The 60,948-nt window shown below is 45.0% G+C and overlaps 2 protein-coding genes across 2 annotated transcripts; both read right to left on the bottom strand.

The window, feature by feature from the left end:
* Positions 1-31,425: 31,425 nt before the first annotated feature.
* Positions 31,426-43,869, bottom strand: MXD1 (MAX dimerization protein 1). The gene is made up of 6 exons (XM_056860405.1): positions 43,784-43,869; positions 41,900-41,999; positions 38,852-38,881; positions 32,710-32,824; positions 32,051-32,210; positions 31,426-31,953 (listed from the first exon to the last, which is right to left on the bottom strand). The coding sequence occupies exons 1-6, from the start codon at positions 43,860-43,862 to the stop codon at positions 31,766-31,768; spliced, it is 672 nt and encodes a 223-aa protein (XP_056716383.1). The 5' UTR covers positions 43,863-43,869; the 3' UTR covers positions 31,426-31,765.
* Positions 43,870-47,464: 3,595 nt separating this feature from the next.
* Positions 47,465-55,602, bottom strand: SNRNP27 (small nuclear ribonucleoprotein U4/U6.U5 subunit 27). Its single transcript, XM_056860408.1, has 6 exons — positions 55,557-55,602; positions 54,621-54,741; positions 53,290-53,396; positions 52,472-52,551; positions 48,257-48,321; positions 47,465-47,528 (listed from the first exon to the last, which is right to left on the bottom strand). The coding sequence occupies exons 1-6, from the start codon at positions 55,591-55,593 to the stop codon at positions 47,474-47,476; spliced, it is 465 nt and encodes a 154-aa protein (XP_056716386.1). The 5' UTR covers positions 55,594-55,602; the 3' UTR covers positions 47,465-47,473.
* Positions 55,603-60,948: the final 5,346 nt, after the last annotated feature.

Genomic DNA, 60,948 nt, shown 5'->3' on the forward strand with positions numbered 1-60,948 from the left:
GCTGAAGAATCTGTTGGGACTTCTATCAGATCAGTCTGTGCCCTGAAGGGTGCTTTGTTTGAAGGGCAAACAGACATGGCAAAGTCTGCAAAAAGGTAAATTGCGGACATGTGCACCCACAATTCAGATAGAGACTATGCAGGAAATGGAGTCAGGATTTGACCATGAATCCCAGTCCCACTAATCAAAACTGGAGTCCCTGGACTTTTATCACTTTTTTAAAGGGGAAAAGACAGGTTTTTAAAGGACATTTTTTTCCTACTTCTGAAATGCTAATACCAGCGCACCAACACCGAGTGGGGGTTGAAGGGTTAAATCCCCTCTCCCTCTGTGTCGCCCCATCTGAACAGAAGCTGTTAGCATGTGCAATTCACCTTCTGCAGAAGGATGAAGATCAGTGATCATCACATCTGTTTTAGCCCTGAGTGCCCCTTTGTATGTTGTGCAAGCCAACTTTTTTAACTCTTAAGGAAGGAGCTGTGCTTTCATCTCTGGAGGTTTTGAAACACTTACCAGAGGTGGACCAAGAGAAGAAAACATATGTTGAAAGGGGTTGTCTCCTGAACAGGAAGGGGGAAACTCAAGTAAGACCAATGTTCCAGTCACCAGGGCTTTAATGAACACAATCCCTTTCTGTGCACAGCCTTGAAACCAGGATGGCAGAAATCTGTCCATGCTCTTGACTCTCTGCTTCCTTTCAGACAGAGACTGGCTGCTGTTTTGAGGTGAAAGTTGGAATGGAAAAAGTGAGCCAGGTCTTGCCCAGGGATTTGTATTAGCCATTAAATTAGCACTTAGAAACCTGCAGCCTAGGAACTGGCTGCTTAGCTCAGTAAGTACAAGTCAGGTCCCCATCCTGTCCAACTAGATTTTTAGCCTTCACTGCTAGGGTTACCAACCTCCAGCGGAAGCCTGGAGTTCTCCTGGAATTAGTACTGATCTCCAGATAGGGTTGGCCAGCTCCAGGTTGGGAAATGCCTGGAGATTTTGAGGGTGGAGCCTGGGGTTTGGGGAGGGGAGAGACTGCAATAGGGCATAATCCACCTTCCAAAGTGGCTATTTTCTCCAGGTGAATTGATCTCTGTCACCTGGAGATCAGTTGCAATCCCAGGGGACCTCCAACCACCACCTGAAGACCGGCAACCTTATCTCCAGACTACAGAGAACAGTTTCCCTGAAGAAAATGGCAGCTTCAGAATGTGGACTCTATGGTATACCATAGATGCTAGCAGAAAGTGAAGTCCCCTCCAAGGCAATGCCCCCAAATCTCCAGGAATTTTCTAGGCCACTGTTGGTAATAGGATTGCCAGGTCCGAGTTGGGAAATACCTGGAGATTTTGGGGGTGGATCCTGAGGAAGAGAAGTTGGTTTTTATATGCCAACTTTCTCTACCCCTTAAGGGAGAATCAAACCAGCTTACAATCACCTTCCCTTCCCCTCCCTACAACAGACACCCTGTGAGGTAGGTGGGGCTGAGAGAGCTCTATCAGAGCTGTGACTAGCCCAAGGTCACCCATATGGCTTCGTGTGTAGGAGCGGGGAAACAAATCTAGTTCACCAGATTAGCCTCCGCCGCTCATGTGGAGGAGTGGGGAATCAAACCTGGTCCTCCAGATCAGAGTCCGTTGACTCTGATGTTGAAGACAGGTAACATATCGAAGACAGGTAATGATTTCCAAACCACTGCTCTTAACTACTACACCATGTGGCTACACCACGCTGGGCAGGGTTTGGGGAGGGGAGGAACATCAATGGGGTATAAGAGTCCATCTTCCAAAGTGGCCATTTTCTCCCAGTGAACTGATCTCTGTCGCCTGGAGATCAGCTGTAATAGTGGGAGATCTTCAGCCATCCAGAGTTGCCAAGTGCCTGGTGGTGGCAGGTAAAATCCCGCCAATCCACCAGGCTGCCCGCCAACCAGCTGAGGGCCACGGGGCACTGTGTGCGCACGCAGCACGCACATCACTTTCAGGTTTACCTGGAAGCGATGTGGACGCTCTGGCAACCTTGGTTAACCATAGAGTTTCAGCCAAGATCGCTAGAGCGTCCGCGTCGCTTGTGGGTAAACCCGGAAGTGACGTAAGGGCGTCACGCACTTCGGCCGCATCCCTGCAAAGCTCCCACCGGTGGAGCCTGACAAGCCTACAGCCATCACATGGTGATTGGCAACCTTAGTTGAAAACACAATGCTGCAGTGGTGAATGAATTGACAGTGGGCAGAGTTCTCCCTTCTATGCAACTTGAGGCCCACAACTGAATAACATGTTGAAGACAGGTAATGAGCTCTCCCCGTGTCTTAACTTTCTTGTAACAGCAGCTGCCAAATGGTCTGAATTGGCTCAGGATTATGAAGTTAGGGTAGGGTTGCCAGCTCTGTGTGGGGAAATGCCTGGAAATTTTGGGGGTGGGTTTTGGGGAGCAGAGGGACCTCAGCAGGGTACGATGCCAGAGTCCACCTCCAAAGCAGCCATTTTCTCCAGGGGAACTGATCTTTGTAGTCTGGAGTCCAGTTCTAATGTTGGGAGATCTCCAGGCCCCACCTGGAAGTTGGCAAAGGATTAGAGTGACACTTTCCAATCCCCATTTTGCTGATGTAAATCGCCCCCTTCTGAGGCAGACAGTTCTGTGAAGCATCTCCAATAAGCCTTTTAGTCCCATAAAAAACTTGCCCTGCCATTCCCTTCACATCCTGGTTATTCTAGTATCCCACCCCTCCAATATGTGTGCTTGGGTTAAGTGCTGTCAAGTTGCTTCTGATTCGTGGTGACCCTATGACTCAATGTCCTGCAAAACGTCCTATGATTACCATAACAGCCTCGCTCACCAATATACTGTAACTTAAACATTTCATTTTCTTTTTGAAAGACCCATCTTTGGTCCCACACTGAGCCATGTTTGCAACCCCCTGCCTGAGGTATTCCCCTGAGGCTTCCTACTTTCTGAGACCTCCACCCAGCCTCCCAGTGGTTAGCCAGACCTGAACAGTCCCTCCACCCATAGTTCCCATGGGAAGTTTTAATCCCAGCCACACTACCATTTTATCTCCCAAAAGCCAGATGGTGAAAACATTGATGCTTTGTCCACTGGGCATTGGAATGTTTGTGGACCCTTCACAGTTAGTGGCTTCTCTATAGGGTTGCCAGTTCCCTCTTTGCCACCGGCGGGAGGTTTTGGGGGCAGAGCCTGAGGAGGGCAGGGTTTGGGGAGGGGAGGGACTTCAATGCCATAAAATCCAATGGCCAAAGCTGCCATTTTCTCCAGGTGAACACATGAACCCATCAAGCTGCCTTATACTGAACCAGACCCTTGGTCCATCAAAGTCAGTATTGTCTGCTCAGTCCGGCAGCGGCTCTCCAGGGTCTCAGGCAGAGGTCTTTCACATCACCTACTTGCCTGGTCCATTTAACTGGAGATGCCAGGGATTGAACCTGGGATCTTCTGCACACCAAGCAGATGCTCTACCACTGAGCCACGGCCCCTCCCCAACTGATCTCTACCAGCTGGAGATCAGTTGGAATAGCAGGAGATCTCCAGCTAGTACCTGGAGGTTGGCAACCCTACTTCTCTACCCCAAGTGTGATGGCAACACCACCATGTTTTTGTTCCACAGAATCACATTTTAAGAGAGAAAGAGAGAGAAAAGAAACCTTTGTGCTCTTGCTGACAAAATGAAAGTAGATATACGTGCCAAGGAAAGAGGAAACTCAAAACAACTGACGTGGCAACTTCTTCTCTGCCAGTATGTTGTGATCTGCCCATTGTGAGTGAAACTTGGCAGAGAAGCCGCCTGCCCATGTGACGCCTTTTGTCTCGAGAGGTCGAAATATTCAAATTGGCCAGTTTTCAGCCCAAAATAAATCCCGTGCTTGAAACTTGAGACAGCAAACAAAAAGGCTCAGCCAAATTCCATTGCAGAGAACCACTGGCTTTGTTTAACTAAAAGATTTAAGAAACCATTACAAACGGGTGGGGCACCAGAAGTGGCACACCTAGCCAGGAATGAGTCTGTGCCCTGCCTAGACAAACTTGTAGGCCTGGCTTACTGTAGTCAGGATCCTGCCTCTCCCATGCCAGCCAGGCTTCCTCCCAGGGCCAGAGGACGAGCGGCAACAGCAGAGTGCAGGCGGCTGCATGCTGATTGTACATTGGAGTAGCCCACTTGCTAAGGCCCCCCCTCCCCGCACCACTGTACTGCAAAGACTTCTGCCAGTCTACACTTACTTCAACCTGCATTTGCAGGGTTGCCAACCTCCAGGTTACTAGCTGGAGATCTCCTGGAGAAAATTCACCTGGAGAAAATGGCTGCTTTGGCAATTGGACTCTATGGCATTGAAGTCCCTCCCCAAACCCCGCCCTCCTCAGGCTCTGCCCCCAAAACCTCAGGCTCCGCCCCAAAAACCGGTGGCGAAGAGGGACCTGGCAACTCTATGCATTTGAAAGCAGAGAAGACTTATCCACTCATATTGACTAAAGACGTTTGGGTGGTTTCTCCATAGAGATTCACCCACTCCCCCACCCCCCAGGCTCCATCATGTGGATTACCCACTGATGTTGTTTCCCCCTAATGCAAAACAGCTGTGAGATGCTTCCAGTTGAGGCCAGTAACCAGGAGGAGGAAAGGGCTGCTTAGAACCCTTCCCCTCTGGACATTTTTTCCACTCAAAGGGCCCACTGAAATTTTTCCCTCTCAAAAGCGGTACTCACAAAACATCCCTAGCTGCTTCTGGTTAAAAGTACAACATACAAAAAAGCAAACAAAACAACAGATAATCACACATAATCTGGATTGCCAGACATTCCTTATTCTACTTGATCAGAGTTCTTTGTAAGCTTTTGGGTACCTTTTTTAAAAGAGCTGAGTCAATCTTCCCCAGGCCTGACTTGCTTTTAGGATTGCCAGGTCCCCCCAGAAACCGACGGAGGGGTCAGGGTTGCCATCTCTAGTTTGGCAGACTCCTGGAGATTTGGGAGTGGAGGAGGACAGGGACCTCAGTTGGGTACAATCCTATGCATAGGGTTGCCAACCTCCAGGCACTAGCTGGAGATCCCCTGCTATTACACTGATCTCCACCCGATAGAGATCAGTTCACCTGGAGAAAATGGCTGCTTTGGCAATTGGACTCTATGGCATTGAAGTCCCTCCCCTCCCCAAACCCCGCCCTCCTCAGACTCTGCCCCAAAACCTCCCGCCAGTGGCGAAGAGGGACCTGGCAACCCTACCTATGCAGGGGCCTGGTTTGACTCAAGACCATGGTGTTGGGAAGAGAAGGGATTCCTGCCTCCCCTCTACACCACTTCTCCGAACCAGAATAGCCTCGGGGGGCTTATGTGGCCTGTTGGAGGGGGATACACATTAACTAAGTTATGAATATGCCTCCTGGGACTATTTTGGCAGGAAAAAATTATGTGGGGGCTAAAACAGAAGGCCCCCCCCCCCACTGTGGCTCGAGCTGAATTGGGCCCCTATGGTATTTTAAAAATGAGTTCTCCCAAAGCTGCCATTCCCAAAAGAACTCCAGTCCCCAGCTAGAGTTGGCAACTTGGTGGTGTTGGCAGGCATGAGAGGAAATGGAGGAAAGAATACAAATTCCCCCGAGTGGACATTCAGTTGCCACTGCGATCGCCTCTGGATCTGCAGAGGCAACGAATGCACCACGGGGAATCATCTCCATGTGGAAGCGGCCTTAGTTGAAAGTTCAGTTCCTTTACATAAACTGCTGTGGGTTTTAAATTTCCATCAAACACCATACTGCAATGGGTGAAACAAACAGGGCACAAAAGCACTTTAAATATAAGAACACACCCCTTGTCTTTGCTGGGGCCTGAAACGATGGTATCCTGAAATTTTATTCACTCTGTCAGAACATAATACCACCAGGGCTTGGACAGATGCCACTCTAGGATTTTGACACCATTTCCTAAAATGGTGCCCACTGCATATTAACACCAGACTCCAGAGCCACTAGAAGAAAAGATTCTTGTGCTAGGCTTAGCATCTTCAGCATTTCTTATCCCCCTTTGACCCTAGAGAAGGCAAACGGAAGAGTTTCCATATGGCCGAGGGTTCACACTGGGGGAGGAGGGTGAGTTTAGGACACAGGACAGAAAATGGAACGAGGAAGGGAGCCGAAAATAAGACCCACTGCCCTGTAGCCCCAAGGTCAAGTCTGTTGTCCCATCCTGCCTCTGCTCTCTCTTGCTAGGAGTTCCCGCAGGCAATGAGTCAGGCAGCCCGAGAGTCAACAAACAAAAACACATTCCTGACAAAAGCACATGGCGCAATGTTTGTAAAATTGAGGCAACCTCCTGGGGGTGAGTCAAGACTTTTCCTACGTTGCAGCAACGTGCAGAAAGACACAACATCATCTTGGGGTACAAAGGGTCAAAACAAAACAAGTCAAAAAAGGCGCAGGGCAGATGTCGATCAAAAAGGTATAAGAGGCACACACTGAATCAGACAGAAGGTGCACCTTCGAAAAGATGGTTGAAATGATGGATAGACTAACCAGCATGCTAAAAGAAAGAATGATTGAAGATTCACAGAAGAAATGGGAATGTTATTTTGAATATGTTAACTGGAAAATGTAGATTAAATAGAGAAAGGGGGGGACTTAATTGCAAGACATATTTAGAGCAAAATAGAATATTTAAATCAGGGGTGGGGAACGTCAGGCCCGGGGGCCGTTTAAGGCCCTCGAAATAATTTGGTCTGGCCCTTCGTGGGTCCTGGCAAATCTCTAGCTCAGAAGGATCTAAGACTGGCGATCCGTCCCCTCCCGCGAACAGGAACAGCCTCTATTCAAGGCGGTCGTTTGTTTTGCTGAGAAAAGGAGCCTTCCCCCCCCCTTGCAGAAGAGTTGTTAGCTATGGAGCTGCTAGGACCGCCCAATAAACTGTATTAACCCTTTCCCACTCGGGCCCACACTGGGGGGGTGTCATCAGGGGCAGCTGCCTGCTTTGGGCTTGGTCAGCTAATTTTGAAGTTGATAATTTTGTATGGCCCCCGAATGATGTTATAAATATCCAAATGGCCCTTGGCGGAAAAAAGGTTCCCCACCCCTGATTTAAATAGATATCGTATTAACAGAGCAATGTTTAAGATACAAACTGATACCTGAAGTAAGTGTAAATGGTAAAGATGTGAGCGTCTGTATATGTTTGTTTGTTATCTTTTTGTTTGAAAATGTTAATAAAATATTCTTTAAAAAAGAAAAAGAAAATATTGTTGAAAGACAACATTGATATGGTACACCCAGAGAAAGGGTTTTCATTTGAGCCAGTTTACACACACACAATTACATTACAACTCTGCCTCCCTTGCCAGAGGGCCTGCCACGAGGCAAATTGAGGCAGCCAGCCCAAGGAGTTAAAGGGCAATGATACGGGGGACAGACAGATCTGACCCATAAGTCACAAACCAGTGGAAAGTGCTCTTGCCCGCTCTTGCAGAGCTCCTGGTGATTTCAAAGGACTTGCACAGAACTTCCCTACAGCCCTAGTTGATCACTGGGAATGAGGTGAGCCATTTGAATTTTTCAAGCGCCAAAGGTAAGAGATGCTTCCTCCCTTAGAAATCCCACTAGATTCCTCATCACATGCACACCCTCTTTTTTATAGCAATAAATCCTCGTCTGCCCCCACCTTCTGACAGGGCTGAGTGATATGTGGTTGGGCTGGGTTTCTTGAGGACAAAGAATGATACGACACATTTGAGTCAGTGTTGTGGTCCAAAACACACACACAAGAGTTAAGAAATGCACCTCTCTTTCTTCCTCTAGACCAGCGGTTCCCAAACTTTTTGAGTCATGGAGCACTTTTCAGGAGAGAAATTCGTCACAGAGCACTAATTTTCACCTAGCACCTATATAATAAACCGAACGACAGCAGTATTTTTCTTTCCAATCTCTTCACGGAGCACTAGGAGATGTTTTGCGGAGTACCAAGTGCTCAGTGGAGCACAGTTTGGGGACCTCTGGACAAGTCTTAGGCCCACAGAGCCCCAATTAGGATTGAGACTGTAGAGCACTGTGTGTGTGGGGGTGTGTGTGTGTGGAGATGAGGCTCAAGCCTCCTCCCCATGCTATTTTCCAGACTTGAAATGGTCTCAGGGAGACTTATTTTCCCCGTTGGGGGAAACTTACTTGTAGCCTACATGCAACTTTCTTCAGTATTGCAAAGGACAGGTCCCTGAGCTGTTTCAGGTCAGGAAAATGGTGGTGAGGGGGTTTCAGCCCCCTATCCCCATGCGTCACAATTCTGATGCAAATTTAGACCCTTGGACAACTGGGAATCACAGAACTCCTGGAAGACATCAGATTGAAATTCCTCATGGACTTTTTAAACACATAAATGGCCCTGAGGACCACATCTGGTTCTCCACCCACTTTTGAGGGCCATGAATTAGATGCCACCTTGTCCTACTACCAGAAAAAGGCAGATTCCATCTTGTTCTAAGAACTATTTTTCCCTTGGCTAATGATACTGCCTTGCTATGCTGCACATTAGAATATCGGACCCAGCTCTCCGGATGTCCATGTCTCCTTCCAAGCTGTGGGTTGCAACCTCTGCAATATGACGGAGACTTGACCCTGTTTATAGGTGGCGGCTCATTATAGTCTAATGAGGAATTTATGGGCAGGTATTTGCAGAAGTAGGAAGGGGGAGGAGCACTTCTTGCCCCATATTCACAGTTAGACGCTTGCTCTCCTTTTGTTACAGCAATTGCTGCTGGATCTGACCCAGTGCCTTTAACAACACAGGCTGCAAGACGTTTGGTGGTTAGAGTTTTGTGTGGGAGAAATAGAGATCTCGAATAGAGAATACGTGGCATTCCTGTCAACGTACAATCTCCAGGATTCTATGGGGAAAGAAGGTGTTTGGCTAGTAAACCAGTTTAAACTTTGTTCATGTAGTTAGAAAATTTCTACGCTGCTTTTTCAGAGTTCCACTTGAGGCAGCATACAATTAAAAACCACAGCATTATAACATAAGCCATTACACACAAGTAGCATAAAAACTATCCATAAAACAGAAGCAGACCATGAAAAAGCTTATAAGATAAAACACTTAATTAAAAGCCTGGGTAAAAAGATGTGTTTTAGCCTGCTGCCTAAAGGAAAGGAAAGGAGGCGACAGTAGGGTTGTCAGGTCCCTCTTCGCCACCAGCGGGAGGTTTTTTGGGTGGAGCCTGAGGAGGGCGGGGTTTGGGGAGGGGAGGGACTTCAATGCCATAGAGTCCAATTGCCAAAGCGGCCATTTTCTCCAGGCGAACTGATCTCTATCGGCTGGAGATCAGTTGTAATAGCAGGAGATCTCCAGCTAGTACCTGGAGGTTGGCAACCCTAGGTGGCAGGCAAGCCTCAAGGGGCATAGCAACCCAAAGGCAAGGTGCCACCACAGACAATGTGGTGCGTATTTGCAGATTTTGCCACTCGCAGTGATCCCAAGATTGGATCCCCTGCAAATGGGAGAGGGTCTGCGGCAGGGGTCCACAAATGTTTTGAGCCTGTGGGCACAGAGTGGTAGGTACAACCATAAAATGGCTGCTGCAGCAGGCCGAACCAACCACAAAAGGAGGCAGAGCCAACCACAAAATGCCAGGGAGTGAAGTTATGCGTAACTCTAATAGTAACTCTTCAACATTTCAGGCAGAAGCTCTGTTTAAGAGGATGTGTTTTTAAATGAGTGTATTGTTGATAGCTATTTTTCCCCCCATGCACACAGCTTACCTTCAGTAGCTCAGTGAAGACCCTTGCGCTGTGGCGGCAGTTGCTGCCAAAACAACTTTCCAAAAAGCTGCACAATCCATCAGGTCTCCAGCAGCCAGTCAGGAGCCCTGCTGGGCAAAAGCCTCACCTGACCCTGCCGACTTTCTAAGAACACTTGGTGGACACCTGGAAAGATTTTGGCGGGTACCATGGCGCCTATGGCCCACTGTATTACTTTGCATCCTTTGGTAACATGTTAATTTGGTTAATAAAGTTACATATCAGACATGATTATACCAATATTATAGAGAGAGGGATTATTTTTATTCTAATACGCTTCAATAGCTATTTAGCAACTGTAAACAAAGTTGAGACTAATGTGATATTGTAATGCCTGAAATCATTATATGCTATGGGACATGTATTGGAAATGTATGCTTTATGCTCAGTCCGCATACTCGCACTTATAAAGATGCTAAGCCCAGGATATAAGGGTTGGCATCTAGCCCAATACCATGTGAGAGCACATGTCTGTAATTGACATGCAGCCCCAGGTATAAGGGGTAAAGTATTGATCCTTGAAACAGATGCCCTAATGTGTAATCATTTAAGTTAGCATGAGTCTGGCAGACGCCATTATGAGCTGCCAGAATAAAAGACTACATTGCTTGCCTGGTACGGCCGTTCACCAGTAGAGAAAAACAGCATCTTACCTACACCCTTAGGAATGTGTTTCTAGACCTAGTGCTTGCTTAAAGACAGCTTCGGCCAATATTTAATACGCTATGCTAATTAGAGTGAAGTAGACAACCAATGTGCAGTAAATCGACGTAATGGTAACACCCCTGACCCAAAGTTATAAACGTTGTTGCAGTCCTTTGTTCTGGTGTGTGAATTGTCCTGCGCATTTGGGGCAGTTTTCACCCGGTATGTATATTGGGCCTAATAAACAGACTGTTTTAAACTCTCAACCTCCTACTGTGTTATTGTCATTGGAAATTAATACAATAACACAGGCATTTCAATATCTGAAGAAACTATAAATCCATTTTAAATATCTGAATAAGGTTATCTTAGGATCCAGTGGTACACAACTACATATCATTAATAAACATGAATCACATTCTGCCAAAATAGCCCAAACACATGTATCCCAGTCAGTTCTTTACGGTTTTAAGGCTTTATGACTTTAGACTTTTTATATTGTGTACAATTTTGAATGTTTGACAGAAAATTTATAAATACTATAAATAAATGCATACATGAGTAACTCATGACACAGGAGAGCCAACTATATAAATTATACAAGTAGTTTGTAGGCATTGGAGATTGTTGATTATCATTTCATAGGGCTGTTTTAATTAATTGGTTTTATAAGTCTAGGATATTTATGTGAGCTGCCCTGAGCCTGGCTTCTGCCAGGGCAGGAGGGCTATAAATTTAATAAAACACTAACAATAAAATAATATTAATGATGATGATGATTATTATTAAGGGAATAATAGTGCCCTTAGTCAGAGAGACATTATGAAGGCAGACAAACAAAGGAAGATCTGCAAATTAAAATGAGATACTAATGAGGGGAGGCAAATTCTGGGGAGGGGGGAGGCAAATTCATAGTGAGTAGATCTATTAGGCATGATAGTTAAATGGAACCTCCTTGTTCAGAGGAAGAATATCTTTGAGGCTAGGGACAAACCAGTAAGGAAAGCCATCATCATCACGCATGCTTCCCAGAGGCTGAGAATTGGTGGAAACAGGATGCTAAACAGACATCAAGTCTGATCCAGCAGGGCTCTTCTTATTAGTTTGGGTGTACCACATCCGTGACCCCATCAGCATTTGCATAAAACTCTGCCCCCCCTCCCCGGACTGGCACAGCCAATCCAGGCATGCCAATCATTCCTTGGCTTCATCGTCATTGATGGAGTGATCTGGTAGGAGGGACATTGGTCAGGATTTATAAATATAAGCAGGAAACCATAACTCTATTTATATATCATTATCCTTTGGAGAGGAAACACCTTAGTGAGTCACTGCTGGCTCAGCGCCTCACGAGTTGTTCCCTTGAAAAGGAAAACAGAAATAGATAAAATCTCACTCCAGGCCACAGCTTGCCAAACCAGTTGTCCCAGCCTTCCTCCCTCTCCTTCCTTACAAATACTGAGACCATCCCAGGTGAAGGAGAGATGTATCCTATGCTAGATGCAGATTGCACCCAAAGAGGTCTTCAAAACACCTTCTGAACGCCAACCTATCTCCCCACTACATCCATGGCTGTTCTTATCGGGGAAGAACCTCCCAGTGGCTTCAGGAAGCCATTTATATATATAAAACATACAACCTGCCTCTCAAGCGCATGACTCCTGAGTAGGTTAGGGTTGCCAACCTCTAGGTGGTAGAGGAAAAAGGACACCTCTGTACAAATATCAGGGGGATAAGAAAATCAGTACAGGAGCGAATGTTATTAGAAATCAACAAATTCTTATTGCTACTACACACATATATTTTACAAAAGTAGTCACGTTGACCATCAACATACAAAAAGCAACATATATCCGACGCAAAAGGTGAGTAATAAATAGGGTGAGTACTACTTCAGTCAATAATCTTTCTATGTTTTTTTCCACAGGTGCAGGTTTGTATGGGCGAAAGGATGTCAGTGGACAAAGGTTCACCAAGAGGATACGATCGTTTCGAAGTCACAAAATTCAAATCTTCATCAGTCCTTCATAACAAAAGTCTCATAAATTCCTGTGTTATCATCCATGTCGCACAGTCCCCGTAGGGTAAGCTTTTCAAAATATTGCAATATCAAAATATCACAAGCAGGGTAAGATTTAAAGTTCCTTCCTCCAAGGGTAAGGTCCAAGGGTAAGGTTTTTCGGACCTTATATGCCTTTACAGTGCAATGAAATAAACACCCCTCACTCTGCCGGATTATCCCTATGGATTTTTTAAGACTAACTAGAATAACTGTAGGAGTAAAGAACACCCCCCCCCAAAAAAAAAGTTTTGTTTTTTTTTTGCGGGGAAAGGACTTCAGCTTAATTTCTGAAGGGCATTCGTTAAATAGCAAGTTTTGATCTGTTTATCTAGAACACACACATGCAGGCCAAGAAAGACTGCATCTAGAGTGAGCAAAGGAGGAGCACACACCAGCTACAGTCAGAGCTATGTGTCTGCTGCAATTCTGCAGGAGTACAGAATTCGATGATGGGTGCAGAATTCAGCTTCCTGAGAATAATATCTTTAATATATTTTTAAAGCAGCCTACTAATACGGCTACAGCCTTCAGGTTAGGGTTGCAAACTTCCAGGTATTAGCTGGAGATCTCCTGCTATTATAACTGATCTCCAGCTGATAGAGATCAGACCATCTGGAGAAAATGGCCACTTTGGCAATTGGACTCTCTGGCACTGAAGCCACTTCCCAAACCCCGCCCTCTTCAGGCTCCACCCCAAAAACCTCCCACCAGTGGTGAAGAGGGACCTGGCTGGCAACCCTACTTCAGATGCAGCCTGAAGATCTCACAGAATTACAACTGATCTCCAGACCACGGTCATCACTTCCCTGGTTCTACCATGTTCCTACCAAGCTCCTTCACCTCCCCAGGTTCCACCCACAAATCTCCAGAAATTTCTCAAAGTCAAGTTGGCAACCATACTTACTAGCCCCTTATGGCTGCAGAATCATGTTTAAACTGCCTTTTGAAATTTCAGAAGCCTGTAGCTGAATAACATTCTAAACGCTTGGGGTAGCAATTCAGTGCCTTGCAAAAAGCAAATATATGATCATATGAAGCTGCCGTTAGTTTCGCTAATCTCAGCACTGTATGCTCTGACCAGCAGAGAAAGGTGTTTCCCAATAACCATGACATGAAACCCTTTAACTGGAGACAACAGGATTCGAAACAAGGACTTCCTTTAGTTCTATTGATGAGTAACAACCCTGGGCTAAATCACGCAAAACTGGACTAATTTAAGCATTTAAATGGTAAAACCAGCAGAAGAAATTACTCAAAGTAAATGAAACTATGCAAAATGTGATTGCTGTATTATTTACGGAGGCTGCAGAATCTGGCTTTCCTGGTTGCACAACTGGGCTTGTCTGCGTGCAAAAGTTTCATTGTTTTTAATGCAAAAGTCTTCACAACCCTGACAATACTATCATAAATCTGACACTGCTCAGCTACTGGCAAGAACTGGGACGGAAGCTGTATACTGGGTAGGGTGGGTTGCCAACTCTGGGTTAGAAAATACCTGGGAATTTGGGGTGGAGCCTGGGGAAGGACCTCAGCAGGGTAGGATGCCATGGAGTCTGATCCAGCAGGGCCTTTCTTATGTTCTTATGGAGTCCACCCTCCAAAGCAGCCATTTTCTCCAGGGGAAAACTGTAGTCTGGAGATCAATTGTAACTCCAGGAGATCTCCAGGGCCCACCTGGAGGTTGGCTCCCTACTTCTGGGGTTATAGCCAGAAAAAGTTGGTGCTCCCAGAACTCAGGGCTGTTGAAGCATTGGCAAATGTAGCTTGGATGTGTAACAGGGACACCTGCCTTCGGTGACTTACACAGAGGTGGTTTTAGCCAGTGGGCAAGAGGGGCAAGTGCCCTGGGCCTAGGGTTGCTAACATCCAGGTAGGGCCTGGAGTTCTCCCGCTGTTACAGTTGATCTCCAGGCAATAGAGATCAGTTCCCTCGGAGAAAGTGGCTACTTTGGAGGGTGGACACCATGACATTGTACCATGCGGATTCCCTCCTTTTCCCAAACCCCACCCTCCCCAGGCTCCACTCCCAAAATCTCCAAGTATTTCCCAACACAGAGCTGTCAACCCTATCTAGGTCCTACACTTGTGTGTGTGTGTGTGGGTTTCTGCCCATGGCTTTCCTCTCTCAAAGGAGGGAGAAAAGAAGAACAGGCGCCTGCAACTGCTCACACCTGCCTCATCTGGGGCTCAGGGCAACTGGCTTTTGCCAGTGGCTTCTGCCCCATTCGCGCAGGGAGAGAGCCATGCCTTCCTTGGCCCAAGCAGGGGGCCGGCAGGTGAGGTGGCACTGGTGCTACGGCCCCATTCGGGACTTTTGCCCAGGACCCCAGAATCTCTAAGACCACTCCGAGACTTTTGCATAAGCTTTTTGCTGTAGTTTGGGCTAAACTGTCGTGTTTTTTTTCCCGAGCCTCCGCATGACATTTGTTGTCTTTCCACAGTTTCCTAGTGGTTTCTTTCTCAAACCACCTTTGTTTCCTGCATGTATGCCACCAAAGTGCATTTGCCTTCTCTGAGGAAGGTTTTCTTCAAAAGGGTCCAGCCACTTTGACACCATTTCCCCCCTCATAGGCACCATTTCTCTTGTGGTGAAATACAGGGAAACAGCGGAGGATACCACACAGTATGGAAGCTCAGTTGTCACCACACTTCAGCAGCAACAGAAAAACCACAGAAAAGCATCACTGTTTATAAGTCACTCAGTGGCACTCTTATCCCTATCATACATGCAACCGAAACCACCTCAGCACCCATCCAGCTCAGCTGTGGTGCTCACAGTCCCTTATGCTATTGCACAAGCAGAGATGGTAGCTGAGATTGCAAAGAAAGGCACCAGAGCAATTATAATGGAAGAGGAAGAGACTTGGCCTGTGCTTGTGTAAAGTGCCATCAAGTCACAGCTGGCTTACGGTGACCCAGTAGGATTTTCCAGGTAAGAGACTAACAGAGGGGGCTTGCCATTGCCTTCCTCTGCATAGCGACCCTGGTATACCTTGGTGGTCTCCCATCCAAGAACTAACCAAGGCCGTCCCTGCTTAGCTTCTGAAATCTAATGAGATCAGCCTAGCCTGGGCCATCCAGGTCAGGGCTTGGCCCAGGGTTGTCAAAAACACTGGTCCCGGCTGAGGCCGTGAGAAGAGAAGGGTCAGCAAAGTCTGACAGAATCTGGCAGGTTTCGGGCTGAGCTAGGACAGAATCCAGCTGGTCATACACCAAGTAAAGGCAGGAGTAGGCAGATTTGCAGCACAGCCTGAGTGGAATATGGACCAACTTCATACAGTCTGACATGACATGGTTTTACCAGTCAAACTAATGAAGTACCGGCCAATTGGCAACCCTAGGCCTATGCGTGTGGCTGCCTACCAAAGAACAAGGTAGTAGGAGCCCTTGCTTGAAAGATGACTCTTTGGAACTCACGCCAAAGCATAATAGCAAGATTAGTAAGCCCAAGAGAACACATTAAGTCACCCCATAGTAAATCTAATGCTACTCCTGAATGGATTTTGGGCTGTCTCCTCGCCCGGTGAGGCAACTGTTGCTGGCTATCAACCATCAGTCCTGTAACCACCCAAAGAAAAGGGAACAGAAAGTGAAAAATGATTTACTGGCTTATTGGCCTGGATAGGTGTGTGTACGTTTGTGTTTGCGTTTGTGTGTGTGTGTGTGAGAGAGAGAGAGAGAGAGAGAGAGAGGTGTAGCTGTGTTGTTAAACAGAAACTGAGGGTGGAGATGCTACAATTGCCACACACGCACAGAGAAAGAGCTATGCAATCATGAACTGTGCGGACTGGTAGAATATATGGAGGGGTTTTTCCCCCCTCTCTCTGCAGATACTAGAGAGAGTGAGAGTCACCAAACAAAGTAAATTGACAGAAGGTTCAAGACATATACTAACCAGAAGTCAGTTTTGACACAACACGCAGACTCAGGGCTGGAACTGACCGCCTCAAAATGGGGTGATGGTCACTTTTACAATCAATTAGGCAAGATCATGAAGATCTGTCAGTGGCTCTGCAGGGCCCATCATATTCAGAGGAGGTCTACCTTTGAGTGTGAGCAGATGGTGGAGACGAGTATCAGGGGATAGCTCCATATGCTGACATAACAAGGAGTTCTCTGGCAACGTAACGATGCACAAGTAAGCTGTCGTGTCCTACAGCCCACTTTGTCAGATGCACAGAGTGTATCCTCAGTTGCAGGTTCTCTCTCTCTCTCAGCGTGGTGTAGTGGTTAAGAGCGGTGGTCTGGAGTTGTGGACTTTAATCTGGAGAACCGGGTTTGATTCCCCACTCCTCCACATGAGCGGCGGAGGCTAATCTGGTGAACGGGATTTGTTTCCCCACTCCTAAACACGAAGCCAGCTAGGTGACCTTGGGCAAGTTGCAGCTCTGTTAGAGCTCTCTCAGCCCCACCAACCTCACAGGGTGTCTGTTGTGGGGAGGGGAAGGGAAGGTGATTGTAAGCCGGTTTGATTCTGCCTTAAGTGGCAGAGACAGTCGGCATATAAAAACCAACTCTTCTTCTTCTCTTAGACATGGGTACAGATGAGGAAATGACCATTAAATGTAGTGGGCACAACCTACTCTCCCTTGATACAATGGGGTCAGGGCAGGAGGAACCTAAGAGCTTTTGCTGTAGCTCCAACCCAAGAATTATCCAGGGCCACAATGTACAAGCGCCACTGCCAAGAACAGGAGCTTTGCAAGAACCCCTTGGGATGGGCTGCCTCTGGGTTTGGAGACCTCCCCTGGTAGCACTTGAAGAACTGGATGTGAGTCACTGGCGTGTCACAATGGCTGTTTGTGTTATCTGTTGAAAGGTGTGCCTGTCCCAGAAAAATCTTCTCCATTGTATCATGTTTGCTTAAAAGAGCAAGCCCCTGACGTTGCTCATTGTGTGTGTTGAGGGCTGAGGTTCACCTGAGGTCAAAGTGCTAGGAAGGACAGGCTGTCTATTATAAGCCAAGAAACTGAAGTGTAGGACTGGACAAAATGTTCAGCCCTGGCCATGGAACCCTGCCAAACTGCAGTGTAATTCTCTGACGCCATTTTGTCAAGAGAAGAGGTGCTGCCAGGTCGCAAGGGCTGTGGGATCCCGTGAAAGCAGCCGGCGTCTGGAGAAAAGCAAATGCTGAGTGGTATTTTCTGACAGTCCAGTCCCATAAACCTGTGTGCTGAAGCAGCAGTCGAGCGGCTCAGCACCAGCATGAGGAGCTGCTCGTCCTTCAGAACTAACCCAATGCCTAGTCAAGTGCCAATGACGGCACCTGATGATGTCAGAGCTGTGCTCCACACAATGTTGTGGAGAACGACAGAGCGCCAGCGTGGTGTAGTGGTTAAGAGCGGTGGACTCTAACCTGGAGAACTGGGTTTGATTCCCCACTCCTCCACATAAGCAGAGAACTCTAATCTGGTGAACTAGGTTGGTTTCCCTTCTCCTCCACATGAAGCCAGCTGGATGACCTTGGGCTAGTCACAGCTCTCTTAGAGCTCTCTCAGCTACACCTACCTCATAAGGGGTCTGTTGTGGGGAGAGGAAGGGAAGGAGATTGTAAGACGGTGTGATTCTCCTTAAAAAGATAGAGAAAATCGGCATGTAAAAACCAACTCTTCTTTTTCAAGTAGCCCCTCCTTGCCTAGAAGGCCAGTAGCTGAGTGGCAGAGGACATGGCTTGTGAGCAGAACTCCCAAAGTTCGGTCTTCATCCTCCATAGTTTAGAAAAACATCTGTGTGGCAGGGATTTCTGCCTAAGATCGAAGAAGCTGTTGCCAGTAAGGCAATACTGAGACCGTGTGTGTGTGTGCGTTTGATCTGGGAAAAACCTGCTTCATATATTCATAGACTGAAAAATCTAAATTAAGCATCAGGCCATCTCAAGAGTTGGCCAAGCAACAGCTGTCCTGTAAACTGGCCGTTCAAACCCGGCAAAGCGAGGGAGTTCATGAAACGAAGAAACGTCCGTTGCCTCACTCTTGCCGAGGAGATGGAGGCAATGTGGTAACATCCCGTCCCATCCCCCCCCCCATTTCCTGGTAACCCTGGGAAAGACTGCCACTTATGTGATCAAAACTGGCAGCTGATTCACATCTGATGAGTCACTCCATCTTTGAAGGCATCTCAGTCACCTTCCAGCCATTTGGGGGCTAAAGCAAGGCAGTGTCGTTCCTTACGGGCTCAGGGAGCGTTCTTAACTCCTGTCCATAGTTCTTGCTGTTGAAGGTTTTACCAACACCTCAAATGTTTACAGGAAGATGCTGGGGTTTTAATGGTTGAACAGGTATGTGGCTGGCACGCGTGGGGCCAAGCTATTGCGAGGACCCCAGCTTATTAAGGGCTCATGCCACCACCTGGATGCAGGGGCTTAAGTCAAGTTAGAGGTGGTACATATTGACTCCACCCTACATGAAGAGCACTTCCAAATTACCCTAGGACAGCACATGGGATTCAGTGTATATGTGTGTGTGTGTGTGGTTATATGTGTTCAATGCACTGACCATATCTCTACCCTCAAGCAATTGTGGCTCTCATACACCAAGATTCCCAACAGCCACCCAAAAGTGTGTCTGCCCCTGAATCATCACTATTACCAGTCTTTACACAGCACATTTGAAAGTTCCAATTAGTTTGTACAGCACACTTCAAAAATGTGCTGCCCTGCCTTTGAGGATGCCCCTCCCCCTTCTTAACAATTACTGATTGAGAAAATGAATGGATGGAGAAAGACGACACAGCCGCTTCTAAGAAATCACGCCGTGAATTGGCAAAGAGCAAGGCTGCTTGCAGGGGCTGGGGCCCCCCCACCATTCAGCAAGCCCTGTTGCACCCCACTCATCAGCAGGGCAGCTGGATCTGCCACTTGTAGTGTTGCCAGCTCTGGGTTGGGAAATACCTGGAGATTTTGGGGGTGAAGCCTGAAGAGGACAGGGTTTGGGATGGGAGGGGCTTCAATGGGGTATAATGCCGTAGAGTTCACCTTCCAAAGCAGCCATTTCCTCCAGGGGGACTGATCTTGGTCACCTGGAGATCAGTTGTAATAGCAGAAGATCTCCAGCCAACACCTGGAGGTTGGCAACCCTAGCCACTTGCTTGCTACTCTAGAGGCTCTGCATCCTCTATGATGCCCTCAGATCTGATGGCTGCATCAAACAAGGAGGCGAGAGAGCCAGCGGCCAGCCATGGCAAGCAGCAAGTGAATGGCTTATGGTGGCAACAGAACCACCCCCTCCCTACTTCCTGCAGGCTGCTGCAGCTGTTTCCATCTGCCATCCTACCCAGACTGGCTCTCCTGGGGCCACCACTGAATCTTGCTGCTTTGTTCTCTAGGCAAAGGTTAGCCCTTAAAAAACAAAAACCTCAAAGTGCAATGGAAAATTAGCTGTGCTTGAGTCAAAACCTCTCCCTTCCAGAGAATTTCATGTTTATACCCTTCACTGCTAATTGTGCAACTTTACTGTCACTCTATAAGGATAGCCTGAGCTAAGTCACCACAAACTGTCATGGCGGCCCGAGATTTCCAACATCTATCCAGCCTTCCCTCCAAACACTGAAGGCTGCATATATGGTGCACCCCACACCTCTTGTTCAGTCCTCTTGACCACCCAGTGAGGCAGGTGAGGCTGAGACAGTTTGACTTGCCAAAGGCCACACAATGAGTTTCACGGCTGAATGGGGAATCTGCAGGTGGGTCACCCAGACCCTGGACCAGCGCTCTGACCACTATACCACATCAGCTCGCGCATGGAGCCTTCTGACCAGAGGCTGCTCTAGCTTTCTCTGGAAGAAGACGAACATTTTGCAAATACCATGGGAGATGCCCACGTGTGCCTAGGAAGCCTGGCACAGGACGAGTGCTGAACAGAACAGTAAGCTGAACTGGTTGAGGTTTCAGGCAAGGTCAGAGAAACAGAATGCCCAGAACCAAGGAGGCCTGGTGGAGAACAAGAAGGCATTCCTCAGAGTGCTGGGCAATGGCTAAGGGTTTAGATACCCCCTTTCCCCTGGCTGAAAGGAGGTCTCAGTGCTGGCCAAGCTCCAGGATTTACAGGGAAAGTCCCTTTCTGACACAGGCAAGAACCCGCAAGTCAAGAGGCACTTCTCTCCTTTGAGTTGCTTCAGTGCTGGCTCCCTGGCTGCCATGTTCTGGACAGCAAGGAAGCAACGCTGGGGATAAGGGGGTGGAGAGGTTGTGGGATCAGCCTGCGTAGGCGAAAGCCCCATGTCTGGGCCCGCAGGGAGACTATGCCTTCACAGCCTCCCATGACCTTGAAGTGTGCGGCTGCCTATTGTCTTCCAACATGGATTTGCTAGCCAAGTGATTAGCCTCCACTCTCAGTTCCTCTAATACTTATGGGCATGGATTCTGGAAGGGGGGGTCTGTAGGGTTGCCAGGTTCCCAGTGGTGGCGGGCACCCCCCTGCCCGCCGACCAGCTGAGTGTCAGCTGGCACATGTGCAGGTGTGCCTATACTCTGCAGCACGGCACTTCCAGTTTACAACCAGAAGCGCGGCATTGCGAGGGGCCTTATACCACTCAAGTGAGTTTGAGTGGTAAAAGGCCCCTCGCGATGAGGCACTTCTGGAAGTGCCGTGCCGCGGAGTGTAGGTGTGCGTGCACATGTGCCAGCCGACCCTCAGCTGGTCGGCGGGCAGGGGGGTGAATTGGTGTGTGTGTGGGTGCCCGCCACCACTGGGCACCTGGCAATCCTACAAACCCCCCCTTCCAGAATCCATGCCCATAAGTATTAGAGGGACTGAGAGTGGAGGCTGATCACCTGGCTAGCAAATCCATGTTGGAAGACAATAGGCAGCCGCACACTTCAAGGTCATGGGAGGCTGCAAAGGCATAGTCTCCCTGTGGGCCCATCCCATCAGCTCTGCCCTGGAAGCCTTCCGCTGGAGGAGAGGGGTGACCTGGCAACCCTAGGGGTCTGTGAATTGAACAGAGGCAGTGGGCTTAGCAGTTGCCTCTTTTTATGTAAGGAGAGGAAAGCTCAATCTTGCACACATACCAGAAGGACACCAGCTCCTCTTTTGCCTGTAGTAACTGAATTCACACTGGGCAAAAAAGGAGGGGGTCCCACTCAAGATGATGCCCTAATCAATTCCATACTTCAGATGGATTCAGGGTTTACGTAGAACTTTTCCAAGGACACAAGCTCTCTTGCTTTTTGCCTGCAGCCTCTCCAAACTCGGTTTTTAACAACAATCCAGATCAATCTTCCCTTCCTGCATTTGACTAGTGGCACTCCTCTTCCTCATCAGACACCCTCTTCTATCAGGCTCAGTGGGGGTGGAGGAGTATTGCACATACGCATCAGGCCTCCACATCTGCTTTGTGCGCATGTCTTCCTTGTTGGATTGGAGCAATATTAACTTCCTTTTACAGCCTGCCTTTCTCACTGAAACTCAAGGTAGGTTACAAAATAAGAGAAACAATTCTATCAAACAGCAAAGAACTCTAATAAACAGAACAATGCAGTGGGGCTAGGATTACAGAACTAGAAATTACACTAGCGAAACATTGTTTAAGGTTACAGAACTATCTAAGTCTTGCCATACCCATAATGCAGGAAGGGTTACACAGGGTCCCCAACCTTTTTGAGCCTGCAGGCACCAGTGGAATTCTGTCACTGGGGTGGGTACAGCCACAAAACGGCTGCCACGTAGGGTTGCCAGGTCCCTCTTCACCACCGGCAGGAGGTTTTTGGGGTGGAGCCTGAGGAGGGCGGGGTTTGGGGAGGGAAGGGACTTCAATGCCATAGAGTCCAACTGCCAAAGCGCCCATTTTATCCAGGTGAGCTGATCTCTATCGGCTGGAGATCAGTTTTATAGCAGATCTCCAGCTAGTACCTGGAGGTTAACAAAATATACAAACAAACCTGTTAAATAGAACAGTACTCAAAAATTCTCAGCTAATGGCAATAATAATGCAATTCCTTGTAGAATATATAAAGGCAAGGATTCATTCATGAGTTTTATACATTTTTCCTTTTTAGTTTACTCTTCCATATAAATAGTTCAATTTACATATTATTTACAGTAGTCGACCTTCACAAATTTTTTGTCAAATGGTTGCATGAGGTTACAGATTGCTCTGCTACTGCTTTTCCTATTGGTTTGCCTAAGGGGGTGAAGGTGAACATAAGAAAAGCCATGCTGGATCAGCCCAAGGTCCATCAAGTCCAGCAGTCTGTTCACAGTGGCCAACCAGGTGCCTCTAGGAAGCCCCCAAACAAGATGACTGCAGCAGCACCATCCTGCCTGTGTTCCACAGCACCTAATATATTTGGCATGCTCCTCTGATCATGGCGAGAAATTGTCTAGGACTGTTGAATCATATTTTGGAAATAGGGGAGACTTTGAGTCCGTAACACTTGAGCACACAATATTAAATAATTGCAAAGGGATGAGGGCAGAACAACCTATTCATTTTTTTTTTTTTTTTTGCCATGCAAGGTGGGGAAGAAGCCTCTCACAACCATGTGCATGTGCATCTCAGATCCTCCCACTGGGAGCAGCAGGCTTAGCGCTACAGCATTTGCCGTGTCCAGAAGATCAGATACCCTCCGATTGTGCAACCTACGCCACATGCAGTGCATATGGACAAATCCAGCCCTGGAATTGGGGCCAAAATCCAGCCCAATCCATGCATAATGAACGATACTTTCTTCTCCACTGTTACATTATACGCTCCACAGTTAAGTCTTGGCGTTACGAACAGGTCTGAGGGATAAATACGAGCTTAAATGAAAAGCCGGGTATGGATTATGCTTTGCTGGGGCTGTTCTGTGGACAAAGGATCCTTTAAGGAAGGGAGCTCCTGGCAGCCTCGAACCCAGCCCTCCCGTTTCCCTTGAACTCCCATGGGCAGCTCTTGTTTTGTTTGCAGTCCCTGCCACCACCCCAAAACTACCCTCTCCAAAAGGTCGATTGTACCACTGAGAAAACAGTTGCTCTGGCTTCGCCTGGTCTGCCATCTCCCTTATGCTGTGCCTCCACCCAGCCGCTCCTGGCTCTGTGCCTTTCAGTTTGGTTTTTCCTGCATTCCCCCCTGCTTTCCTGATCACCACAGTCCAGATGGCCAGCATGTGGCACACACACACACACACACAGAGGCTGTATTCAGAAAGGGCCTTCCTCCCAGCCTTCGTTTTCTACCTGCGGGTTGCCATTAGCAGGTGCACGACCAAGCTGGAAGTCGACCTGCATGCTCAGCTACAGAAGGTGGGCAGATCACTCAGCCCGTTGCCAAAAATCTGCTTGAGTGGGAAGAGGGAGCCTTGACTTTTGCTTGTGCCGCTCTGCAAGGCACAGTGGCAACACAGCAGCCATCTTCTTCATGTGTGGATTTACAGCCTTACACATTCATCAAACAGCTTATAAAATCCTTTTCTCTGCCCCTCCTCCTCTTCTCCAGCAAGCAACACTACTTAGCACAAGTTGCCACTCTCACTGGCACGATTCCCGTCCACACTTGCCAAGTTCTTTAAGCTTTGCTTCAGGTCTTGCAGTGGAAAAATGGGTGGCCTGCCAAACTCCAGAGAGCTGGGGGCAGGAGTTCAAGCCTTACAGCTACTCTGGGATCAAAACAACTAGATGGGGAAGCCCTGTCAGAGTAGCAAAACTACTGTGATTTAGAGTTCACAGGCTGCTCTGGAGCTCAAGGCGGCAAAACTGAGCCACAAGGCAGCTTTTGTAATAGATCAAGAGAAGCTGTTTCCTGATATGGAAAAGATATTTCTTTTTTAAAAAAATTAGGCCCTCAGAGTCAATGACTCGGTTTCTGAAACATTTAAAACTTACAGTTGTTGATGGGACACATGAACACATGAAGATGCCTTATACTGAATCAGACTCTTGGTCCATTCAAGTCAGTATTGTCTACTCAGACTGGCAGCGGCTCTCCAGGGTCTCAGGCAGGGGTCTTCCACATCACCTACTTTCCTAGTCCCTTTAACTGGAGATGCCGGGGATTGAACCTGGGACCTTCTGCACGCCAAGCAGATGCTCTGCCACCGAGCTACGGCCCTTCCCCAGTATGGGACTCCCATATTGATGTAATACCAGTATAATAACATTCCCTACTCAAGAGCCATGGGTGTTTTCACCACAGATGAGCACCTCTGGGTGCAAAAGCAGTCAATAAACAAACTAAGTAAACTAGTTCTGGTTTAGTGCTAAATTGCACCACTGGCCAGACAGCTGCCTGTCCCCTCAAGACAGTGGCTCCCAAACCTCTGACAGATGAGGAAGGAAAACATCCACTCTGAATTCGAAGTCAAGGCACATACCTCACACACTTGTTTGCTCTTAAAGTAAGAGGAGTTACTCAGCCTCAGAACAGCTCACCCTGCTTCCAGCAGAGATGCAACAGTATCATCTTCTAAGGGCAGAGTTCTGCCTTATTTCAACATCAGGAGAAATTGAATGATCAAATCACATCCAATGTAGACATACAGCAGGACTGCCTTCCCAAAGCCGTTTGCATGGAAACAGCAGCAACTCTTGCAGAGATGCAACAGACAACTTTCTGAATACTTCAGTGCTCCAAAGAGCCCTGATTTATCATTGCTTGATAGGTTACCTTAACCACCATCGGGGACTTATCAACATGATTATCTCTTTTTGGACATAATTCTGAAAATCCTTCTCTATTAAAATATATATATATATACTGTATCAGATAAAGGACTTTCCATGGCTCTTTCTATTGACTGGCTTGGCATTCCAACTTCACATCAAGGTGCCAACTCTGACGTTTACTTGGTTGCCCCTTGGACCTTTCCAGAAACATTCTACAGACACACCTTTAACTTCGCATTGAAGCCTGTTTGCTGAAAAACAAGGCCAGCAAAACAGATGATTGTGGAGTGGGAGGAAAAAAGTGTGAAGTATCTAATTCACAGTTTGCCAGCATTGTCCAAGACACTGTCCTTGTTCCCCTCCCCCCACCCCCAAAATACCTGCCTTTGCTGTTCAGAGTCTTTGCTCCTAAGAATCCCTGCTCCTGATTGGATCTCTGCAGCCTGCCTTATGCAACAGTACACAGCAGCTCATCCCCCAAGCAGAGCCAGTCTTCCTGCACCATAGGGCAATTTCCCTATTTATTTTAGCCTGTTTAGATCCTACCCTGTCTTCAAGGAACCTATTCCCTCATGAGGCGATCACATTTTATCATCTCATACAGCATGCTTGAATCTCTAGCCCCCCTGCACAAATCAAGCTTGGCTGTGTTGAGATTGGACTAGATACAGCTCCAGTTCTGCTTGTCACATTTATACCCAGCTTTTAGACCCCCAAAGTTCTCAAAGCTGCTTACATTTCAAAATAGAATTTGAACTTCTCCTCGTTTCTGATATATTAAGTTCCCTTTGATGAGTTGGGATGGCAGTTGCCCCGATAGCACATACTCTGGCCCAGGAGTCCCAAAATTGAACCCATGGGGACTTTTTCAGTTGAGATCAGGGAGTGGATGCCATAACAAGATGGCTGTTGTGGGAGCAGAACCAAGTCTAGAAATCTTGAAAATCCTGACACACAAGCAGGCAGGAGTCCCCCGCTGTTCTACCCTTTGATGTTTTCCTGTTGATGGCTTCAGAAACATCTACCTTGGACTGTTTACAAAGCTGCATGGCTGACATGAACTTTGCCAGAATCGGAGGACACACATTGGGTTAGCTTCACCAAATTGGTAAGTTGGGTCCTTAGCCCCATTAGAGCTGCTGCAAGTATCTTACACTCTTCATCTCATAATTTGTCCTATTTCTAAAACAGGAAGACATATGTCACAAACTGAATACATGAAACTGCCTTACTAATCCAGACCATTGGTCATTATTGTCTACCCTGACTGGCAGCAGCTCTCCAGGGTTTCAGGTTGAGGTCTTTCATATCACCTAGCACATAATCCTTCTAACTGGGGATGCCAGGGATTGAATCTGGGACCTTCTGCATGCAAAGCAGATGCATCACCAAGCCATGATTTCACCCATAACTTCTTTGCTTCAAATATTTTATAGTGGTAAGTATCAAAACAATGCTAATCACAATTAGACAGTTGTGCATCCCCTACAGACACCAATAAAAAGGACAGGGTGTGCAAAGTGGTGACATGTACTAGCAGAGAGCTAAGTGCACTGAAAACCAGAGCCTCAAGGAGTACCTAAGGGCACAACTAGATACTACTTAAACAAATATGCTTTTCAAACATATTTCCAAGGTAATAGGGACAGTGGCAACAGTTATAGGGGAGACTTGCCTAGTGGAAGAACAAAACCCGAATTATGCAAAGTGCAAATTTAATCAATATGCATACTTTTCACAGATTTTAGAATTTCTCTGAAAGAATTTAGGCTGTCTTAATAAAGAATTTTACTAGCAAATCATGTACGGTATATATAGCCACTGCGCAAATGATCCCCCAAGGTCCTTGTGACAGTTTAGATTTCATTACAATCTGAATAAGTTTATCAACAAAGGAAAAAGCTTCCCTTTCACACAACTGGAAGCATTGACAGATGAGTCTTTTAGTAATGAAATAATTTATTTTCTAACAGTTGAACAATACAGAAGTATACATATACACAGCAAGGTCTTCTAAAACATGTAATTTCTAAAAATGCATGTGCTAACTGTAGTAAAAAGCACCATTATATGGTCTTGACACAGGATTTGTAATGACATATTTACATTAGGAACTGAATATCTGGAACCCAGATTCCTGTTTCTCCCTGCCTGCTGCTCCCCTTTTAGACTACGTTTTATTTGGAAGACTCCAAAACTAAAAAGTCAAGAGTTCAAAACAAGCAAGTGTCGCTAAGAGCACCTATTTGAGGAAAGTTACCAAGGTCAATCAGAAAGAACAGCACAAAAATAAAGCCAAGCTACCAAGTCAGTCAAATCTTTGGGCACTTCAGAAGGGAACGGCTGAGTTTCGGCAAGCATGCTATGACCAAGCAAGCAGATGGCAGCCAGGAACAAGCTGGCTTTAAGTGCTGTTCAACCAGACCCTAACAGTAAATATAGACTTTGGAATGTGGAAAACACTTAAGTTTGTTCAGCAATTATGGGCAGCTTTCCCTCCAAAGCAAACGCATCACTGATTTATGTAGGTGTTCCAAGAGCTTTAGGTGGCCATAATGCACAGGAACCAAATCACTTGCACTAACACAGAAAAGCAAAAATTCTCTCTCCGATCAAAGCAGCAAGAGAGGAAGCAACACAATATGTCTTCAGGGGAGCAAACACATAGCTGGGTATCAAAAAGCAGAATTCGTCTGAATACAGTTAAGTGTCAAAACCTGAAATTTGTTACAGAGGGGGCAGAAGGAGGACAGCAAGTCTTCCTAACATATTGCTAGACAGTACACCAGATGCCTCAGTTTACTCAAATTCGGCAGTGAGCACTTAAATAATCTTATCTCCCACACCCCGACCCCCCCACCCCAAGAGAACACAGAGCTCCCTCTGTGTGGCTATGTTTGTAAGCTCTATTGAGATTTAAATGCTGGGTTCAGGGGCAGAAGAGAAGTGCCATATTGTGAGAACAAAGTGCTAAAACGGCAGTTGGCAGAACACAGCCTGCACATGCCAAGAGCTCTGGAATCCGGAGGGTGGAAATGTTCATGGCACCTAATAGGACAATTTCAAATAACTGGAATCCAAAACAGGTATATGCACAAACCCTGGGAAAAGTTCCTAATATGTGTCTATCAGCACCTGAAAACTTGGCTTTATTAAAAAAAAAATCTGGGTGTTCAACACACAGGAGAAAAGGTTTTTCAGGTACAGACAGTTACTTGGATTCTATGCAAGGGAGTTTTCTAGCATCCTCCTCTCACTGCGCGCCACCATGGTCCTTCGGGAACTGCATGGGGGACAAAGTGGGAAGGGAAATCTGAAAACTGCTCCCCTCCTGCTGGAATTGTCTGTACCTTCCAGCAACTGAAGACATAGTTAGAAACCAAGTCAATATTTTTAGGATACTTCAAACTGTCACCCTGACACCCAGAGGTACTTCACATCAACAAAAGCTAAAACTTTTGATTTTTCCCCCCAATCAAGCACACCCCAGATTCCTGTTGCATTGGAAGATGCCAAATGCAGTAGAATTTAGTGTAACTTGAACACCCACATATTTTTGTGTTTGCATACATATGCTGCTTCTGGCTGTAAACATGGGCACAGAAGCAGCCCATGACAATCTACAAAAATCTAATTTTCTGCAGCTTATTTAATAATGCTGGTGGATCAGTGAAATCGAGAACAGGCTGGCTGAACCAGAATGTAATGTTTCTATGGCCCAATTTACACACTGACCAAATGGCATTATTGCTTCCATGCCACTCTGCAAGTGCGTGAAACCTCTGCTTGTGTGTTTAAGTGCCACGACTGTGACCCCTAATAAGCTGCACAACCTCTCCAGATGGAAAGAAGTTTTACACATCACTCAAGCAGCATGGAAGCAAACACACAACTCAGACCCATGAAAACTGGGGTTATTTTTCCAGCCTTGAAGCAGATGTAGCTGCCTGGGGGATGGGCTGGGCAAGTAGCAAAAAGGACCACAGAAGTTTGGAGCTGCCGAGGTCAGTCCTAGCCAAGATATTTAAAAAGTGGCCCTGGAGCTCACAGGACAATGTGATTTATCTGCCTAGATGTTTTTGAAACACTGAACATCTCCTTAGGCTCATTTTCAACAATAGTGCATCATTTGCAAAAGATCATTTTTTTCTTTTGTGCCACCCAAATTTTGAAAAGACCAAATTCAGACAGTGCAAAGATCAATTACTGGTTCACAATAGGGACAAAAGAATTCCCACCACAATGTTTTACTTAAAAAAAAGGAACAGATACAATCCATTAGGGATTTCTCCTGGCCAGAGTGCACCAAAATGAAAGCAGCTGAATAAAAGCATGGATGTGCTTCTCTACTACTTGCACTCATTTGGAGGGAGCAGGCCCTGCCCAGGAGATTCTTGAAGTGGATTGTGCCTCCTTGTAACTAACTGAAAAGGCACAACAATTAAAATACATTAGGTTAAATTCTTAAGACATTACTTCTAAAGAAAAGTACACAAATGTATTTTTCATATTTGCCTCGACAATACAGACCCCAACACCTAAAGATACTTTCAACCATAAGGTGGCAGCAACTTGAGTCGAGTGTGAGGCAGTTTTATGCAACACATTAACAAATATAGAAGCTGAAAAAGTCTCAGGCAAGAAACGGGTTGGAGCAAAAGGACCTCAAAGGGCAGCTGCTCAACTTCTTTTAAAGACTGGGCACTTGCTCTCTGAAAGGGCCTTTGCTTGTATTTGAAGCCAGCTTATAAAAAGCAAGGCAGCCTCCAACAAGTAGGAGTTCAGTGCAAATCTGCTGGACACCTGAAAATTCCAGCTGTTATTTGTGTTTAGCATAGCACACTCAAAAGAAATCCCTTTGGAGCTCTTTAGCAATCCACTAGCCTCACTTTCCATCTTAAACATTTATCTAGAGAAAAAGCTTCAAGCTTCTTGAAGAAATCAAATTTCATTTGTAAGTTGCTCATTTGGAACTTTGACAGAGTGTCTTAGTGGATTTTGGCAGTTTGGGTCATAGCCTGCTAGCAAGCATTAATAATATATTTTTTTAAGCTAAATAAGCTACATAGCCCTTTTAGAGTGAAGTGAAGTTGCTTAACCAGCTCTTGAGTATCCTCTGATGGCTGGGGGGGAACATCTGGCTCCATATGGAGGACCAAGTGAGAATGTTAAAAATTACCAGGAGGTGGCCAAGTGGGCAGTTACTAATGTCAAAAAGCAAGAAGAGGACAACTAAGAAATGCTCTAGGTTAGCAGACCTTGACATACAAAGTTTCCTGAACATCTATAAAAGCACAAAATCATAACAAGGTTATCTATTACATTAGGCTTATATAAAAATGAATAAATACTATTTATAGGTCTTGTTATGTACATCTGGGTGTGCTCAACTTAGCTTAAATGAAGAAGTGGGATATCAGAAATAGAGTGAAAAGGGGGCAGAAAAGTTTGTAAAGGCAACCTAAAATCTACAGACATCCACTTTCAGAGTGCTACCAAATAATTTAAACAGGCAATTAAGTGCTGGAACACCAGGAGGGCTCCAATGACTTGCTGCAATTAAGTCTCCTCAGTCATTAACAACTCAAAGCTAGCACAGCTAACTTTGTCACTCGGTTATTGCTGAAAATTTAAGTAAACAGATTGGACTAGAACCAAGTATACAAATGAGGCATAATTATTTTTTTCTTTTTTGTGCTAAAGGGATTGAGATCAGCTTTGTTCATCTCTCTGAGGTAGAAAGATTTGTCCCAGAGACAAGAAACAGGACATAGCAGCCAGAAAAGCTGCTAGGAACAAAAGGTAAATGCAGCTGTCAATGTAAAGACACCATCATAAAGATTGCACAGGAGTCGTCTGAAGTACCATTTGATCTTTTGACATCAAAGATATTGAGATTGATTTGAGCATAGGCATCCTTCTAGGGTAATCGGCTACAAGTGGAAACATTTCCCTGCCTATATGAAGAGCCTGCAACCTGATTCTGTTGATACTATACTACTGTCATACAAGTTTTATTCTGTCGGTTACCTGTCACTAACTTAGCCCTATTGTGCTACTTTTGACAAGGATGGCTCAGACTTCAAAGGTTCAGTACTGGCACAAAGGTAGTCCCAGAAATGGCCATGTCATAACTGCAGTGACCTGGGACACGTCAGAATAAAACTGCTGGTCAGTGGTTGGGAAGTCTCACTGCATAATTCCCTATTAGAAAGCTACAATGCTTTGTAAATTTGCCATGCCAGTTTCCTGCTCTGAATGACAAGGAAGTAGATTTCTGTCTTTCGAGGTCATGTCTGAGGAATAATGGCTAGTCTGGCTATTGTTTTTCAAACACCTTGCGTATTATACACCCCCCCTGCACGGTATATCTAAATTACTAAGCAATAGCAGCACAGGCAAAGTGTGTATGTTGCTATTATTGCAACAATATTATTGGGCGCTTAGGAGTTTGGTTGGAATGTTCAGTCTCATAGAGATGAGTTTACCAACAGAAAAGAGAAGCTAGTGGATGCCATCAGATGTGTGCTCCAGAGAGTAGCTTGTAACCCACAACCCTATGCACTGTTGTCAGACTTAGGCAAAGCAGATTTTGGTAATGTTGGTGGTATAAGAAGTTTACGTGCAAGAGAATTGTGGGACGGTCCAACATACTACCTAATAAGATCCAACAAGGAAACAGCAAGGATGGAAAGAAAGCCACTGGCTTCTTATAGGTTGAGGCAGGCCTTGAGATTGTTCTGCAACTTTATTCTCTTAATGCCGGCACTCGAGTAGCCCTCATCGCTGCAGATACTCTGCAAGCTTCCCCTTTCATCCGAATCACTTGGGCTGCTGCTGCTCCAGTCTAGGTCCCCGGTTAGGTAGTCTGTGCTTTCCACATCCACATCAATTTCTTCTGCAAGCAGAAATGAAGACTTCAGTCAGCATTTGCTTCCTGACAGAGCAGTTGACGGTCAGGAAACAGGATCAGCTCCCCCAAGGCCACCGCTTACCTCTGTCTGAATCAGACCGCTCAGAAGAGATGGTTGATCCTATACTATCCATTCTTATCCGTTCAATGCCCAGTTTCTCCAGCTGCCTTTTCAGGTGCCGCTGTTCTCGCTGCAACTGATCTATTTGGTGTACTGCTTTTCTGTCATAGTCTTCAAGCTTCTGTTGAGGAAAAATAATCACCATTATATTGTTATTATGCCTCATATGTTGATAAACTAAGGCTAACTTACCTCTTCAGGAAGCTGAAACCAGCACAAGGGAAGGCAACCAACTTTAGTTGTATCTTGTGTCTAATTCTTGCGTGTCTTTGTTTCTCACTACTCATGGCAGTAAGGGTTTGTCTTGCTATTTCAAGTTATGTGGTCTCTTCCCCACCCAGGTAGGTATCGTCATCTTTGGTACCTGATCATTTTACTTCAATATCCTGACAAGATTTAGTGTCTTTGTATACATTCTTCAAATGTGACAGTGACCTAGGTGGAAACATCAAGACAATGTGACTATCCCCACCCGCACAAGGTATGCCCAAATATTTACTACAGGCCTCTGTAACTCTCGTGAATTTGAATTTTCCTCTGTAATCCATTTCCATTACATACGTAAGGATAAAATTTAAAGTGTACTTGTGAAAGTAATGCATCTTCAGCACCTAACTTACCTTAATGTGCAATTTAGCTTTTGTTAGTAAACTCAGTGTAGTATGTCTACTGGATTCTGGTCCAAGTGGCACCATCCCTTTCAGCTTCTCCAGACACAATCGCAGATGAGCACGTCTGTTAAAGATTTACACACATTAAGACTATAAGATCAATGAATGGGAAGATACATTCATCATGGACACTTCTGAATTATGCCATTAAGGAAGTATGAAAAATAATCATGAAATGTAAGTGAAAAAGTCTTCTCAAGTGACTCATGGCATTTTGATTCTAGGATCTTTCAAAAGGCTATTGTACATTTAATTCAAGAAATGAGAGCTATCCTAAATCAACTTTAGGTTAACAAGTGTCATACAAATATCACAATCAAGGGCTTTAATACACCCATGAGCCATAAGCTGTGCTATTATAATAACTGCATATCACATGTTAAAGTTTAATTAGAAACCCACTCTAACTCTAAGTCACCAGGTAAGGCAGCAACACTAGTTTGGGAGATAACCGCCCATTATACTGGTTGACCATCAGCGTTTCAGCCAAAGATGAAATGCTAGCTGATAGTCACTAACAGATGGATAAACCTTTTGAGCTTTTCTATGCAATAAAAATGGTATTAATATTAAAAAGGGGGAAAAGGAAAAAGGGGGGAGGGGGAGGGGAAAGAAAAGCAGGTGGCCTTAAAGCATGGAAGAACTCACACTGGAATGTCAAGGGACACATTTATAAAGAAAAACAAGGAAGCTTTATTTCATCTTCTGCTCTGGCTCATTTTGGCAGAAGCCATTTGCTATTTCAGCTGGATTCTAAGTTGAAACTATTTCAAGTTCCAGAAGAGGCTTACAGTGGACTACGCCCCTACAAGATATACTCCTGGCCCAATTACTTGATATAAAGTAGAAGGATGTCATCTCTCCTTGAAGCATTACTATTTTTCTGTGGGTATGACGAAAGGTACAATTCAGTCCACTGCCCATTTAGCACAGCACTGCCTAAAAGCAGCTTTCTAAGGCCTCAGGCAGAGGGCCTTCCCAGCCCTGCTGCCTAAGATCTGCCTAATGGAGATGTGAGAATGAAACCCAACCTCCTGCGCACACACAGCAGTTGCTCTCCCACTGAGCTAAGGCCTCTCTTCCATGAAAAGTTCCAGTTTATTTGAAGGCCAACTGACTGTTGCCACCAAGTTTCAGCCTCAAATACATTACTGGTAAGGGACACTGACCAAGGTTTTGTAAATTTCCAAATCAAGCTCTGAAGCACAAATATTTGGCTTTCGGAAATTTAAAATAAATCATAAGGTAAGTTACACGTTAGCGAAGAGGTACTCCTTCATTGTTAGAAGGCCATCTTTAATATTTTCCTTCACCCCTACTGCAGTCACTCACCAGAACCAGCCTGGAAAAGGAGCATTCCCCCCTCCTTATTTCACTGCTGCACCAGCCAAAATTTACTTCCACCAATCAACCACCTAAACCATGCAATCCTAAGAAAAAAAGGGTTCAGTACAACGGTAGCATCAGACTTCAAACACAGGCAGGCAGTCTGGCTACATGTCCACCACTGGGCAAATGCTTCAGCGCTAATTGTCAAATAGTTTGGCAGCAGTACTCTAATTTCTGCTGGTACTAGATACAGGCTGGTCTGTCAGAAGTTCAACCTTCCTTAGAACCGAATATTTCTGACCAAATATTTATTTTTCTTCAAGAGTACAACTGATCAGAAGAGCATGCAATACACTTAACCATTACCAGACAGCTACACTCTTCCAAAGGAACTGATAATCAATTCAAGTTTCTCAACTAGAACGCATACAATATAGGCAAATAGCTATCATTAAAGGATGATAGACATCTGTTGAACGATACAATATTTATATTCAGTTACTAGCATCCATATAAATGACATTTAAAAGGTTATTAGCTCTCCAGAGTGTTGAACTTGAGGTCATGTTTTCAAGTGCCCAAACCATCATTTTAGAACACTTCAAGGGATAAATTTTGGTGATGCCAACATGCTTATAATTGCATCTTACTTTCTCCTGGCAGTTCAAACAATTGTGGCCACTTTATACTGTTAGCCCGGACATCCTGCCTGCCCCAGTTCCCATGGTCACAGCCTGTTATTTTTCATACATGGGCAATGATTAATCAACAAAGCAACCCATCAAGATACTAGACTTTCAAAATGGTGACAATGAAGCCTGTTATCCTCAAGTCTAAGCCGAATTTACTTTGGCTATGCTATACCCTAGGGCCCAATTTAACATTCCTGAGCATGTGGCCATCACCACCACCATGAACTGGCTGCCATGAGAAACATTTCTATATCTTTTGTTTCTCCAGCAGCAATCTACCACTGAAATATATTGGAGTTTAGATTTGGAGAAGGGTCGTTAGATTTTTCTTAGTTCTTTCACCCATATTAATGAAACACTGTGGGGAAGTTATAAAATTTCAGTTTCTGAAAAGTTTGAGAAAAAATTATGGTTGGTGGTTTTAGTTACCATTGGGGGAATTCTGCAGGATTGGCGACTCTGATAGGGGAATTACACTGAATCATACCGTGGAGTCCATAAACACCTGCAAATGTGTATGTATTCTGAATGTGGCTGGTGTTAAGAGGGCAGGCTTGTTTCCCTGGCTGAGACTGGGAGAGTAATTTTCAATTTGTCTTTTCCTCATCTCTTCTCATTTACTTTAACTTCTCACAGTAATGTTCCCTCCACCCACTCTGCTGCTGCTGGAGTAGCTGTTGTGTGTTTGCTTGAAACTATACCACACCTCCAATGAAAACCAACAGAGTCAAATTCAGGTGCCCATTCCACTGTAAAGCTTCAGCTACTGCCTAGACTACTGCAAGAGGCAGCTTGAACTTAGTTCTCTGTACACCTCCCACCTATCCCATCACCTTTAGTACACACACACTGAGGCTAGGTGGATTAGTGACATGGGGCAGAGGCGAATGTCAGAAAGAAAGACTTGAGAAAGACAAAGGAAGAGAAAAAAGAAGGGAAATAAAAGGATAAAGGAAGGAGTGTAGAAGGGGTCAGGAAACAGAGTGGCAAGAGAAGCAAGTGTATGTCTTGACATTCACAAGCGCCATATTAGAAATCACTCTTGTAATCAGTCTTGAGAGTCCATTTGTTGGCGATAAATGCAACTCTGCTATTTGCTCGTGTGCTATGAACATACAAAGTACAAGCTAGCAGAAGTTAAGCACTCTTGTCTCCCACTGATTTAATAATTTAAATACCCACTGAACTCACATTTAAATCAATAGGGCTTACAACTGCCTAGCTCTGGCTGCAATGCGCCCACATGCGTGAAACCACCTTCTCAGCCCATGAGATACACTCTGCCATATGTTAACAATGACTAAGGTAGTGGCATTTCCCATTCTACACAATTCTTCAGTAAAACATTTGTGAGCCAATTTACCAATTGTTTTTAAAGAACATTTCTATCTCCAAAGCACTTTAACACATCTTTAATTTGGAGCAAAAACCACACTTCACCAGGCAAGGCAAAAGGTACTGCAAAGGGATGGTCAAGGCCCCGAAAGACCAATAGCAGATCTTTCCTATAATTCTTCCTTGCTGGAAATACTCTTTATTCCAACCATGACCAAAAATCAAGCCATTAAATATTAGGCTAGAATTTTATAATTAAAGGTGAAGCTCATCATAACTATAAAACATTATCTAAATACAGCTAGATAGGAATACAAATGAACTCCTTACTGAAAGATCAGATGTTCCTACTTCATACAAAAAGATAGGAACAAATGAACAGGAAATAGGCCATAATGCAACCTGCACAGCCAGTAAGAAAAATAAAGGGCTACTATAAGTAGATACATATTATCTTCTTGGCTCTCTTTGCTGCCAGCTTTTCACAACTATGAGCTTATATGCGACTTCCAAATCTGGGCCCTGATTTCTACAACAGATTGGCAGTCAACTCCTACACATCTAATGAGCCTATTAAAAAAACCTCAGAACAGCCATGCCAAACACTCATCTCTCCTCATAAACACATGCAATAACCTAAGCTCCTGCCTCAAGCAACGCCAACAGAAATGCAAGCATCTGAACCATCACATGGCAAACCAAACATCCACCACCCAGCTGTTCCATCATACTACCCAGCACCCCAGAGAACCATGCTGACTAAAACTTCACAAGTGACATGTTCTGAAAAATGACTGATATATTCCTTGGAGGCACTCTGTACCATTCAAGAGAACACACGGTAACTGTACCCTACCTGTACCAGTCAAGCAAAAGCAGCATTCAATATAAACATGACAAATGGGACCTAAATAATCAGTGCTGAGGCCAGTACTGAATAATCAGTACTGAGGCCAGTACTATTTAACTTGTTCATAAATGATCTGGAACCGGGGGGACCAGTGCGGTGGCCAAGTTTGCAGATGACACAAAATTATTCAGGATGGTGTGAAGAGTGCTGCCAGGGGGTGGGGTATCCATAAATTAGTTGAGTGGACAATAATGTGCCAAATGAAGTTTAGTGTAGGTAAATGTAAGGTGATCCACATGGGAACAAAGAATGCCAGCTTTGTATATACTAATGGGGTCTGAACGTGCTGAGATGGAGGGGGAAAGAGACCTTGGGGTCATACTGGATAGCTCTATGAAAGTGTCAACCCAGTGTGCCACAGCAGTAAAAAGGCAAACTATAAACTGGGGATTATTAGAAAAGAGATTGAAAATAAAACAGCTAATATTATAATGCCCCCATATAGTTCTATGGCACAGCCTCGTTTGAAATACTGTGCGCAGTTCTGGTCACCATATCTCAAAATGGGCATTGCAGAGGTGGAAAAAGTACAGAAGAGGGCAACCAAAATGATTAAGGGGTTGAAGCATCTTTCCTATGCAGAAAGAACAGAAAAGAGATTACTAAGGATAGAAAAGAAAAGAAATTACTAAGGGAGTGGGACTTGATAAAAGGTTTAAAAAATAATGTTCATGATAAAGAGAATGGACACAGAGAACTCAATGAAGTTGATGGATAGTAGATTCAGGACGGCCAAAAGGAGATTCTTTACATGAGTGATTAAAATGTGGAATTTGCTGCCAGAGGATATTGTGATCACCACAGGCAACACAGCTTTAAAAGGGGATTAGATAGGTTCATGGAGGATAGCTCTACCAGTGGCTAGTAACCATGGTGACTAAAGGGAGAACCTCCACATTCAGAGACAGTAAATCTGTGAATACCAGTGCCAGGAAGCAAGAAGGCCTTGGCCTCTATGTCCTGCTGTGGGCCCTCCAGCTGGCCAATGTGAGAGACAGGATGCTAGACTAGATGGACCACTGGTTTGATCAAGCAGAGCTCACGTTCTTAGCGTGGTTTTTAACCTGAGAGGGAACAGTGCCACTCTAGCGTGCTCCCTTGAATGAGTAAGTGTTATAACTCCCATATATCTTCATAATCAGAAAGGGCAAAAGGCAAGCTGTGTACTATTTTCTAAGGCACAGTTCTTTTGGAGTGCTGCATGCTGGCAAACAAAAGCTGCACAGTGCAACCAGTAGTGATATTAAGCATAAAGGTTGCTAGTACGTGTGATGGATTCTTTCCAAACTGCTCATTTGCAAATGCCACGTGGGCAATAGCTCACTTTTCAATACCCAGGAGAATAAGGCTGCCGAAGTACAACTACTGCTTTTTTGGTGCAATGTTTCATAGGCCTCTGTTCTCCACAGGACTACTATGCTCACGGTGGGGAGACACAGCCTATCTAAGCCTTTGAGACTGTGATGGTAGAAACGACACAAACATTCTGACAGCGCTCCAAGACAAAGAAAAGAAGAATTATTCTGACCATCTCTTTTCAATTACACCTGACATTCTATTTCATAGAAATACAATTACAGGACAGTGTGTCAGTGCATACAGCAACCAAAATAGCTCAAGGGCAGTACATTAGATATTGCATTAGTATGGTCTCGCCACTTAGCCAGTGTTGCCACACAAATATGTGCAAGTTTGCATACTGTAAATCATCATCCAGAAAAACCAGTCTCCTTAAAATGATTTCCACTCAAAGGTACTGAAAATTTTATGGGATTTCACTGCTTTTCAGATAATATTGTATTTAAGATTATTTTTGAAGACTCACCTGTTCTTTTCCATTTCGTTATGTGTTGATCTTAAAGAGAAAAGGAAGACACGTTAGTTTAGCCGTTTACAATTCACCACTATAGAATAAACATGCTGTAGCTGTAATAAAGACTACAAATTCATTACTTCTATTAACATTCAGTGTTCGACTGAGGAAATTGCTGGACATCCTGAAAACAGAATCAGGTTTTAGACTCAAAAGACAAGTATCTCAGCTGCAACAAGGGCTAGTCACAATCATTAAGCCACCTTTCATATGGATCTCACCCATAAGGCAAGGCAAACTAGCCTTCTGAATGCATCTAATTATGTGTTCTACAAACCAATACCTATCTGAAAAAAGTACAATCCCAGCAAGACCAACAGCCTTTCTAAATCCAGTAATTTCCAAGCTAATAAAGATTAGGTTAGAAATTGCCTGGATCGTATGAAGCTTTTATTCAGAGCTTGTCTATTCTGTGCTTGCAAAATTTAATTCTAAAGGGCAATAAAGATGTTCCATGGATTCTTAGCTCTACTGACATTTGATCATGATTGGAAAACGCTTAAATTTAACCCAACTAAAATATACTATTTTAACATAACCCTTCTTAAAAGCATCTTATGCATTTGAGTGAAAGATTGAGTGTACTACCTTCACTTGAAACATCAACCCTCACAACTTCTGTCATTTCCATTAAAAGATGGAATTGGGAGGGATGAAGCATGAGTCTAACAAACTGTACATGTCACCTACTCAGTAAGGCATACAGCCAGGATACAACCTAATGTGTTGAACAACAGTATTATGCACGAACAGACAACTAACAGACAAGAGTAACTGGAAATATTTTAAGTGGAAGCTTCTATCAAACTTATATCCCTTCATATTCCCCACATCAGCAAGGTACGCAATTTCACCACAAATTTCCACAAGCTCTGTGTGTGTGTTAAGTGCCATCAAGTCGCTTCCGACTCATGGCGACCCTATGAATGAAAGTCCTCCAAAATGTCCTATCTTTGACAGCCCTGCTCAGATCCTGCAAATTGAAGGCTGTGGCTTCCTTTATTGAGTCAATCCATCTCTTACTGGGTCTTCCTCTTTTCCTGCTGCCCTCAACTTTTCCTAGCATGACTGTCTTTTCCAGTGACTCTTGTCTTCTCATGACGTGACCAAAATATGACAGCTTCAGTTTAGTCATTTTAGCTTCTAGGGTCAGTTCAGGCTTGATTTGATCTATAACCCACTGATTTGTTTTTTTGGCAGTCCACGGAATCCGTAACACTCTCCTCCAACACCACATTTCAAAGGAATCTATTTTCTTCCTATCAGCTTTCTTCACTGTCCAGCTTTCACACCCATACATAGTAATAGGGAATACGATGGCATGAATTAATCTAGTCTTGGTGGCCAGTGACACATCCTTACACTTCAAAATCTTTTCTAGCTCCTTCATGGCTGCCCTTCCGAGTCTCAATCTCCTTCTGATTTCTTGGCTGCAGTCTCCCTTTTGGTTGATGGTGGAGCCAAGGAATAGAAAGTCTTGAACAATTTCAATTTCCTCATTGTCAACCTTAAAGTCGTGTAATTCTCTTGTAGTCATTACTTTTGTTTTCTTGATGTTCAGCTGTAGTCCTGCTTTGGCACTTTCTCTTTTAACTTTTAGCAGTAGTTGTTTCAAATCTTCACTATTTTCTGCCAATAATGTAGTGTCATCAGCATATCTCAAATTATTAATGTTCCTCCCTCCACAAGCTCTACATGTATTTTAGCATGAAAATGCCAAGCCCTGCAGCAGAACAGAATGGCACACCCTAGAACTGGAGCTCTGTATGGCAGATGTTAAAACACAAGTAGGCAAAATACGGATTTAGTAATATATTTCTAATTCTGCACTCCATGGAACTAAGGTATGCTGAGAGTTCTCACTGGAACTTTCACATAAAACCTGAAGCGATCACCTTATCTCAAAAGACTGAAGATCAACTGTATTTGGGCCTCAACTTTCACTTCTCTGGTACCATTTTGATAAACACAATACATCAGCAACAGCACAATGTGTATTCATTTTAAGACCTCTACTACTCTTCCCAATTCCTCAGGAGTTTCTATCTCTAGACAACTAGAACAAACATAAGAATGTTGAGAGTTAAATTCTTTAAACTCACAGATCAACAATTCTAAAATTGCCTGTTTGGCAACTTAAATATGGATAAATTAAATCCCAGAAGATTTATTCTGTTGCATGTTTAATCTTTTAAAACAAGAAACATGTTTTTTGCCAAGGAGAAAGCAATCTGCAGCAATCTAGATAAATTTTAATAACTCTTGCAAAACAAAGAAGTTTGTGAATAACCTACATGATGTAACAGGCTAATGACTTTGTGTGCTGATGCACATATAAACATTAAGAATAACTTCAGGATAGATTAGAACCACTCAAGGCAGCATCTGTATATCAGGATACCAAGCATATTTACTAAAAAGTAACCAATAAGACTTATGTCTTGAAGTGATTGAAGTCTTAGCTTCAGGTCTCATTAACATCAAGAAGCTATGCACATTGAAAAGCAAAACAATTCCCACATTTTTTAGAAACCAGCTTCCAAAAAACAGAAACTGCAATATGCAAGCATTATCACTGACCAGATAACTTTATCAAAATAAGTCTTTAGTGAAGTACACAGTTAAGGAACTCGATCAAACCTCACTCGAAACTTGAGCACTCTACTAGGTTTTGTTGAAATACTTCCAATAAATCATCTCTAGACATTCCTATCTCAGTGTGATATTATATTGTTTAAAAGGCCAAAGTCAACTGAGTGGAAACAAAAGTGAAACTGTCAGACAGTAAGCCGCTGACATTGCAACACACAAGAATTTTTACTCTATAGGGTGATTTATAGCATGACTCTATACCTAAGCAGAATAACCTCGTGATTAACGTACGCCCAACATACTCATCCAGTTACAGCCATTAATTGTCCTGGAAGTGACTGAATTTTGCATGATCAACCCTCCAGAACCAGGCCAAAAAGGGCCATATAGTACCATGCGTTTCATTACCTGCTACTACTGCTGTTTTTCTTGGACTTGTTTCTTCGTTTTAAGGCATCTCTGTCCTTGCTGTTGAAGGGTAACATGGAAGCATACCCATGTTCAGCTTCTGGGAAAAACAAACCAACGGACCCTGCATTTACTCCATTATCATCCCTAGACAAAACAGAAAGCCTCTTCTCCTAAATCATCCCTGTCCGTACAATCGTTACACAACTTACATCAGTTAAGACCCCCCCCCCATTCAAGATTCACCTCAGTCACAAGCTCAGGCAAACCAGTACCTAGAAGTACTAGGGAGGGGCCGTGGCTCAGTGGTAGAGCCTCTGCTTGGCATGCAGAAGGTCCCAGGTTCAAACCCAGTTAAAGGAACCAGGCAAATAGGTGATGTGAAAGACCTATGCCTGAGAGCCGCTGCCAGTCTGAGTGGACAATACTGACTTTGATAGACCAAGGGTCTGATTCAGTATAAGGCAGCTTCATGTGTTCAAGTCTCAGCACTTCCACGTGCAATATGAGAATGCGAATGTTACTAAGCTGTTTGTGTTTAGAAAGCCTGAGGTGCACCTGTATCAATGTTAATTCCAACACTAGCAGAAAAGGGCAAGAGTCCAGGAGCACCTTAAAGACCAACAAGAATATTTTCTGATAGGGTATGAGCTTTCGTGAGCCACAGCTCACTTCTTCAGACACCAGGTATCTGAAGAAGTGAGCTGTAGCTCACGAAAGCTCATACCCTACCAAGGGTCTGATTCAGTATAAGGCATGTGTTTAAGTCTCAGCACTTCCACGTGCAATATGAGAATGCGAATGTTACTAAGCTGTTTGTGTGTGGGGATATTTCCACATGTATTGTTTAGAAAGCCTGAGGTGCACCTGTATCAATGTTAATTCCAACACTAGTAGAAAAGGGCAAGAGTCCAGGAGCACCTTAAAGACCAACAAGAATATTTTCTGGTAGGGTATCTGAAGAAGTGAGCTGTGGCTCACGAAAGCTCATACCCTACCAGAAAATATTCTTGTTGGTCTTCAAGGTGCTCCTGGACCCTTGCCCTTTTCTACTACTGCAGACAGACTAACACGGCGGCCCACTGTGAATTAATTCCAACACTGGATGAGTTGGGCCTCGCACGTCCGGCGAGGGGTGTGACTTGGCCACAACGCACAGCCGGGAAAGGAAGAAGAAAAAAAAGCACAGAGAGGCCGCAAAGAGCCAACCAGGCAATGCGGGCCCGCCTCCTGACAGGAGCGCAGAGAGAGAGAGAGAGAGAGGGCTACGTGATAGAGGAAACGCAGGCAGGCCGATAACGCCTCTCCGGAGCCAAGATTGCAGTTCTCGGTGGGGAACCTCCGAAGCCACGGGGAGGCCCGCCGTTGATACGCGTCGACGTCTCTTCGGGACCCCGAGAGGCGCTTGCTGGGGGGGGGGGGAGGGAGGGTCGAAAGTGGGTCACGCGCAGAACAAAAGGCGCGGCCGGATCGTCACCCCAGCAGCGAGGAGCGGCGTCGGGCCTCTGGGCCCGGAGTGACGATCTGCAACCTCCCCCCACCGCCCCCCCCCCGGCCCAGGAGGAGAGGAGCCGGGGAAGGCGGCCCTCCCTCCTCCTCCTCGGCCCGCACCGAAGGCCGACGAGGCCGAAGGACCAAGTGCGCCGCCGCCACCCCTAGGAGACACGGAGAAGTCCCCTCCCCCACTCCGGCCTCCTCACCCTCGACGCGCGAGGGCCCAGGAGGGAACCCTCGGCCGGGGAAAGGTGGAGGGAGCGCCTCGGGGACTCCCGTGAGGCGGCGCTTCCTCAGCCAAGGGAGCGCCTGACTGCCATGGAGGGGGGGGGCGCTTAGAAAAGGGGGCCGCGAGGGACGAGGGCCGTTGCGGGGAGGGGGGGCGCCTACCTCGCTCCCGCCGCTCCAGGAACTCGGCTGCTTCCAGCAGCATCTGGATGTTCTCGCACACCTGGGCGGCAGCGGCCATCTTCCGTCCCCGTTCGCCCGCTGGCTCGCTTCGCGCTGCCGTCCCCGCGGCCCCCGAGCCTGGCCTGCCTTCCCTTCCCTTCCCTCCTTTCTTCTCCGGCGGGCGCAGCTCGAGTGCGTGTTTATCCCACCTCAGCCTGACAGACTCGACGCAACCAATCCCTCCCCCGGACTCCAACCGCAACTCAACCCACTGCCGGCCGAGCGCGGGCGGGATTGGGCGAGGGGGCGCGACTCCGCCCACGCCGTCGCCGTATTGGCCTGCTGTGTGAGGGGAGAAAACAATAAGCCGCACCCACTCGGCACAGCTCTCTTCCCATTCGCCTTCTTCGTGGACCCGCCTTTGCATCGCCAGGAGTTCTGCCCTTTGATTGGTTCAGATACCCTAGAACCCCGCCCCGATTGGTTTCAATGCCTCATTGGACAACCCACAGTCCCTCGCCCTCCCGTAATATCGCGCCTCGCTTCTATTCGCACCACCCATTGGCCAGGCCTTTTAAAGTTACGCCCTACAGTGCTTCTGATAGGTATAACGTGCTCTGCCAGGCCTTTTAACCCCGTTCGCTACTTGTTCCTGACTGGCTTGGGCGCTCTTGAGTCCCGCCTCCTTCAGTGCATTGTTTTGATCTTCGACGTTTTGCTCCGCCCACCACCCACGCGCTCTTGCAGCATTTAGACGTGATGCGAGCGTAACGATGGTGCCTGCGCGATTTTTGCACGCGTTCGACGTGTCGTTTACAATGAGCTCCAACCCATGTAAAACAGTTGCCCGCGCTCCGATTATCTATTTTTTTTCCAGACTTATCAGGGGTCTGCTGCCGTGGCGGCTGCACCCTAAATAAGCAGATCTAGCTGGGTTGCAGGTTGACACTAGACGCTGTGCAACTGCCAGGGAGCTTTTGGTCCATTTAAATCGAGCCAGGACTTCCCAGTGAGATCCTGGCCTCCGTGGCAAGAGAACCCCAGCCCACTTACAGCCCTGTTTCTTCCTGTAGAGTGCTGGTACTTTCACAATGAGCCAAGCATGGTCCAGGCCAGCCCTTCCAAAGGCCAAGACTGGGAATTATGCCAGTTACTATAAACCCTTACCATTGTTCTTCCCTATTGAGGTTAAGTGTAACTTTATTTTCTCATCAGGGAGCTGGAAATCTTCTATTTCATGTGCTTCATTTATACACCCTATTACTACCCAAAGGGACCCTCCCTCAAATGGCTCCCATCATTCTCCTCCCCTTTTATTCTCACAACAATCCTGTGAGGTACATTACCCAGCAAGTTTTCATAGAAGACTGGAAACTGACACCTCCTTATACTGAGTCAAGCTTTACTTATTATGGAACAACTCACAGATGTCATGAACAGGAGCAAACGTACTATTAACCTTAACAAAAAGAAAATAAATTTTCAGGTGTCTGTAGTGGGAATTTATTTGAAGCTCTCCCACTATTAAGCACAATTCTGGTAAATGGTATTGTAACAAACTATGCAGTTCTCTGTACCAGGTCCATTTGAGAGCAGGTCAGTTAAAGGAGGAGATTTGACTCTGCCCAATACTAAAGCTATACACTAGATGGTCCACCCTAGCCTTATCGCATCAGATCTTAGAAGCTAAGCAGGGTCATCCCTAGTTAGTACTTAGATGGAAGACCACCAAGGAAGTCCAAGGTTGCTGTGCAGAGGCAAGTAAAGGCAACCCACCTTGGCTCCTCTCTTGCCTTGAAAACCCAGCAGGGCCATCATAAATCAGCTGCAACTTGACAGCACTTTCCACTACTACCTATACACATCCAAGAATCAGTCATAAAGCAAGCTGATGGATGAGTCCCACTGTGTTCAAAAGAGCTGGATTATAGCTTTAGCCTCTCCAGATGAGGGGTTTTCTTTTCCTACAATCCCCTTTTAGTTAAAGAAGTTCCAAAACCGGGTAAGGTGATACCAGAACCATTTCTGTATTACCCAGAGTGGTATTTCTCCAACCCTCTCCCCACTTTTTGAAACTCCTCAACTAGCTTTCAACAATTACACCTCCCCCAAACATGACAAGTGAACTTTATAAACAGATTAGTGTGTACATTCTAAGAATCACTTCATGTGATCTGACAGGCTTGACTTCAATCTGTCTGTGGGAAGATCTTGTGCAAGGCACACCCGCTTGGACTGTGTGCTAGCAATATCCTGTTAGCTTTAGGACTCTACATTTACTTGTGTGGGAGGAATAAATCATATCACCATTCTAGGTCAGAGGAAGTCGAGCAAGTGATTTTAATCTGGATTGCACCTCTGTCAAATTCATTGTGGAAGGAGGGAAAAGTATCAGGCATGTTCAGCTGTACATGACACTAGCAAAACAACTAAACAAGATAGTCCTTAACTCAGACACAAGTCTGGCAGAATTATGCAGCGTTTAATCTTAATTTAAGTGTGTCTTGAACTGCAGCCTTCAGTGGTAAGTACTCTGAAGGGGGAAAAGAATAGAATCCTGACGGCATTCACAACCAGAAAGGCACTCCATCTCCTACACTTACATGGTGCACGATCCATCAGAAAGTTCTTAATTTCACAAAGTGGTCGATTGCATTTGCTTTACTATGCTTTCATCACCTCTGAACTTCATCTTAATCCTTGTTTTCTTTTTAAAAAACCAAAAGTATTCATTAGAAATGGCAGCATGAGAAAGAATCCAACTCAACTACTAGCCACGCACTGTCTCTGCAAACTGGTATTAAGTCTTTCAAGGGAACACAGTGAACAATGTAGAATTTGCATCAAGAGCTGGTGATGATTACTAGTTTCAATGGCTTATAAAAAGGGTAGAAAAATTAAGTAAGTTAGCAGTGGTTGCTTTTCTATGAGTGTCAGGCAAAATTCTTACTAAGACCCAGTGTTCTCTGCCTGCCCACAAAGCATCCCCCCAAACCTATTTCAAACATTCTGTACTGAAGGAGACACAAATATTAGTATGTGGAATTGTGTGCATCAATTGCACAAAAAGCAAATGTTGATTTCTTCTGTAAACATCGGGAGAAAGTTACCCACAGTACTACAGGGATATCATACAAGCAAACAATTGCGTTGGTATGCGTTTTTTTTTTACAACCAAAACAACTGTGGTGCCCTCTCGTGGAGGGAAGTGGAATGAAGATACAAGAAAACCACCATGAGCAGGACTGGAAATAAATAGGGAGAGGGACTACATGTTGCTGCAAAGCAGGGCTTTTCCCACCAAGCTTTCACCAGAAAAACAAAAATAACGTTTTATGTTGTGTATTTAACAACATATTTCGCAAGCCTCTGCAACACAATGCAATTTGCATCCAAATGTTAATCCTCTGATCATACTCTGATTGCAAGTGTGCTCCAGGAAACAGACAGCTCTTTTTAATTTTAGCTGGCAACATTTAAATATGGAAACTTACAAAAAAGGGAAAGACAAGTGGAGGCCATTTTGAGAAAAACAAAAACAAAAAAACATTACCATCTCCCAACAGGAGATAAAAGTCATTTTCACGAACTCTTTCCAGACGAGCTCCCTGTCCTCTCTGCCACAGGTACTGCTGCTAAGACAATATAGTGATGGGAGTAAAGTCTCGTCACGTGTCATAAATAGAGGTATCAGGCAATGAAGTCTAGAGGTCTGTTGAATCCACCTTTCCTGTTCATGTACTGCCTGCCAGGAGGGGGAAAAAAGCAAATGTAAAAGCACTGCCTATAGGTTTCAAACTTATTGATTGTAGTTAGAAGCTTTGCCTTTCCTGCCGCCCCCACCCCCCGAAAAATGAAGGCCAGGATTGTCTGGATACAAACTGTTGCCCACAACACAGGATGTGTTCTTACTGTGGAAGAGGAAAATAAACACAAACCCGATTTTTGTGTATACTTGGCAACATATATAGCGGAATGCCAAAGTGAGAGTGGCAGGTCGATTGCAGGGCCCTAAAGCTCTGGGTCTTAATAAAATGGGTTCCTCAGATGGTGGTAGACTAATCTACATAATGCCAGTGAATCTCAGGAAGGAGGGTAGAATGGGGTGAGGTTCATCTAGAAGACCTTTTACTCTCCCACAAAGCCCAATTTTAGGCGTGTTATCTGTACTTAAGGAACTCAAGTCCCCTTCAAGGCAGCTGGCTTGCTGCACTGAGTTTACGACCCTCTAACAATTTAAGTTCAGTACATTTCAGCTAGTCACCACAGATGAAGATCCTTTCCACCAAGAGACTGTCAGTCATGTGCTTCAAATTCCCCCACCCTCCCTTTTGTGGATTAACAGAAACGACAGAGAGTTCCTTTTGCACACATCCCTGAGGATCACAGAATGGTAGGCAAAACAGTATTCTCTTTAGCATAGGAGGGATCTCGGAGTCACAACCAATCTGTGCAAGTGGAAGATATGCTAACCTGTACTTCCTCTTCTGGGATACATTTATAGCATAGGCATTTACAGAGCCATCCACTTTCTTGCCCTGAAAAGGAAAAACTAAAAAAATCACCTGGGCAACAATAACCAAAGCAACACATGTGCAATCCTCCATAAATCCATTATACGGGCTTTCTGTTCTACTAATGACATTTTGTTCCTTTGTCCACTTAAAAAAGTTTGGTAAGCTTTTTAGATAAGAGATCCTGCCACAAGGACAAATTTAGACTAGTGGTTTTGAAATGTTTTTCAACGGTAGAATATCTTTTCTTCGGAGACTTGCTTGTGAGATAATTATTTTGACCCTACTTTGTGAGTCCTTTGCATTGCAAGTGTTCACAGTTTACCAGAGGGCTAGTCAGGCCAAGTAAACTGAGAGTGCAATGCAGAACACAATCAATATGCCTCCTGCAGCAGTGCGTGGGATGAGTCAACCAGGAACAACAGTTAACCTGGGAATATGGAGGATTCTTGTACAAGGCAATATGTGAACAAGTTTCTAGTAGGGTCTGGCTACTGAGGTAGGAATAGGCTCAGGTCAAAGAAGAGGAGCTAGGACTTCACATGATACCACTTGTGGAATTCAAGATCTGTGGGATTTAAGGCATTTTCAAAATTTCAGAGCAGTGTACAATAAAAAACAGTAACACATAAATGTTATTTTGTTTTGTTTTACAAAAACAGCAGCAGAAAATCAAAACAAGAAAGACCACCAGAATATTAAGAAGTGGTTTTTTACCAAGGTGGCTTTCACACACCCCTTCGGAATGCTTGAACAGATCGACCTAAATGACCTTAATGGGGGGCAAAGACCATTCCTTTGCTCAGGCAACCATGAAAAAGGCCCTGCTGCATATGGAAGCCAATGCATAACATCTGCACTTCACCCTTCTCCAAACAGCTCAAGGCAGCATACAGTTACACCCTCCTTCATTTTCTCCTCACAAGGAACCTGTAGGGTTGGTTAGGCTTGAGAAATGAGTGATGATAATAAGGTCACTCAGTGAGCTTCATGGCCAACAGCACACTTGAACCCAGATCTCTCCAGTCCCAGTCCAATCTGGTATCCCTGCAAGATGCAACTTGCCTCTTTAACTCATCTCAAACTATGGGATCTTTTCACTTTGAGATCCACAAGCCCAGGTTATTTAGGCCTTCACAGGCTAAAGCCAGCACCTTGAACTTGGCCTGGAAATATACAGGAAGCCAGCATAATTGCTTTAGCACCGGGACAATGTGTTCACACCTGCTAACACCAGACAAAAGTCTGGCTATTTCATTTTGCACTAGCTGGAGTTTCAAAATTGTATTCACCAGTAGCCCAAAGAAGAGCACACTAATCTAGAGGTCACCAAGGCAGGGATGATAGTAGCTAGAACCTGGTCTTCCAGCACAGGAGCAGCTGCCAATTTAACCAAAGTTGAAAAAGTCACTCCAGCCTACAACAAATACCTGGCAATTCTGAAAAAAAAAAAAAAGCAAAGTCCTTAACACCCCCAAACTGAAAATTTGAACTTTCAAAGGACACCTGATCTCCCCATCGAGGTCATGCCTTTTAGCTAGTCTGCCCTGACCTGGATGGCCCATGCTAGCTTGATCTCGTCAGATCTTTGAAGCTAAGCAGGATTGACCCTGGTTCACATTTGGATGGGAGAACACCAAGAAAGTCCAGGGTCACTAAGCAGAGGCAGGCAATGGCAAACCAACTCTGAATGTCTCTTGCCTTGAATACCCTATGGGTTACCATAAGTCAGTTGCGACCTGACAGCACTTTTCCCCACTACCAACACATCCAGCCTGAGTCAGTTTATTACCAACTTAAGGCACATTGGAGAAGGTGAAAAGGAATAGAGAGCTGGGTGTTTTCTGAATACAGATGTATTCAATAGATGACATACAGATTACATTGTACATAGATATTTCACTCCATACCTGTGGAGGATTCTCCCAGCACTTTTACAGAGATGGTAAAGAATATGGGTGATGCAATGGACCCTGAGACATCTGCACAGAATAATTCCCATGGGGCCAAACAGCAATCTCCTCAAAACATCTTCTAGATCCCCGCAAAGGAGTCGAACCACTTAAAAGATGTACCCTGCAACTCCTAACTTTGCAAGGCATTCCAAAAGAATACTGTGGTTGATTGTATTGAAAGCTGCAGAGAAAGCAAGATGAATTGAGCAGTGTCACGCTTCCTCTGTTTGTTTGCCCAATGCAAGTAATAGGTTGACCAAGGCAGTCTGTCTCAAAATCCAGCCGAACACACAGATGAAATGGACAACCAGCTTGAGCCAAGAATACCTGGAGCTGGAGGGCAACCACCTATTTGTTTGCCAAAAGAGGTAAATTTAAGACCTGCCTATAGTTATTTTGATCTCACAAACCTAAGCTTTGTTAGGGTTTTTATTTTTCAAGAAGGGTCTCATGAATACCTCCTTTTGCAATTTTTAAAGAATTCATAATCCCACTGACTCCACTAGCCCCCTCGAGCTAGCTTGACACTACTCTTAACAGGCAAGGTCTGAGAAGACAAGCAGTGGTATGAACCTGTTCAAGTGCCTGTGGTTAAAATAAATCAGATTAATCTATTTACGCCCAACATTGCCATAGGGGTCTTGGGAACAGAACTAGCAACAACGCACCATCTGCGGTGGATCAGATGTGGGTGATTCATCCCACAAAACTTCATGGAAAAGAAATGCCAGTGGGCAACTGACAGTTCATCAGATTCATTGAACCATGGCTGGATTAAGGTTCTAGTAACCTAGAACAGTTCTGTTATACAAATTGCCAACAAAATGCTGGAGGAGAAAGAATTTCTTTACTACCAACAGCATAAGGAATGTCTGGCTGAATACAGCCAAAGTTTTTTGCCACCTCCACCCTATACATCATATCAATGGTTTCATTTTAAGCACCTCCCTAGAAAATCAAGGAATTGCTTTGTATCTACAGACTTGGAGAGGGCATCTCGGCCTATGGTGCCAATGGCCCTGGGTGAAATCCCTATTGCAACTGGGGCCTTGACAGAAAAGCCTGCCAACCTGATGTTTCAAGAGCCTCCTGAATGTCCTAAACCATCAGGTGTTTTTAGGGGCAGACAGTGGGAGTTCGTTGCCCAATTAAACATTGGCAACAGTCCTTCCTTGCCCATTTTGTGAAGGGCCTGGGGTTCAGCGGTAGAGCACAGGCTCTGAATGCAGACTCAGTCCCTGACACCTCCAGTTAAAGGTTCTCAGGAAGAACTTCACCTGCCTGGGACCCTGGCAAACCACTAGTAGTCAGAGTATACAAAACTTAGATAAATGGACCTATGGTCTGACCTGCTATAAAGTCTATGTTCATATGCTTACACCTCAACCCCATTAGACTAATTCATGAAAAAAGAAAAGTGGTGTCTTGGTAGCAGTTAGCCAAGAAACCAAAAAAAATATTTGTGTCTTGAGGCAGTTTATCTGTCCTTGCATCAAACCTGGTCAATTAAATACACAGGACCATTCTGTTGCTCCTGGTTGTTGTTGTTTTAAACTAGGGGTGTCAAACATTAGGCCTGAGGGCCAGATCCGGCCCCTTGAGAGCTCTTATTTGGTCCACAAGCCAGATGAGGCAGCCAGCCCTCCCCACTCTCAATCAGGGCTGGGGAGGCATGGCCCGGGCCAGACAAGTGATGTTTATGTAATAACATCCCTTGTAGCAACTGAGTTCGACACCCCTGTTTTAAACAGTTAAACAGCAATCACAAATGAACATTTCCAGCACGATAGTTCATTGCCCCAATGAAGAGGTTCACTTCGCAAAATGTCTGTTAAGAAATGTCTTTGGTACCACTGCATTATAAGGAATCCAATCTCAATCCATAATAATTACACATCTTGGGCTAATTTGCTTAATTTCTCATTTGTTTCTATCATTAATTTATTCTAGTTTAGCTGGTCAGAGGCAAGAACTCTGCTGAGAAGCATGTGCTGCAGATTTTTTCTCAGTTCTTCTCTTACATTTGAGATGACAACATGCATAGTTCACCCATATTCACAAGAATCATGAAAGAAGGGTTCAAGAAGCTCTGTGGGGTTCCTGTGCTCCTGTAGAGTTGGACAATACATACATTCTGGCTAATTAAATTACTGACCCAAGAGGAAATATAGCTTAACTCCAAGCAGCTAAGAACCTAAGAGCCAAGCATAAGCACTTGCCTTTGTTGTGTCGAAGGATCCAAAGCCCATTGTTTTCATCATTTCTATTTCTTCCTCTGTTTTCCCCTCTAGATCTTCTTCTGGAAAGGACAACACGACAAAGAGATAAAGAAAACAGGATGCAACTAGAAGGATCTTACTATGTATGCCAATGGAGAGAAGCAAGGATCAAGAACTGCAAAGAATCACAATGCTCTAGGCACTGTTATGTTTTCCCAAGAGTAGCTTTAATCTCCAGACACATTTCTTAAAAGGCATCCTTTTCATATGATCTGGGAATTTAATCTGTATAACTTCACCGTATGTAGTGCGTCTGGTAAGATACTACATTTCTTTGCACTTTTCATTCTCTGAAACCATATGAAATACAAAGGAAGCTTTTGTGATATGTGGAGTTGCTATATATTTATTATCTAAAACCAACGCCTAGCAACTTGTCATCACATAAAAGCAACCCCACTGTGCTTTCCCGACAGCCAATCTATTATAAAACATTGCCTGACAAATGTGGCAATTTCTCAGCAACAGCTATGCTACATTGGGGGAAGATGTGCAGATTGTGCAAGCAAAGTAATCACATGGAAAGGCCCTCAGACTCAGTTCCAGCATATGCTGGCTATATGCTGCCTATAGAACCAGGAAGTCATCAAGTCAAATTCCTTGCCCAAAGACTGGTTCCTGTTCACATTAATACCCCCTCTCACAATAAACCCATATAATCCAGACCATAGGTATTGGCAAGTCAGCATTAACAAGGGACACTGAGTCAAAGTGTTATTCAGCCAAGCTTGCAAGACCACAAGGCTCAGTTTTATTACCTGTGATCTGGCGCTCTTTGCCTTTGGAGTCTTTGATTTCTTTCTTTTCGTCATTTCTTTCTTTTCGGGAAGGGGAAGAGGAGCTGGATCTGTGTCGCCGGGGAGACCTAAAATGTCAACCAAGTGCAGTTCTCATCTTAACAATGAGGAAAAATGAAGAACTACGCATTGCCAGCTTACAAGACAATAACAAAAAAGAACTTGCATATCCACAGGGTTCCAAAGGAGTGCAAACACAAAATCACGAACATTACAAGTCTAAATCTATGTGCTAGAAATTTTTCCTATCTTATCCTCCCGGACAATCACCACTATATAATTATGTTCACTCATACATAGGAACTATCCTACCACAAAGACTTTATCGCCAATGGGATCTGACAAGAGAGTGCAGGGGGCTGGACTCTACAGCCAGGTAATGAATTTTTTCTACCATAATCATATGCAGGCCTCTGCAAAAAATAAAAAAAGCTTAGGGAAGATCACAATAGATTATCTCACAATAGATTATCTCATGTTATCCTAACACCGCTGAGAGTCAATTTAGGTTCAGTGATAGCAACCAGCTCCAGGTCACCCATCTCAGTGAACAAGGATTTGAACCTTGGCAACAGTGTACAGTATCTATTGCCAAGGCCAGATGGAGAACAGGCTCTAACCAAGTACCTTCTTTGCAGCTGAGCAGCCCTCCTCCTTCCAGCTAAAACTGAAGCCAAAACAGAATAGGCGGCAGCAGCCAGGCACTCTTCATCATACATGCACCACGATCTCACTGAGGGTCTATTTTAATTGACATGTGTATTTTTAATTGCAGCAAACTGCTGAGAGCACAAACTTTTGGTTGAGAAGTGGGGTAAACATAACAAAACAATCCATGTTAGAAAAGAATTCCAATTGCTCAGCCAAACTCTGCATATGAATTTTATAGCTGTGCAGAAAACACCCTTCATTACCAGTGCAAAACACTGAACAAACCCTCTTCCTCTTTGCCAAACATTGCACATCAAAACTACTGGAGATGGTAGGTAGGAAAGTACTAAATATGGTGAAGGTTACCATGAAATGGAAGGGGAAAAAAACAGACCTTTCCTTCCCCCAGGCAAACATGTCTGCCAGCTGCCAGAGAGTAGAGGAAAGGCATTCATGCATCCCTGTTAGGTAACCATATCCAGCCATCTTTCCCCTAGAGGTTTCTAATGGCAAGAGCCATTAGCTTGCTCTGTCCTCATGCATACTGCCTACAAGAACAGCAGCTGTGAGGAATTAGTCATTTGCCTTACGGAACAGGTTAACCAGAAACTCAGCACCACTATCAGATGTCATCTTCTCACCTCGATCGCCTCCTGTGTGGTGAACGGGAACGACTTCTCCTCCTTTCTCGCTCCCGGGACCTTGACCGCTCCCGCCTCCTCCTCTCCCTCTCTCGTGAGGTAGATCTGGAGCGCCGACGTTCTTTGCAGAAATAAAGAACAAAAATTATGGGAAAAGATAACAAGGAGAGACAAAATCTTTATTACAAAAGCTTGCATTCCTGTAACTTTGGATCACTTCAGCAATAACAAACCACATGCAAACCCTTCACAAGACGAGCTTGCCTCATGATTATTTTGCAATTGATGGATTAAAGCACAGCCCCCTACTCAAAATTACTAGTATTAAATACTTAGTACCGTTCATGTACCTACTTTAAACTTAGCATAATTGTTAAAAACCTCAGCTGCATACTTGTATTAAAATATGTAAGCTTTTACAGGCTACTCAAAAGAAAATTTGGTAATTTTCTTCTTTCACTAGTTTTTGTAAATTAAAACAATGTGGCACATTCCCCTCTATGGGAGTGTGGTAGCTGTCCCATTTTGCATTCCACACCCTGCTTGTTCCAAGGAGGTCCAGGCGACTACTACTGTAGCACGCCTGCCTTCGGTTATCACAGCAGCTTCATAACGAAAGCTAACCAGAGACCCAGGTTGGCTTCCACGTGAAATTCTTCTGAGTTATGCAGCCCCTAAACGTACGCGTGGCTTGGAAAAGAAAAAGACGCAGTCCGTTGCTTACAACCTGCAACTAGCGGTGATGCGGAGAACAAAAGCGGCTGTGGAGGCAGGGAAAAGGAGGGCTGGAAAAAGTCCCTCACTGAAGGTAGAAGAAACGGAGGAGCCTCGGAGCCAGCTCGGTCGGCCCGCCCGCTGCTACAAGGCGCAGCAGTCAGGAGACGAGTCCCACTCTGGTGGATGCCAAAACCTGCTGTGGCGGCCTCGACTACTCACCCCTGCGAGGTGGAGACCTGGAACGGCTTCGGCCCATCCCGGCTTTTGCCAGTTGGAACGACGAACGACGTTTCCCTGGGCCACCTACAGGAACTTCCGGCCCGGCGGTCCGTTCCTCTTTGGTCCGGCGCGAAACATCCCTCCCTTCGTCTTCAGTTCCGCCCCTGGGATGGGCTGTTCCGATAGGTCTGAGCCAGCCGCTGACCAATCCGCGAGCAGCAACTGGAAGGTAAGTGTTAACGCACGACCCGGGGCTCCTGTGTCCTAGGAACGGGGTTCGGGTCTGTAGGGCGACGCAAAACAAACAAAGAAAAGGGCAAGAGTCCAGCAGCACCTTAAAGACTAACAAAAATATTTTCTGGCAGGGTAGGAGCTTTCGTGAGCCACAGCTCACTTCTTCAGATACAGCTGGAATGTGAATCCATCTGTCTTTTAAGGGCATAGCTGTGAATTATGCTAGGAAAAGTTGAGGGCAGCAGGAAAAGACTCAACAAGAGGTGGATTGACTCAATAAAGGAAGCCACAACCCTCAATTTGCAAGATCTAAGCAAGGCTGTCAAAGACTGGACGTTTTGGAGGACTTTCATTCATAGTAGAAAAGGGCAAGAGTCCAGTAGCACCTTAAAGACGAACAAAAATATTTTCTGGCAGGGTATGAGCTTTCGTGAGCCACAGCTCGCTTCTTCAGATATTGAAGATAATATAATCCCTGTAGCCAACCTGACAGTAGCCTGACTGCCGACTGTTCAACCGATTGAGGTTCCCAGACCATTTCCAAAGGCAGTCCCGTGTATGGTGCATTACAGTGATTGAAGATATTCAGATATTGATACAGATATTGAAGAAGTATCTGAAGAAGTGAGCCGTGGCTCACGAAAGCTCGTACCCTGCCAGAAAATATTTTTGTTAAGTCTTTAAGGTGGTACTGGACTCTTGCTCTTTTCTACTACTGCAGACAGACTAACACAGCGACCCACTGGGAATTATAAACAAAGAAAAGGATCGCAAAAAGAAAAAAAAAGGAGAGAGACCTCTCCCGGGTTTCTCCTATGACCTGTGAGAGGCGGTTTTTTTAAATTAAGTTTGCATTTTTTTAAAATGAGCGTTGTGGAGTCTCCCACCCATGTTTAGGCTTGGATCCAGAGGTACTACTTGACATGCCTTGCAGCATGAGAATCTTTTCCTGCTGTCCTTATGCGCGTATGAAAAACTGAGAGGCAGTTTAGCTGGTATGGGGTTTTAAAGATATCCAGGAGCCAGCAGGAAGGAGGATTTTCCAATTACGTTCCAACCTTCATCACTTTTACAACGCTTTTCAGCCTTTATTTAGTTTAATTCACTGGGCCGAAATTTAAATAGTTGGAGCTGGCGTGGGGGCAGCCAGATTCTTAAGAGCAGTTTATTTCAAGGCCGTTTTGATTCATGAATATAAAACGGAAAATGTGTAAGGCATTTCCTTCTAACAGTAAGATTATTATTTTTATAAAATGCTAAGCCATTATGTTTCCTTCAATATTTCCAGAAAATCTATGTTGATTGGTTCTTGTAGGTTATCCGGGCTGTGTGACCGTGGTCTTGGTATTTTCTTTCCTGACGTTTTGCCAGCAGCTGTGGCAGGCATCTTCAGAGGAGTCACACTCCTCTGAAGATGCCTTCCACAGCTGCTGGCGAAACGTCAGGAAAGAAAATACCAAGACCACGGTCACACAGCCCGGATAACCTACAAGAACCAATGAACTCTGACCGTGAAAACCTTCGACAATAATCTATGTTGAGTTTTTAATAAAATGCAGATTTATTCCAATTTAATCAATTCATAATTAAAATAGTTAAGAAACAAGGTAAATCAACGGATTAAAAAAAATAAGTGGAGAGCCTAATTATTATAAATGTGTGTTAAATTGCTTCAGCATGTACCCTGGCTCCCTTGTGTCTTCACCAGATTTTGATCTGTGTAGGGTTGCCAAGATTGGAAAATTCCTGGAGATTTGTGGGTGGAGCCTGGGGAGAGTGGTGTTTGGGTAGGGCAGGACTTCAGCAGGGTATAATGCTATAGAGAACACCCTGCAAAGTAGCCATTTTCTCCAGGGGAATGGATCCCTACTGCCTAGAGATCAGTTGTAATTATGGGAGAGCTCCAGGACCCACCTGGAGGTTGGCAGCCCTAGAGCTATAGCATAAAATTGGTCTAGAAGATTTATCCTTTGTTGATGTTAATACCTTTGAGCCATCACAACCACCAAGATCAACTGTGAATGTCTTATTGGCTGTGTCATCCACGCCCCACATGTAAACAGCAAGGGCACACAGAAATTTGGCTGTGCATAACTCTAGAACTGCCCTTTCTCATCGAAGTATGAGCCTGTACACTTTCTGTAAGTAGCATTGCATTTTCCTGATTGTGTTGGCGGGCAAAAACTGGAGTTAAACAGCCATGAGTAATTTAATTGGTGGCTTTGTTGTTATGTGCATTTTTATTTTTTTCCTAAGAAGGGGCAATAAACCAGATCTTCTCTAACGTTTTGCTGGGCTGACCCAAGACATGTTAACTCAAGAACCTGCTCACCCTAGTTTGAGAAGAGCTTGCCAGGATTCATTGACCACCTAGTCTTGCTGTAGGGTGAGATTCTCCATAGCAGCTCTCAACAGATGATTAACCTACAGTTCCAAGTGAGAGGAATGGCCTGGCCCGGCTTTTAAAAACAGTAAGTGAAGCTTCCCAGCGATTGTCCAAGAGTGATGACGACAGACATGCCCAGCAGGTGAAACTCAGCCACCCAACCATGCTATGAGGCCTTCCAGGTGCTTGACAGCTTTTTTGTTTTTGCAGTCCTGGGTAGCCAGGTATCAAAGCAGAAGGTGAATCAAGGCTGCAGTGGGGTAGTGGTAGAAAATAGAGATGTGAAGGCCTAGAAAAAAATAGTAACAATTGGACCCCCCCCCATTTTTGAGGACTTTTTTTCAGTGTAAAATTTGTAAATGGGATGGAACACTGAAACAAACACCTATGGACTATTTTCTCTTTTGTGTGTGTGTAAGGTGCCTTCAAGTCGCAGCCGACTTATGGTGACCCCTTTTGGGGTTTTCATGGCAAGAGGCTAACAGAGGTGGTTTGCCAGTGCCTTCCTCTGCACAGCAACCCTGGTATTCCTTGGTGGTTTCCCATCCAAATGCTAACCAGGGCTGACCCTGCTTAGCTTCTGAGATCTGATGAGATCAGGCTAGCCTGGGCCATTTAGACTTTTAGTATGAGTGAAATGCTTTTCAAGGCAAGGTTTTTCTCACTCAAATGTATAGCATGGACAAATTGGGACATTTGGGGAACACTGAAAAAACTCCTGTGGTTTCCCCCCCTTTTGTAGTGAGTGAAATTACAGACAAGGTTTTACTCAAAATACGTAGTATGATTATTTTTTTAATGTAAGACAATCTACAGCATAATGTATACGCTTTCAAGAATATACGCTTTCAAGAATTTTTTTTTAAAATATCAATAATGTTGGCAATTATTAATATGATGTAATGTGTTTAATGATCATGCATACTGTTTGCAGTGTCATGAAGTTTAACTTAACAATGTTATGACGTTTAGCCTTAACTTAATATCCAAGTATGCCGGTAGTCTTGTGACTGTATGAGAAAGTTTCTGTCCAAAAGATTTCATTTATTACAGAATTTATTTTCTACCTTCAATGTTTATTTTTCCTACATATCAGAGTGAAAAAAATATAAAGATTCGTGCGCTATGGAAGGATATGATGCAGCAGTTTGCAATTGTTTCTCAAGTATTGGGTATACTTGCAATTTTTTAAAGAAAATGAAGGCATTAATACTTCAAAATTCCATAAATATGTCATAGTATTTTTTTTATGTTACCTGGATTATCAATGTTTCATTTTATGTTGCTAGATCAGTAAAAGAAGTTAGGTTTGATAGGAAAACCAGTGCTGCATAGATTTCATTTCCTCCCCAAATCTGTTTTTTCCTGGAAAAAAAAGTGTTTCTTCAGTGACCTTCTGCAAATCTAGCATCTTTAGTAGAGCACTTGCTTTGCATGTGGAAGGTCCCAGGTTCAATCCTCAGCATGTCCAAGTAACGGAATCAGGTGATGCAAAAGATCTCCACTCAAATTCTTGGAGAGCTGCTGCCAGTCAGAGTGGACAATACTACCATGATAGACTAATGGCATGACTCGGTATAAAGCAGATGCATGTTGTGAGACCCCATCTGCAGTGGGGTTAGAATACCCTCTAACATTCTTTTGGACTGGGCTGCAGGAAAGCCTCAGGCCTGTGAGAAGAGGGGAGTTTGGGTTTATTTCATGCTGCCCTCTCTAATCTCACTCTACTGCTGTAGGAGAGCTCTGGCTCCTCCTGCCTTTTAAAGGATTTCCTGAGGGTGGTGCAGCCCTGGGCTCCTTTAAAGCCCTATGAAAGGGGACGTGCTCCTGCTGGGGGTGAATAACAGAGGTAGTTGTGTTCCCACCACAGGCCTTACCTTCCTGCACCTCTCCCTCTTCTGTTACCTTAGAGGGACTCTCTTCTGGCTTGAGAGGAGTGGGTCTGCTGCCAACCTCATCTGTGGGATCACCTGTAGGCATGGCCCAGTGGCAGAGCCTAATTCCCCCCTGTAGGCAGCATGGAAGTTGTGGCTGGCCCAGGGAGTCTCCCCTCTACGCCTCCCTGTATTGTGGTCTACCTGGCTCTTCCTTGCCTGCTCTTGTGCAAGGCTTTCCCTGGGGGCTTGTTCCGGCATGAGGCAGGGCTTGTACCACCAGCCCAGGAGGCTCCACAGGTCCCGATAGGTGTGGAGGTGGAACTTCTGCTCCCAGACACATGTTTACAGGACATAACTGCTTTGCTTTAATAGATCTATTCCTCTCTAGACCTGTATTCTGTTTCAAACACTGGCTAGTCAATTGCCACTCCTGTTGCTGTGTGGCCCCAGTATCTGATTCACAGCAGCATAGTGCCTCTGACTATGGAGATCCAACCGATAGAGCTTTTCTTCATGAATTGGTCAAACCCTGTAAGAATGTTTTCCAGAGGCAAGCCGCCCATCTTGCCCTGAATGTGGAGGCAGAAGGGCTTTGAATCCACAATCCCACAGATGTACTCCCAAGTGATAAAACCACTGTCACAGACTCACAGACCTCTGATTGACTTTATGAATACTTTCTTCCAGTGTATATTAAATACAAGAGATTTATGAAAGACTTTCAGTGATCTGGTGGAAGTTTATTTGTGTGGGTTCCCCCCAACCCCGAGCAATCAAAAGAGACAATAGCATTTATTTAGCAGCGTCTTGCTTGGCCTAGACTTTAACATCCCGATGAGAGTCAACATCTTCCTCTCAGCTGAGCACAATTGCTTTAATACTGCAATATCCATTA

This window comes from Euleptes europaea, chromosome 14, assembly GCF_029931775.1.
Source record: "Euleptes europaea isolate rEulEur1 chromosome 14, rEulEur1.hap1, whole genome shotgun sequence".
In the NCBI taxonomy this organism is placed as follows: domain Eukaryota; kingdom Metazoa; phylum Chordata; class Lepidosauria; order Squamata; family Sphaerodactylidae; genus Euleptes; species Euleptes europaea.

Bases quoted from the DNA above. Each gene is read 5' to 3' on its own strand.
- MXD1 (XM_056860405.1), bottom strand. From the start codon at position 43,862: ATGGCCGCTGCCGCCCAGGTGTGCGAGAACATCCAGATGCTGCTGGAA. The intron at 42,000-43,783 runs GTAGGCGCCCCC...TGTTTTTCCCAG, and splicing joins CCTGGAGCGGCGGGAGCGAG to AAGCTGAACATGGGTATGCT. The intron at 31,954-32,050 runs GTAAGCGGTGGC...TTCTGCTTGCAG, and splicing joins GCGGTCTGATTCAGACAGAG to AAGAAATTGATGTGGATGTG.
- SNRNP27 (XM_056860408.1), bottom strand. From the start codon at position 55,593: ATGGGCCGAAGCCGTTCCAGGTCTCCACCTCGCAGGG. The intron at 54,742-55,556 runs GTGAGTAGTCGA...ATTTCTGCAAAG, and splicing joins CAGGTCTCCACCTCGCAGGG to AACGTCGGCGCTCCAGATCT. The intron at 53,397-54,620 runs GTGAGAAGATGA...TTGACATTTTAG, and splicing joins CCACACAGGAGGCGATCGAG to GTCTCCCCGGCGACACAGAT.